Below are 51195 nucleotides of genomic sequence, written 5' to 3' on the forward strand. Positions count from 1 at the left end.
CTATGCGCATGCACGCTTCATTGCTCAGTCATGTCCAACTCTTTGCCACCCCATGGCCTGTAGCCCGCCAGGCACCTCTGTCCAGGGGGATTCTCTAGGCAAGAATACTGGAGTGGGTTGCCGTGCCCTCCTCCAGGGGATCTTCCCAACCCAGGAATTGAACCCAGATCTCCTGCATGGCAGACGAATTCTTTACCATCTGAGGCACGAGGGAAGCCCAAGAGACCAGGGACACAGGAAAATTTATTACACACCATTGTGCATCCATTCCAAGTCTATGGGAATGAATTTAAGGTGAGACAGGTTAACATGATTGTATATTTTTCTCCACCCACATTCACCTGCACAGATGCAGGCATGTGATAGATGGAACCTTAGATTTAATAAGGATTGTGGTTTTGCAAGATGAGTAGGGTGGAGTGTATAGAGAATGGGCATAACGTCGGGTGCAGTGATTATAGTGGTTGGTCAAGGAATTTAATCTGTGGGAAGGTACGAGGGAGCTGAGCAACCATGGAAACATGGTATGCTAAGTCACTTCAGTCTGTCCAACTCTGTGTGACCCCATAGACGGCAGCCCACCAGGCTCCCCCGTCCCTGGGATTCTCCAGGCAAGAACACTGGAGTGGATTGCCATTTTCTTCTCCAATGCATGAAAGTGAAAAGTGAAAGTGAAGTCGCTCAGTCATGTCCAACCCTCAGTGACTCCATGGACTGCAGCCTACCAGGGTCCTCCATCCATGGGATTTTCCAGGCAAGAGTGCTGGAGTGGGGTGCCATTGCTTTCTCCAATGGAAACGTGGTAGGGCTAATGAATTATTGGAGTTGAGCTTCTGAAAGGAATGAAATAGATGGGCAATAGGTACAGAGTAACACACATGAAATTGAGCTTCTAAAGAGGCCATGGTTAGTGAGACAAGGTCTAAGTATGGCCATAGGAGGGACACACAATATCATAAATCCACTATACTTCAATTTTAAAAATTATTGGGACTTCCCTGGTTGGTGGTCCAGTGGTTAAGAATCGGTGATTCTACTACAAGGGGCATGGGCTTGATCCCTGGTCCAGGAACTTAGATCCACAAGCTATGCAGCAGTCAAAAAGTAAATACATAAATAAAATTTTAAAATTAAAAAAAAAATTGTGTGTGTTTTTAAGGCTACAAGCCAGAGGCACCCCCACCTCCCTCTGGACTGGGTTTTGCTGTAAGTGTTCTAGGGTGGTTATGCACACCCCCAACACTGACATGGACACACTCCCAGGAGAGCTGCTCCTGGGAGGCCATGGAACAGGTCTTTGTCAAATGGAGAGGGAGAAGAGATTCTCCTTAAAGATGCAGCATCTCTTAGTGGATAGAGGACCAAAAATAGCTGGGGATGTTGGCCACCGCTATGAGCCCTGCAGGCATTATTTGTGCCTCAGTGGTAAAGAATCAACTTGCAAGGCCGGAGGTGCGGGTTTGATCCCTGGGTCAGGAAGATCCCCTGGAGAAGGAAATGGCAACCCACTCGAGAATGTTTGCCTGGAAAATCCCATGGACAGAGGAGCCTGGCCAGGTACAGTTTAGGGGGTTGCAAGGGTTGGACATGACTGAGTGACTAAACCACCACGAGCCCCGCAGTTGGGGTAGTTTTGAATCATGAGGAATTTTGACCCCTCAGACCATCCTGTGAGCTCAACGTTCAAAACACATCCATAACCTGCTCACTTCAATCCTTCCACGCCTCCCATCCTGATCTCTTCCACCTTCTCCAGCCTTTCCCTTGACTCAGCCTCCTCAGTGTCTTCCTGCTCCCATCTCACTTCCCACGGTCAGTTTGCCACACCCACAGCCCACAGCCGCAGGGCTCCCATGAACACCTGACCGGGACCAGGGCCCTCCCCTGCTCATGACCATCCTGAGACCTCATCTCAAAATCCTCCCCTCCCTGTGGCCCAGAAGGACACTCACAAACTGCCCTCTCCCTGTTCCCTGATGTCATCACTTAGCATTTACCCCTTCCTCCCTTTACTCCTGCCACAAAGCGTCAGTCGCTCAGCAGTGTCTGATTCTTTGTGACCCCATGGACTGTAGCCTGGAGCCTTCTCTGTCCATGGGATTCTCCAGGTAAGAATATTGTAAAATACTGGTAGCCATTCTCTTCTCCAGGGGATCTTTCTGACTCAGGGATCAAATCCCGATCTCCTGCATGGTGGACAGATTCTTTACTACCTGAGCCAACAGGGAAGCCCCAATTCCTGGAACACATCAGGTACACTGTCACCTCAGGGCCTTTGCACTGGATGTTCCCTTGGAATGCTCTTCCCCCAGCATCCACATGACCTCCTCTCTCTCCACTTCAGGGCTTTGCTAAAATATCATCTTGTAAATAATAATAATAATAAAATAGAGACTTCCCTGGTGTCCAGTGGTTAAGGCTTTGTGCTTCCAATGCAGGGGGCTCAGGTTCAACCCCTGGTTGGGGAACTAAGTGTGGCATAGCCAAAAAATTTTTTAATTTTTTAAAAATACAATAATAAAATAAATATCATCTTCTCAGCAAGGCTTCCCCTGAACACCCTTCTGAGCCAACTGCCCTCATGCACGTCTCATCCTCCTTCCCTATTTTACTGTCTTCATAGCAGTTATCATCATCTGATACATGTTTTACTTGAAGATTGTGCATCTTTTACACTAGATTGTAAACTCCAGGAAGAAGGGAGTTTTTCCCTATCTTGTTCATCATTTTATCCCAGATGCCCCAAATAGTGTGAGCTTAATAAACATCTGTTATATGAATGAATAGTCCTTGGAGGAATTAAAAACATACCTACTTCTGGCTCCCAAAGAGCCTAGATGCTAGTAAGGTGACAAAAATTAAATAATTAGATATTTTCACATGTCAATAAGAGCAAAGATGGGAAATCATGATTATGTATAGGGGCTAACTAGGCAGGGTGCTCAGCAAGTGACATTTGAGCCAAGGCCTGTCAAATGAGGAGCAAAGATTTGGGAGAAAAGTCTTCTCTAGACAGACTAGTAGCCAGTGCAGCGTCAGGAATGAGCTTTGGGTATGTGAAGAACAGAAGGAAAACCAGTGTTAATGCCATGTGGAGGACAAGGAGAAAGGGTTAGGTGTGGATTTAGATGGGCCCACAAAAGTTAGATTATGCCCTGGGGGTGCTAAGGAGGAGAGGATTTGTTTTTTCAGAGGCTAATCTTCAGCTGGTCTTTCCCTTCTCCCGGCCTCAGTCTCTGAACTGGAGGTAGATCTGAGGTCCCGTTTGGACATTCTCAGCACCTCTCAAGACCAGCCAACGATGCAGGTTGAGTGCACCTGCACCCAAACTCAACAGAGGCCCCAGAATGCGAAATCACTTTTCCAACGCCACAGAGCTAGTAGGTTCACCGTCCACATCTGAAAGCTGACAGTCTGACCCCCGGACCCACTCTCTTAATCGCCAGGGTATACTGTAGCCCCACCCGACCCCCACACTCCATAACCATAACAAGCACTGCAGTGGTCATGCGTCCTTGCGGCAAATTCTTCTATATCTGCCACTTACAAGCAGTGGGATCCTGGGTTAGTTGCTAGCGTCCCCTGAGCTCATTTCCCAGTCTGTATAATGAGCACCCCAACATTCACCTCAACCAACACAACACTTGGCTGACCAGGAGCAAAGAGGCATTGATTCCCAAACAACTGTGCCACTTTCTGTGAGGGATGTGGGGCGGGTGTTGAGAGGTTGGGGTTGTTTGGGGAAAAGGGACGCGGAGTCTTCCCATCCTCTCTTTGCGTTGTTTCCTCCATTCAGTTACAGGGTAACTCTCGGTCTCCCCCCGCAACAACCGCCCCACGTTTTTTTTCCCCCCGGCTGGAAAAAGGTCGTGGTCCCTTTAAGGCCCGCCCCTCCCTCCCCCAAAACTTCCCAGTGTCTGCTCTCTTTTCGATCTCGGACGGCCGGCCAGGCTCGCCGCCGAACTGGTAGGGGCTGGGGGCGAGGGGTCAGGGAGGGGTGCGGGGGCATCCCAGGGAGGCGCCGCCCCGGGCCCGCGGCCGCGGTCCGCGTGCAACGGGTGGGGGAGGGGCGGAGGCTGGGAGCTCGGGGGTGCATATAACGCGGCCGTTCGGTCGCCCGCCGTGGACGCGCTCGAGGGGGCGAGCGGCCTGGAACGTGTCGCGCGGGGGACGGTTCCGCCGCGTCCCGTCGGCGCGCGCCGGCGCGAGGGGCGTCCGGGCCAGGCGCGGGGGCGGGGAGGGGAGGGGCCCCTTCTCTCCCCCTCCCCCCACCGCATTCCTCTGACGTCGGGACCTCGGCGACCCCGCCCTTCAGTCCGACCCGCCCCGCCTTAATTCCGTCGCTCGGATCACGTGTTGGAGGCGCTGCGCCGTCCCCCGTCTCCTTTTGGCCGGCCCCTTAGGATCTTTCCGGGGTGATTGAGCTGATTTAGATCCAGATCAGCCTACCCCAACTTTCATCTCCCCAAACTCACAGAGATACCAAGCCGATCTCACTCTTAGTGCCACTGACCCCATTTCAAACTTAGTTCCCACGAGGACACCCTGTTTCAGGAAGCCCCTTTAGCCCGAGTGGAAAGGTTCCGTAGCATCTTTAGCCTCTTCCATTCTCCTTCCCTTCCCCGCCCCCCGGCCCACCCCCTCCCGCCGCCAGCAGACAGCCCCGTAAAGTTATAGAGTTCTTTGGGCCGGATCCTAGGGTCATCCCCGGACCCCGCCCCCACGCTCCAGGCGTTGGCTGTCTTTGGACCCTAGAGACTGGGTGGGTGTTCTCTGCGTGGGTAGCCCTAACCCGTCCCAGAGGAAATGAGGCCCGTCGAACACTTAGAACACCATAACTGCTCGCCTTTGCCGAGTAGCTAGCTAGCACTGTGCAGGGTGCTGTGCCTGGCGCTTGGTGGCGGGTGGGGTCGGGGGCAGCTTCTCTAAGACCAACACACAGATCACACAAGCACTTTCATGCTACGAAAAAGGGCATTCACCAAACTGACAACCCAGAATAGTAAGGACTGTTGAGTGAAAAACGTTGGCCTGAGCGATCAGGGGTTATCATGAGGGAAACCGAGGGTCTGGGATGGTGGGGCCAAGAATGCTTTTCAGAGTGAACAGAGCACGAACAAGATAAATTTTAGAATTTTAATCCCTAATTCTGGCAGGAGGGATAGTGGATGAAAGTGTTCTAGTTCGAAGAGCCTGCTCGGGCATAGATCGAGAGGTGCGAGAAAGATTCTTACCTTTCTGCAAACTAAAAGGAGTTATTTGTGGTTGAATTTAGAGGTGAAGTGGTGAAAGGACGCGGGCGAATTGGACAGGGTCATAAGATAGACGGCAGCAGCAAATGGTTTAATAGTGAGGGAAAGGGTCAAATTGAGTTTAAAAATGTTTCCTTCTAAAATTGTGAAGGCTAGCAATGGAGAGGAATGGGGGATAGGGATCGGTACAGAGCTGCACTGGCAATTGCCCTTCTAAGAGTCTACCCTGCCGGTGCTGCTCACAGGAGTCAACACACACTCTTGGTGCTCCAGACCTTCCCTCCTCTGGAGGGTCGCCCAGCCTCTGGAGGTGACCGAGCGTGATTCGCGCATGCGTCCTCGGCCCCGATCCTTTCGTAGACTGCGCCAAAGTGGATTCCCCTTTTTCACCCAATCAGGGGTCACCAGTGGGCCTAACATCTAGTGAGAGGACTCTTTCCACTCTCAATTGACTAATCGGGCGTTTAGCAGGAGATCGGCGTCTGTAGTAGCCATTGGAGAGAGGCAAAGGGAGGGGCCGTCTTGTCTCCTTGTGGAGAGGCACGGGGAGGTAGTAACCGTGACTGCAAGTCTAAGGGGGCTTTTGGCTTGATGGATTACCGAGAAAAGCCAATGAAAGTGGGAAGGAGGCGGGGCTTTTGACAGTGAGGGTGTGCTGCTCCTATCAGGTCCTCCTAAGGAAGCCATGCCGTGCCAGAAATCCAACCAATCAAGTTAGAGTTTATTTTAAGGCGGCGGGGCCAGAGAAATGACTGGCAGAGAGCTCTCGCCTATAAGGAGTGTCCCAGACAAACGAGGGCGGGCACTCCTGCAGAAGGGCGTGCGCTTTATCCAATAGGCGCGCAAGGCGTATGGCGGCTTCCCCTCCCCCCGCGGCGGGACCAGTGGCTCCCCCTATCGGGTGGGGGCGGCGGGTGACGGGCGTGTCCCTCCCCCAATGAGAGGCGGGGGGAGGCGGGTTCTGCGCCGCCATGTCGCGGAGGCTGCTGCCCCGGGCGGAGAAGCGGCGTCGGCGGCTGGAGCAGAGGCAGCAGCCGGACGAGCAGCGGAGGCGGTCCGGAGCGATGGTGAAGATGGCGGCGGCGGGCGGCGGAGGCGGCGGTGGCCGTTACTACGGCGGCGGCAGTGAGGGCGGCCGGGCCCCGAAACGGCTCAAGACTGACAACGCCGGCGACCAGCATGGAGGCGGCGGCGGCGGCGGCGGAGGAGCCGGGGCGGCGGGCGGTGGCGGCGGGGTGAGGCCAGGGTCCTGGACGCCGGAGATCGCCGGGCAGGGAGGGAAATTTTCTCACTTTGAGGGCATTTATTTGTTGGGGGGCTGTGCGCACGCGCCCAGGCTCTCGCCCTGTAGAAGGGGTGGGGGAGGGGCAGGCGTTGAGCAAACGGCGGGGTTTGCGCGAGGACAAGCGCTTGCGCGTGCGCGCTCTACAGAGCGGGGTGTAGGGGGGCGGAGGAAACTGCTCGCGCTGCAGGTGGTGCAGTGCGCAGGCGTCGCGGGCTGGCATGTGGGGGCCGGGCACGCGGCCGGGCCGTTTTTTTTTCTTTATCATTCTCTTCTCTGGCCCTATGCGCAGGCGCACTTCTCCTGTCCGGGCCTCGTGGGCGGTTGTGCGGGGGATGGGGGGGGTGGGGATGAGGGGGACTGCTTGAGCGGGAACTAGTGGGTGGTGGCCTTTTCCGCGCCTGAGTTGGGTATTATGCCTGAACGCTGTTTAGTTTTTGTAGCGTCATGTTTTGTCTCAATACAGAAATTTATTTACTTGAGGGTATTTACCCAGATCAAAGTATGCCTCATTTTGTCGACATTGAAAACCGGAAGAAAAAAGTTGTGAAAGGTCTTTTTAGATATCTGGAAGTTGAACCATGCTTTGGAGTCATCACAAGTGTGCTTACAATTTCTGGGGTTAAATAGGTGCGGTAGATTTGGTGAACGAAAATGTTCCTTGAGGGGTGGGCGCTTTGGAAGGGATTCAGCCTCTTCAGTGTCCTACGTCGAAAAGACAACCAATTGTTACTTTTGGCTTGGAGCCCAATTTTTCTTCCCTGGAAGTTCATGAAATCCTGTCCGGTTCAGCCATTTGCAGGGTTTTCCAGGGTTTAGTGGCGCTCTGTAGCTGTGATTTACAGGCATTTAAACCGTTCGAGAAGCTTCATTGCATGCATAATAAAGGTATTTTAATACTTAACACTCTTCTGTGAGATAAAGAATGTTGTTACTATTACACATTTGATCTTGTAGCTAAACTAGGGAGCAGCTGGGGTTAGAACTGATGAGGGCTGTGGAACTCCAAATCGCTGAGCTGGTAACCTCAGGCGGGTGTGGTGCCTGTGGTTTGTGTGGTTCATTCCTGAAATAGAATCCAATTCTGCCCCTGTTACATGGGCTTCTGCCTAGTGGTTCTCAGACAGGAGGCTGGGCCCAGAGCCCAGGAGAGGTGGAGAAGCTTAACTTTCCTCTTGATTCTCAGAGACTTTTGTCTGTGGGTGGAGAAATACTTCCCCTGGGAAGGGAAGTGTCCTGGTTTTTAGTGATATGTGTGTTTTTTTTTTTTTTTTTTAATACTTTCCTCACCCTCTTTTTCCTTAGTTTGGTCTAGGTAGTATTTTTTGATACAGATTTTGATGGGAGAGTAAAGACTAGAGGCAGTCAGGACTGGCCAGGATGCCACAGCATCTGAGGCATCTGCTGGACCTGGGGATGAGTGGTGGGGAACAGCAGTGTTAGGCTGTGTGGTGATGGCATGTTCCTCCAATAGAGGATGGGCAAAGAAGCTGGGGTGAATGGAAAGGGAATGTCCTGGTTCAGGCTGCGGCAGAAAATTGAGTCCCCTTTCCAAGCCACTCTTCCCACATTTCTTTGGTCAGTTGGAAGAGATTGGTTCTGGGAAGAATGAATTAATAAGATGGGGCTTGAGATTTGCTTCATCTTCCATTTTGTCTTCTTCAGAAGTTACAGTGAGAGCCATTAGTCAAGTGACCATCCACTTAGGCCTTCTGCTCTGCTGACCCAGAATCCTTTTGGGATGATTGGTTGAATTGCTGTTCCTTATTGTCTGTCATGTATGTCCTTCCTGGGTGACACGCAAATGTTTTATCCATCTGAGTCCCCAACAGTGCAGAAGCCAGTAGGCCACCATCTTGTCCAGCAGAAAGTAAAGTCTTGGTTTTGCTTCCTTTCTCAGGAGAACTACGATGACCCGCATAAAACCCCTGCCTCCCCAGTTGTTCACATCAGGGGCCTGATTGACGGTGTGGTGGAAGCTGACCTTGTGGAGGCCTTGCAGGAGTTTGGACCCATCAGGTACTTAGTCAGAGGCCAGGGGTTGGGCTTGGGTTTTCAAATGAGTTAGTTAACTCCTTGGTGTCCTATGTGTCACCGGGTTTCTGGTTGCAAGTAACCTATTTCAATTTCAGTCCTGGTTCCTTTAGCTAGGTTCTGAGGCTTCACTACTCCTGGGGTTAGCCATTGTACCTGGATAAGTTACAGCAAATTCTGTGCCAAAGACTGTAATGCCAAAGCTGCAGACACCTTTTGCTTGTCATGCCATTTACGGCAAAGGGTGTAAGGTACAGGTCAGGATGCCATGACAGGGCGCAGAGCACTCGAGAGGCCAGGGAGCAGTCAGCTCACAGAAGGTTGAGGCTGTCCTCTGACTCTCATCGTCTCCATCCCCCTATGATGATTGTAACCTGTGTTTTCTCTGCCAGCTATGTGGTGGTGATGCCTAAAAAAAGACAAGCATTGGTGGAGTTTGAAGATGTGTTGGGGGCTTGCAACGCTGTGAACTATGCAGCCGACAACCAGATCTACATTGCGGGCCACCCAGCTTTTGTCAATTACTCTACCAGCCAGAAAATCTCCCGTCCCGGGGACTCGGATGACTCCCGGAGCGTCAACAGTGTGCTTCTCTTTACCATCCTAAACCCCATCTATTCCATTACCACGGTGCGTGCCAGCGGGTATTTGTTGATCATATTCTGTAGAGTCTCTCTCCTGCCATTTCTCCCTGTTCCCTCTCCCCTGAGTCAGATTGATTGGCTGGTGCCTTTTCATCTTGCCCATCTTTGCTTTTTACAGGATGTTCTATATACTATCTGTAATCCTTGTGGTCCTGTCCAGAGAATTGTGATTTTCCGGAAGAATGGCGTCCAGGCCATGGTGGAATATCCTTTGCTGGGAAATGGGTGTTCCTTGAGATGAGAGCTCACAGGACTCCGTATTTTCAAGCAGTGTGTGTCTCCTGAAAACCTGCCTTGTGCCAGATGCCTTCATAGAGCCCGTGGTCTCCTGGGAGGGTTAGTTAATAAACAATCACATGTAAACAGATGATCCTTGAACAGCACAGGCTTGAACTCTGTGGATCCTCTTAAGGTGCATTTCACTTACTAAGTGCATACTTCAGTAGGAGGGTATCTGTAGTTGGTTAAATATGTTGGTTTTCAACTGCACAGAGATCAGTATCTGTAAAACACGCCCATGTTTAAGGGTTAATTGTATAGTGTGAAAGTGCAGTGCAGAGTTTAAAGCGTGAAGGGAAGGAGCAGCATGCTATGAGCTATAAGGGGAAGGAATTTACAGAGGTTCTGGGACGGTCTCTGAGGAAGTGACCTCCTGTTTTCATGTGGAGGCGGGAACTGATACATGCGCCACTGAGGACACCAGCTCTGCAGAGGTCTGCAAGTGGGCAGGCGCTTAGAGTTGGAGAAAGCAAACAACCTGACAACTGAGGAGTAGCCAACAGCGGGTTCCCTAAGACACTGGAAGAAGGGTGGCCCAGGCAGTGGGGTGAAGCTGGGATCAGGGTGCACAGGGAGCTCACTGATGGGTTTTTGAGGACAGGAACATAATCTCGTTGACATTTCAGATGTTCAGGCTTAGTCAAGACATGTAGCGTGAGGGGAGGGTTGGGCTGAAGAAGGTGGTTTGACCTTTGATGGTGACAGAGAAGGCTGATGCTAATATCTGGGTTGCGGGGGGAGTACAAGTCATAGAACTCCAGCTAGTGTCTGTGGTTCAGTGCAGCACTCTACCTGTCTCCATAGGAGTGGCTGTGGGCAGTGAGTTCACCCCAGAGCCCAGTTGGAGCTGTCTTTGGGTGCTGCCTTGCCCTCATTCTTCTTTGGCCCAACTTGAGCTCTTTCTGAAAAGCTCTTCGGGTGGGACTTTCCCTTAACTTGATTCACGTTTGACTCTGTACAGAGTGCCCAGCGAGCTAAGGCCTCACTCAACGGGGCTGACATCTACTCAGGCTGTTGCACTCTGAAGATAGAATATGCAAAGGTAGGTCTGGGAAATGGCTGCCCCTTGTCCGCTTCTCAGGTGAGTTTAGGGCCTGGCTGATCTCAAGCTTTGTTTTGTCCCTGCAGCCTACACGCTTAAACGTGTTCAAGAATGATCAGGATACTTGGGACTACACAAACCCCAATCTCAGTGGACAAGGTAATCCTGATGGCCGCTTTATTCTAAACACACCCGCCTTGCCTTCACTTGACTAGCTCACTTCATAGACCTGGGCTCAGGGTTATGTAATGCCATTGGGCTCCCTGTGGACATGGGAGGGCCTTAAGGATCAGCTCTTGGAGAATGCACTCCTGTGGAAGAGGGTAAATAAGGGGCCTCTAGGTCCTAGCTGCTGCTTGCGGCCCTCTGATGCAGCTGAGGATGCAGGGTCAAGGCAGAGGCCGGGGGGGGTGGGGCACAGCAGAGGCCCTGGCAATGGCTTGCAAACCAGTGGCGGCTCCCAGGCAGGTTCCACTGCTCACCTTCTCGGAGCCTGCTTAGGGTCACTGACTCCATTCTCACTGGGCTAGGAGTGGCCCTCTTGCTGTCCACTATTGACAGGGTCTGCTTGTGGGGAGTGAGACGGGGGAGGTGATGAGGGCTCCCAGGCCTTTGCAGCAGAGCCTTTGAGCAAATTGACCTTGTGGAGTTCAGACGCCCCGGATTGGAGTGGGGCAGACACGCCTTGCCTCACTTGTAGAGGGAACGCAACATCTCTGCAGGGGGCCCAAATGGACAACCCTCTTCCTAGAATCTCTCAAGAATGGTTTGCCTTGGATAGGAGGGAGAGGTGGAGCATTGCCTTTGAAAAACAGCAGCACCCCCTCAGCCAAACCACCCGTCTGTTTCTGTTTTGGTCTGATTGTTTGGACTAGGCCATGGGCTGAGGGAGGTGGCTGGTCGCTGACATCTCACTGGCCCTGGGAAGCCAGAGGCGCCTGTTCCTAGGCAGGCCTGTCCTGCTTGCCCTTGCCGCTGGGAAGCCGTGGGCCGGGTGGGCTAGACTCTTCCCCAGGACCCTCACAATGGGCGCTGTGGGGCAGGCTGCCCCCTCCAGAGATCAGAGGCAAATTGGTGACCAAGTGAATGTACCAGAGCGGGCAATGGCATTACATGACTGCTAACAGAAACACGGCAACCAAGCATTTCTTCTCCAAGGAACATAAGTAGAAGATGTGCAGACCGGCAGGGGCTAGTGGCAGGGGCTGGCTGTGCATTGGTTTTGATGCCTCTCAGCTTTGGCCGCCCCCAGGCCCGGGGTCAAAAAAAAAACGAGAGCTGATGAGGTGACCTGGAGTGAGGGCGGTGCTTCGCCACCCCCTCGGGAACCAGACTTCAGCGGCTCTGCCTCTGCACATTGCTCACCAACACACAGGGTAGAAACCACTAGCTCTTCCTGGAGAGAACAGAACACGCAGCCTCCACCACGTCCCCAGAAACAGCCGCAGACTTGAGCTCACTACATCAAGAACACCACCACACCGCGCTCCAAGGAACAGCTACAAGCACAGAGACAGAGGCAGACAGAGACAAAGAAAGAGACGCAACATGGCAGCAGACACTGCTTTTTTACTAAACATTAAAAAAAAAAGTCAAAATCCAAGCAAACTTGAACCCGAAAATGTACACAGAAGTAGGAAACACAGAGAACAGAGCTCTCCCAGCCAGCCAGCGGCGCTCTTTTCGGAGAACGATTCATAGACTGAAGTAGATTCCATGGGCCTCCAAGACAATAGGATCCTCTCCATTCCTCGCCATGTGGGTTTGGTTTTTTTTTTGTTTGTTTTTTAAATCCTTTGGTTTGGGGAGGGCCTTCTTTTTTTTTTCTTTTGTGTTTTGATATTTTTTTTTTTCTGCAGTCATCGGCTGCCAACATAATCTGCACCAGCTGGAGATCAGAAACCAAAAAAAAAAACCACAACAACAGCAAAAAAAAAAAATCAAAAAGCCAAAACAGACCTAAAACCAAACAGAGGTACACAGTTACCTGCTGGCGGGTAACCAGGCGCGCTCCCAAGGCCAAAAGTGCGGGCGTAGTGGGGCCACTGGCACACCTTACAACCAGGAGACACGCACACGGAGCTACACAGCCAGCAGCACCGCACTGCAGCACACTGTGAGGAGTGACAACACGGAGGGACACTACCCACTGCATACACCTTTATTTTCCACTTTTCTGGTATCTTCTGAGGACAGAACATCTGTGAGCCATTTTTGACTTAATCGAAACATTGACTTTTAAAACAATTCTTTAAAAAAAAAAAATTGTAGCGGATGTGTGCCGTGACTTGTATTTATGACTGTGAAACCATGTGATGCAGGGCCGCAGTGTATGTTTGGTGGGACGCCATCTTTCAGAACTGTGCTAACTCACTGTTGAAGCGTCCAATGGTAAGAGAAAATACAGATTTGTTTTTTGTGACAAATGGATATTGTACTCTGTACTTCTGCTGTAAGTAGCCCTTTTCCATCTTTGTAATGACTGTTGGAAAACAAAACCCAGGCCGGGTGGCAGGGAAGGGCAGTGGCCCCAAGCCCTGGGTTTTTGGAGTCAGCCAGGCCTGGGTTCAAATCCCGGCTCAGTCACTAACTTGCTTTGTGACCTTGGGCCAAAGTGTCTTAACTGCTCAGTTAAAAATTAACTGCTTATTATCCTTATCTGTGAAATGGGGCAAAAACATTAGTACCTACCTCATAGGGTTGTTGTGAGGAATTTAAGAAACAATGATGTCTGTCTGTAAAGCGCTTAGCACCGTGTCTGCCATTTGAAGTGCTAAGTTAAGGTAGCGATTATGAACTGTAGCTGGGGGTGGGGCAGGGTGGATCTGCGCCATTGTCTTGAGACTGTTGATGCCTTGTACATGATGCTCATTTGAATTGGTTCTGATGATGCCCTGTTTTGTCCTTTCCTACAGTCCCTCTCCTTGGGGTGAACATGATGAGGGGGGAGGGTGGCCGGGACCAGATTTGAGAAAATTATCTCTAGAGAGGGCCCCTAGCGCTCGTAGAACCTTGGGGCTTCAAGGGCCTGATTTTACCTTTCTGCTCCTCCCTGAGTTACTTTATGGCTCTTAACTCCTTTGCCGTTTTGGGGAGTTACTTTAGAAAGCTGTTCCTGGTCCCCAGTCAGCTTCCATAGTGGCTGCAAGTTCCCCAGAGTGCCCAAGAGCTGACCTCTTGTCAGAGCTCTGGGAAGTGAGAAGTCCAGAATCTGGCTTCATCCTTCACTGAGAAAGGAAAGCAACCTGCTTGCAGTGGGCAGGGGTGGGGGAGGGACGGTGGGCTCCAGCCTTGAGACCTGGGCTTCATGCCCACCCTGGATCTGGCCCTGGGAAGGACGTCCCAGTAACCCTTTTGAGGAAGGGAAGGCTGGTGCCCAGGCCCTCAGAAGTCAAGGGACACTGAGACCATGCCCTGCAGTCAGGAGGGAGGGAGATGCCCATTTCCGAGTCAGCCTCTGACTGTTCTCTCTGTCTACAGGTGACCCTGGCAGCAACCCTAACAAACGCCAGAGGCAGCCCCCTCTACTGGGAGATCACCCCGCAGAATATGGTGAGGGCAGGGGGTTCCCCTCCGTGGACTCCCGTGGCTCATGTGCCCCTGCCCGCCGCCCGACACGCAAATTCTCACCCGTCCTCCCTCTCTTTCCTTCCCACCCCCCAGGAGGGCCCCACGGTGGGTACCACAGCCATTACCATGATGAGGGCTACGGGCCCCCCCCACCTCACTACGAAGGGAGAAGGATGGGCCCACCAGTGGGGGGTCACCGCCGGGGCCCAAGTCGCTACGGCCCCCAGTATGGGCACCCCCCACCCCCTCCCCCACCACCCGAGTATGGCCCCCACGCCGACAGCCCTGTGCTCATGGTCTATGGCTTGGATCAATCTAAGATGAACTGTGACCGGGTCTTCAATGTCTTCTGCTTGTATGGCAATGTGGAGAAGGTGAGCTTCTGCTAGGACCACTGCTTTCCTAATAGACCTGACAGGCCCAAGGGAGGCCCTGATCCTCTGACCCCTCGGTGAGCAAAGAGTGGGCGGGAGTCTCTTTAGAAGCAAGCAGGTCCAGGCAGGGTAATAAGGATTTTCTCTGGAACGCTTCAGGTGATAACAGCAACACTGAGCCCTCTGCCTTACCAGGGGTAACAGGTGACTGGGGCTGCCTGGTGACTGCCGACCTCAGACTAGGTTGTTTCTGTTGTCAAACCCATCTGGGTCCTGAAAGCCTTTTGCTTTGCAGCCCCTGACCTAGTCTGTTGTTAATATTCGCAGCAGCTGCTGCTGCTGCTGCCAAGTCGCTTCAGTCATGTCTGACTCTGCGACCCCATAGACGGCAGCCCATCAGGCTCCACTGTCCCTGGGATTCTCCAGGCAAGAACACTGGAGTGGGTTGCCATTTCCTTCTCCAATGCTAGCACATGTCAAATATTCTTGCTGTATCAGGATGCTGTTAAAGGTGCTGTGAGTTGCTTAAATTCAGTATAAGAATCCTTAATGAGACAAGCAGGGGAATTGAAAGCTTCGGGGGCAGCAGATAACTTGTCCAGGTTCACATTCCTTTATGTGGAAGCAGGACTTCTAGCTGGTACTACTGTTTTCAGTGTTTGTAAAACAACCACAACTCAGTATTTGTACATATTCTGTGTTGATGGGAGTAGGTGCTTTTTTCCCCCTGTGGCCGCTTTTTTGTTGTGCTTCATTAAATGACCCATTCATGGGTTGGGTCCTGCCATTAGGGAAACAGTGCCGAGTGAGTCTCTGCTGCCCAACTTGGGCTCAGCACTTGCTGTGGACCAGGCCAGTGTCTCTGTCCACCTGTCTTAAGTGAGGTAGAAGCCTAGATCCAGAGCAGGAGTTGACTTGCTTTTAACTAACTAGGAAGGTTCAGGAGAGGGGTCTCTGGTACCTGGCCAGTAGTGCTGACTGTGACTGCTCTTCTCAAGGTGAAATTCATGAAAAGCAAGCCGGGGGCTGCCATGGTGGAGATGGCGGATGGCTATGCTGTGGACCGGGCCATCACTCACCTCAACAACAACTTCATGTTTGGGCAGAAGCTGAATGTCTGGTAGGTACCCAGTCTCTGTGGGCTTGGGAGGTGTGGAGAGGGACTGAGGAGAGGGGAAGGCCAGTGGAGCCCACTCTGGACAGGGGTCAGAGGCGCACAGAGCAGCCAGGTGCTTAGCCAGGCTGGCATTGGGTGTGATGGAAGTGTCTGTTAGCCTCTCTTCGCTGTGGAGCAGGGCCCTGCGAGGCACACAGTGCTGTCAGATGGGAAAGCCACAGTAGCAGGTGGGGGACAGCTTGAGGTCTGACTTCTGTCTGACAGTGTCTCCAAGCAACCAGCCATCATGCCCGGTCAGTCATATGGGCTAGAAGACGGGTCCTGCAGTTACAAAGACTTCAGTGAATCAAGGAACAACCGGTTCTCCACTCCAGAGCAGGCAGCCAAGAACCGCATCCAGCACCCTAGCAACGTGCTGCACTTCTTCAATGCCCCTCTGGAGGTGACTGAAGAGAACTTCTTTGAGGTGGGTGCTGCAGAGTTGGTCCCTCAGCACAGCCATCTGAGGAGGCCATCCGTTTTCTTTTTTAACAAATTTCTATTGAGCTCACACTCTTCTGGGCTCTGGGTAGGGTGCTGGGCACATGTCAGGGACCAAGAAAGGCTCAGAACGGCGTCGAGCAGCAGTCTGTTGTGCTCTCTGCATCTTCGGCAAGGTAGAGGAGCTGCTTATCTGCTTTGAGGGATTCTTCCTTATCTAGATGGTAGGTTGGTGATTGGAGCCCAGTCTTGAAACATCCGCACTGTCAGGCCCTCTGGGGCCTAGATGACATTAGAAGGGAGGGTCCCATTACAGTGCCCTCAGGGGAACCAGGCAGCTTCAGGGAAGGGTGGGAGTCTGACTGCTGATTTGGACTTTGGGCCTTACTCTGGCCTGAGGTGTTGCTATTCAGTTCAGCAAACATTTACCTAGTACCTGCAACACACCCAAATTACAGCTGAAGATGGGAAATTAAAAAGCAGTTTTCCAGTGTTTGGCAACATAATAGAGTGTAATACTTCAGTCTTCAGGGAGGGGGATCATAGGGATACCTTCGAGTGTGTGAGAAAAGCTTAGCAACTCCTTGTCCAGAAAAATGCAGGTATTTGGTTGTGGGCTTGCATTCCACCGTGTGGCACTTCTTGTGTTCCTGAGTCTGTTTTCTCTCTCTGTTGCAGATCTGCGATGAGTTGGGAGTGAAGCGGCCATCTTCTGTGAAAGTATTCTCAGGCAAAAGTGAGTGAAATGCCCTGCCTACCTCCACCGTTCCCTGGTGGTACACAGGCAGCGCCCTGGCTCCTGCTCAGATCAGCCTAAAACCTTCGTTTTCCCATCAGGTGAACGCAGTTCCTCTGGACTGCTGGAGTGGGAATCCAAGAGTGATGCCCTGGAGACTCTGGGCTTCCTGAACCATTACCAGATGAAAAACCCAAGTGAGTATCTGTGTGTCCTGCAGTCATCCCCCTTGTGGCCTAGTGGGTTGGCTGGCTTCCGGCCAGAGCCGTCCTTCCTACTGTCAAGACAGGGCCCCAGAGATTTCCTCCTTGTCGCTGACACAGGCAGGTGGGACCTGGTCGCCAGGAGAGCAGCCTGCTGTTCCACATGGGAGGGCCAGCCTAGCCGCTTGCAGCCACCCACTCTGCCAGCTTGGGAGTTGCTTAGGCTTGTTCTACAGGGAGCTGGCATTCTGTGTGCGTCAGAGGCTGGCTCACATAATACCCAGGAAAAGGGGGGGTGTACTAGCCAGCAGGTAAAATTCACCTACCCAGTTCCTGGGCAGGCCTATCCTCATGCACCAGCTAAAGAGCTGGGAATGGGATCCTCCTTGCAGTTAAGGAACAGAAGGAGGAATGCCTTGTGGACTTGGCTTGTTTTTGAATCTCAAAACTGGCAAGGATGTTAGACCCCCGAATTGCAGAAAAAGATATGTGCAAAACCAGGGAAACGTGGGGAGTGGGGAGGCTCCAGAAAGGGGCCCAATCATGTGGCGCTCTCTCTTACAGATGGGCCATACCCGTACACTCTGAAGTTGTGTTTCTCCACCGCTCAGCACGCCTCCTAATTAGGTGCCTAAGAAGAGTCCCATCTGAGCAGGAAAACATTTCTTTCTTTTATGCTGTTTTGTTTCTTTTTTCTTTTCTGCAAATGTTCCTGTATTCCTTTTTTTAAATGCTAGTTAAGTAGAGGCTTTAACCATAATGGACTGGCTGAAAGTCTAAAGGGGGAGGGGAAGGGGAACTGATATCTCCCAAGATTAACCTTCACTTTTTAAAAATTATTGTACATGTGATTTTTTTTTTTTTTTTTTCCTGTTCATACATTTGTGCTGCCCATGTACTCTTGGCACATTTCAATAAAATTGTTTGGAAAATAAAGGTCACTTTCTGGGATTCTGGGGTGTGTCTGCTTCCCTCCCACTCAGTCTTCTGAAGGCGGGCAGGATGGCTAGGAACAGCTGCAACCTCCGGAGGGACGGACCCAGCTCCGAGGAGCAGTGTGGGCCAGAGCTGTGGCTTGGGGGTGATGCTAGGAATTCTGAGTCTTTATTTTTTTTTTTTCTACAAGGGAAGTTTTCCAATTTGTGTGTCTTTTAACAAAATGCATTGTACTGTACAGTGATCTCCTATCACATGCGGGGCAGCCTTCTTATCTTTACTCCTAATGTGAGGATGTGTCATAGTTTACTTGGTCCTGAAGGTAATTTCCGATTATTTGGTTTTGCAAACAGTACTGTGATGTGTATCTTTACACAAACTTCTTAGGCAACTTCCCTGATAGTGATCTAGAAGTAAATTCCTAGCAGTGGAATTGCTGGATTAAAGGGTATGTTCACTTACTGTAGATATTTCCTGATAGCGGTGAGTGGGAACAAAGTCCAGTGACGCGTGTATGTGTACCCCCCACTTGTATGTGTATCACCACTTTGGGGATTTCCTGTAGAGTTTTTAAACATTATCTACTGAAGTCAAGTGACATCAGATAAACTGCTTCATCAGGGTTGAAACTTAAGAGAACCTCTAAACAAAGAGAAACTACAGTCACTTGGCAGCCATAACTTACAAAATCTACTAGGTTTTAAGCTACTTGGGTAAAAAGTAAATTTACCTACTCCGACTCCCAGGGGCACTCAGCTTTCATCCCATGTTATACTTCCTAGGTAGCCTGTGCATAAGTTTACTCAAACGCACGTCCATTGAGTCAGTGATGCAATCTAATCATCTCGTCCTGTCAGCCCCCTTCTGCCTTCAATTGCTCACAACCGTCTTTATACCAACCTAATTAAATGTACTACCTCTTTAAATTTCTCTCAAATCTTGGTACCTGCTTAGTAGTTCCAGATAACCAAACAGTTCTCTGTCTTCCATAAGAGCTTTACCATCTGACACGTGAAGAAGGCAAAATGGGACTTGGCTAGCAAGTCAAGGGTGCAGCCCAAAGAGGAGAAAGAAAGCAAAATATTCATTTCAATCCCATGTGTCAGGGACACCTGTTCACCTACAAGAGCATACTTAAGCACTTCAATAGCACTTTAAAAAAAAAAAAAAAGGCTTTAGAGTGCTGGCTCAGAAATAGTGGCCCAGGGGCTTGGTTGCTCCATGGCATGTGGAATCTAACCTGACCACTGATCCAACCTGTCCCTTGCATAGCAGGGCGGACTCTTTACCACTGGACCCCCAGGGAAGCCCCAGTTTTGCTTTGTTTTTTTAATACTCTAGGGTTAACTAGCTTTTTCCAAAGTCACTTTATTTTTGAAAGAAGTTTCAACATGTACTTTACATATAAATCCCCTTTAGCACTCCTGAAGCTCAGAGACCTTGAACTAGTGACTTCTCCCCAGCCAGTTTCTTCTGCATACAAATGTAAAACAGTAGACCCCCAGCAAGTGAGGAGGTAGATGTAACATAGTAAGACCCCCGCCCCCACCAGCCTACTAGGGGCCTTGGTTTAGGGAGATAGACTTGAAGATGGGCTTCCCTAGTGGCTCAGTCAGTAAAGAATCCTGCAATGCAGGAGAACCAGGTTCTTTGGGCGTGGTGGGGCAATTCAGATTACACAGAGTTTAACGTTGGCCTGTCTGTATTCACATTCCCTTATGTGGATAACTGGTGGGAACTATTTTTTCCTTTTTAGTTCAGTCGCTCAGTCGTGTCCAACTCTTTGCGACCCCATGAACTGCAGCACGCCAGGCCTCCCTGTCCATCACCAATTCCCGGAGTTCACTCAGACTCAAGTCTATCGAGTCGGTGATGCCATCTAGCCATCTCATCCTCTGTCGTCCCCTTCTCCTGCCCCCAATCCCTCCCAGGATCAGGGTCTTTTCCAATGAGTCAACTCTTCACATGAGGTGGCCAAAGTATTGGAGCTTCAGCTTTACCATCAGTCCTTCCAATGAACACCCACGACTGATCTCCTTTAGGATGGACTGGTTGGACCTCCTTCCAGTCCAAGGGACTCAAGAGTCTTCTCCAACACCACAGTTCAGAAGCATCAATTCTTCGGCACTCAGCCTTCTTCACAGTCCAACTCTCACATCCATACATGACCACTGGAAAAACCATAGCTTTGACTAGACGGACTCTGCTTTTGAATATGCTATCTAGGTTGGTTATAACTTTCCTTCCAAGGAATAAGCGTCTTTTAATTTCGTGGCTGCAATCACCATCTGCAGTGATTTTGGAGCCCCAGAAAATAAAGTCTGACACTGTTTCCACTGTTTCCCCATCTATTTGCCATGAAGTGATGGGACCAGATGCCATGATCTTAGTTTTCTGAACGTTCAGCTTAAAGCCAATTTTTTCACTCTCCTCTTTCACTTTCATCAATAAGCTTTTTAGTTCCTCTTCACTTTCTGCCATAAGGGTGGTGTCATCTGCATATCTGAGGTTATTGATATTTCTCCTGCCTATGGTACAAAGGCATGATTGCAAACTTGGAGGTCGGCAGTTATTTCGCCATTATGCCCGTGGACATTCAGTTGTCTCCAGTTTCTCCTTTATGAAACAGCTGTGATGAACTTTGTACAGAATGTTCAAAAGCAGTGTGAACTATTTTCCTAGGCCAGGTTCCTACTGGGTTAAAGGTTTCATGTCAAATCACTCTAATGGCCGGCGAACTTAGAAGACTGTTTCCGGTTGCCCTTGATAAAGATGGCGGAAAGGGGGACCGTCTCCGCCGTCAGCCTGCGGCTTCGATGCCCTCACCAAACATGGCGGCCTCTTGTCCCCGCCCCCATAAGCTTACTCTCGTCGCCTTACACCACCAGTCAGTAGCAATGGCGGCAGCGTTTGCGGCTTTTCGGCGATTCGGCGACTTGCTTACCCGGCGTAAGTCACCTCTTGATCTTTGAGGGGTCCGTTGAGCTGTCGTCCTGTCATCGCGACAGTTGGACGGAGAGGCCTGTCCAGGGTCACCCAGGGTTCGAACCCCTTGTTAAACTCACGGGTCTATGTGCCCTCATCCAAAGGGCTTCTGGCTTACAGTTGGGCCGCTGACAAGCTCAGTGTACTGGGGTGAATACCATGATCACAGGGCTTTCTAGGTGGCGCTAGTTGTAAAGAACCTGCCTGCCAATGCAGGAGACTAAGAGACACGGGTTCGATTCCCGGGTCGGGAAGATCCGCTGAAGAAGGGCACAGCAACCCACTCCAGTATTCTTGCCTGGAGAATCCCATGGACAGAGGAGCTTTAACGGGCTATGGCCCAGAGGGGTTGCAAAGAGTCAGACACGACTGAAGCAACTTAGCGTGCACCACAATCGTGGGTCTGAAGTGATCCTCAGACTGAGGCCACCGATAAGGGCACCTGAATCTTAAACTGGTGGTGGTGCTTTAGTCACTCCGTGGCGTCTGACTCTTGTGACACCATGGACTGTAGCCTTCCAGGCTCCTCTGTCCATGGGATTTCCCAGGCAAGAAAACAGGAGTGGGTTGCCATTTTCTTTTCCAGGGGATCTTCCTAATCAAGGCGGTGGAACCCGGTCCTCCTGCATTGCAGGCAGATTCTTTACCGAGTGAGCCACCAGGGAAGCCCATCTTAAAGTCTATATCCCCTAAACCGAGGCCTCTCATAGGCTTGTGTCCCCCAACCTAGTGTCAACTGAGATGTGTACCCTCTGCTCTTGAAGGTGCTGTGCCCCGTATTCGGGGTCATCAAAGGCACTTCCTACCTCTGTCTCCCCAGGACTGACAGCCTCAACCAACCTGGGTCTCACCCTTCGCCCAATGAGTGCCTCTGCACAAGAGGAAGCCTCCAAAGCATCCCCAGAGGAAGCCCCAGGCCACAGCTATGAGTCCCTTCGGGTGACAGCTGCCCAGAAACATGTTCTGCATGTGGAACTAAACCGGCCTGAGAAGAGAAATGCCATGAACAAGGCCTTCTGGAGGTCTGGCCTGCAGATCCTGGAGGCCTGCCTGCACGAGGAAGCAGGGGCTGAGGGACTGGGCAGGGGAGGGCCTGAGGGCAGGGGATTCCCACCCCTGACACAGCCCTTCCTCCTTTCCCCCTCCACAGAGAGATGGTGGTATGCTTCAACAAGATTGCAGAAGATTCTGACTGTCGTGTGGTGGTGGTCTCTGGTGCAGGAAAAATGTTCACTTCAGGTACCAGCTGCTCTCCACACCCACCCCTGCCAGTCTCCCCTGCTCCTGGGAATAGAATAATGCTTCATAATTAGGGTTTTAAGCAGCTTCTAAATTCTGCTTTGTATGCATGCTAAGTCGCTTCAGTTGTCTGACTCTTTGCGACCCAGGGACTGTAGCCCACCAGGCTCCTCTGTCCTTGGGGATTCTCCAGGAAAGAATACTGGAGTGAGTGGCTGTGCCCTTCTCCAGGGGATCTTCCTGACCCAGGGATCGAACCCATGTCTCATATATCTCCTGCATTGGCAGGCAGGTTCTTTACCACTAGCGCCACCTTTTACTTGGGGAAAGTGAAAGAAAGTGAAGTCACTCAGTCGTGTCCAACTCTTTGCAACCCCATGGAGACCAGGCTCCTCCGTCCCTGGGATTTTCTAGGCAAGAATACTGGAGTGGGTTGCCATTTCCTTCTCCAGGGAATCTTCCCGACCCAGGGATCAAAGCCAGGTCTCCCACATTGTAGACAGACACTTTACCGTCTGAGCCACCAGGGAAGCTCTTACTTGTGGAAGGTCTACTTAAATCATTTTCAAATGTAGAAATTAGTCCAACAAAAGACAGCATCACGGGCTCTGGAATCTGGGTTTTCACGCTGAATCTATGGCCTTGATCAAGGCCCTTGACCTCTCAGTCTTTTTTGTGTGTGTCAATAAAATGTGTTGTGATAATTACATGCTTTCTGGGAATTTCCCTATCAGTCCAGTGTTAGGATTTGGTGCTTTCACTGCAGGGGCCCAGGTTCAGTCCCTGGTTGGCGAACTAAGATCCTGTCAGCTTCACATGAAGTGGCCAAAACCTTTTTCTCTTAAATACATGCTTTTGTGCAATTAATTTTGAACCTACATGAACTGATTTTCTGTTAATGTCTGTTGGGTCTTTTGATTGTCCCGCAAGTCTGTTCTTCAGGTTGGATAATTTCCATCGATCAGGTTCATCGTCTCCTTTGTCATCTCTCTTCTGCTGTTAAACCCATCTAGTGATTTTTTTTTAACTTCAAGGTGTGAAAAACCCAATATTGCAGAGCGCAGTAACATGAGATATGCCTGTATCATAGTTTCCACTTTTTTTTATAGTTTCCATTCTTCTGCTGAAGTTTCATATCTTTTCATTCGTCGCAATCATATTTTTCTTTGTGTCATTCAGCATGGTTACAATGGCTGTTTTTAAAATCCTGTCTCCTGATCCCAACATCGGGGCCGCCTTGGGGTCAATCTGTTTATTACCTTTTCTCTTGAAAAAAAAATGGGTCTCGTTTTCCTGTTTCTTTGTTTTTGGAGTAAGGTTGGATTGCATGTATCTTGGATGTTGGACTATGGGAAAAAATGATGTGGAAATTCTAGATCCTATTACATAATTCCAGAGTGCTGAATTTCCTGTTTTAGCAGCTAAGTTGATGTCAGTTTTTAAATCTCTTTGCTGGGCTGTAGGTCTGGTTCATGGGATCTCTTGTTATAGAGATTTGGGCAGAGCTCATACACAGAATCTGGGGCTCCCCTCTCTGGCTGTCTGCTTTCTGGAATTCCCCCCCCCCTCATTTTCCATCAGTTGAGGTCCCCCTGGGCTCTGTCCAGTGGTTCTTCAGGCACAACTTCACCCTGTACTCAGGTTAAATTAAAAAAAAAAAAAACAGGTAACTCACTTGGCTGGTTCCTTCTAGAAGAATCTGCTTGGTGCCCTCAGGTAATTGGACCTTGTTCACCTAGGGCACATAGTTGGCATCTGTGGGAGGCTCCATGCCAGAAGTGAAGGGTCACATACACTGATTTCTGCACAGGGCCCAGCCCAGTGCTGGGGACCCGGCGGTGACTGAGATAGCCCCAGGCCCTGCCCCTCATTCAGTGGGGAAGACTGGACATTAAACAATGTACTTCTTTGTGTTTCCTCTCTTTCCTTCTGTTCCCTCTGTTCTTTCCATTCCTCTGTAACATTTTCGTGTGTCCCTTGTTTCCTTTTTCTGTTCTCCTTCATTTCTTTGTTCATCCAGTCAACATTCAGTGACATCACTCCAGGGTCAGCTCCCTTCCTGGGTGACACCAACCTTGAAATAGGACCGGATGAGGGTTCATCTCTAGCTGTGCCAGGCCAGAGGTCCTCATCTTTCAGCTCTTAGTTGATTGTGCCCATTTCGTCCCATTTTCAACCTAAAGGCCAGAAAGAAGACATTCAGTTTAATTAGCAGTTTTAAAGGCTGAATGAAACTGCTAATTAAAAAAAAAAATAGTCCAGACTTATTTACATTTGTGGAGTGTCTCTAAGCACTTTACACATTAATTAATTCTTACCACAGCCCTATGAGACAAGCTCAGTCATCATCCCCATTTGATAGATGAGGAAACTGAGACCCACAGAGAGGAAGAAGTGTACCCAGTCCTCACTGTTGGGATTTTTGAATGTGGGCTGCCTGGCTGCAGAATCCTTGCCCTTCACCACTGAGTGACTATGGCCCAGGTGTGTGGCAAGCGGATTCAGAGTATTCCTGGCCCAGTAAGCAGCCACATGCCACCTCCACACACCTTCACCTCTCTGTGAGCTTCTGATCTGAAGACAATGGAGATGCTATGAGCACCCATGGGTGCAGTGGTAAAGAATCCACCTGCCAGGCAGGAGACACAGGTTCGATCCCTTTGTCGGGAAGATCCCCTGGAGAAGGACATAGCAACCCACTCCAGTATTCTTGCCTGAGAAATCCCATAGACAGAGGAGCCTGGCAGGCTACAGTCCATGGGGTCGCAGAGTTGGACACAACTTAGCAACTCATCACCCCCCTCATCAGGCTGCATCAAGGATTAAACGAGTTAACAGGCACCAAATGTTAACTCATGTGAAACTTTTATTGATGTAGCTGTTATTCTTGATGATGATGAATAACTGAATTGTGACAGTGAATGAGATCTGAAACATTTAGAGGTTCCCAGGGAGCGAGATGGGAGACTCCTCAAGAACGAGTTCTGGCTCTGGAGGGGAAAGACCTCGTGCCATAATCTGGGGCCCTTTATTCCAAGGGGTTGCAGACAACCACCCATGTCTGAATATCCAAGTAGGGCAGATAAACCAGCAAAGCCAGTGGGAGGTGGTGTCGCAAGTTGCCGAGCTGAGCTTGTTCTGGGAGTAAGCGTGGTTCCCACTGAGTCATACAAGCTTCTCAGACCTGGTATAGAAGCCAGCAGATGCCTGCAGACTGATGCAGGCGGTTCTGGCCTTGGCAGAGATGGAGTGTATAATAATAGGAACTATTGTGATGCCATTACATGCCAGGCACTGCTCAAAGCACCATGAGCTCTGTCTCTTGAATCCTTGCAGCCCCATGAGCTCTCGGGAGGGTTTTAGCCTCAATTTTCAGAGCAGAAACCCAGAGGATGGAGTGAACTGACTGAGGTCACACAGAGTTCTTTTTTCTTTTTTAAAAATAATGTTATTGTATTTATTTCTTTTTGGCTGTTCTGGGTCTTCATTGCTCCAAGGGCTTTTCTCTAGTTGTGGTGAGCAGGGGCCACTCCCTAGCTGTCGTATGAGGGCCTCCCATTGCGATGGCTTCTCTTGTTGCAGAGCAGGGGCTCTAGGGTGCAAGGGCTGCGGTAGTTGCAGCTCCTGAGTTCTGGAGTGCAGGTTCAGTAGTTGGGGTGCCCTGGCTTAGTCACTCCACAGCATGTGGGGTCTCCCTGGCCCAGGGATCGAACCCGTGTCACCTGCATAGGCAGACGGAGTCTTTACCACTGAGCCACCAGGGAAGCCCTACTTTATTGTTATTTGAAGGATAATGGGGTTATATCCTACTCATATTTAACTTGCACAAATTCAGCTCTACCCTGAGTCAGCACTGCTCTGTTCTCACTCATTTAAACAAGCTGCAGAGGCCACAAAGCTATAGAGGGTCAGGGGTGTGGCCGAATGTGGGACTGATTTTTCCAGCTTTGTCAAATTGGGCTGTTCAAACAAGCGAAAGGATGAGAATGATTAACCTCAGGGAGAGGTTAATTCTGCTCAGAACCATCCTGTAGCTCCATCTCACTCAGAGTCAAAGCCAAGTCCTCCTTTTGGCCCACAAGGCCCCACAGAATCTGCCTGTTACCTCTCTGACCTTGGCTCTTCCTACTCTCCTGAGCAACTCAGGAGCTGCTCCACTGCGCTGGCCTCCTCCATGGTCCTCGCGCAGACACCAGGGGCACTCCTACCACAGGACCTCTGCACTGGCTGTCCCTAACATTGAGAACTCTCTTATCCCAGATATCTGTACAGTTCTCTCCCTCTGGTCCTTCAGATCTTTACTCATATGTCACCATTTCAGTGAGAGGGTCCCTGACCACCCAAGTTAATACTGCAACAGCCCTCACTGCACACAGCGTGTGCATGTGCACGCGCGCACACACACACACACACACACTCACACTCCATTCCATTTCCCTCCTTTAATTTTTTTAGTACTTTTCTCCCCTGGACAAAATGAATTTTCTCATTTCTTTTGTTTCCTCCATAGAAGAGCAGCCCCCTGGGGGCAGAGGTTGTTGTCTGTGTTGTTCACTTATTGAGTACCTGCTGTGTACTAAGCTGTGTTAGGCACAGGGATAGAGTGGGAGGCAAAAAGCCAAACTCCTTGTGCGCACACACGTGCCCATGCATGTGTATGTGCGTGTGTGTAGCTGACCTCTGCTCGTGGATCTCACATCCTAGAGAGGGAGACAGGCACACAATTATGTGGTAACAAGAGGGCAGTGGGGGAGGCATGGCAGAGAAAGGAGATGAAGGGTGACAGGCTGCTACTGAGCCACGGTGGGGAGGGGGGCCCTCCCTGAGGAGGTGGACTTTACCCTGTGGCTTGAACAGTGTGATGGAGTCAGTCTTGAGACCATTGCTGGGGAAAGGCTGCTCTAGGCAGAGGGAGAAATAGGCATGAAGGCCCCAGGAAGGGAATGTGTCCACTGTTGTAAGAGCTGGTGGAGGCCTGCGTGCCCAGTGGAATAGGTTAGAAATGGTGCTTGTGCAGAGTTGGTAAGGTCCTGGTATAAGACCTCGCATTTTAGTCTATATGCGAGGGATGGATGGATGGGAAGAAGAGAGGGCCCTGAGGTGATCACAAGGGCCCTGAGGCTGCGTGTGGGGAACAGAATGTGGGAGCAGGTCAGTGGAGGAGAAGGTCAGACTTGGGATTGTCTTAAGGTTGGAGTGACAAAGATTGCTCCATTTCTGACCTCCCCATCTCAGGAACCATTACCACCTTTGACGAAATTAGTGTTAGTTGCTCAAGTCATGTCCGACTCTTTGAGATCCCATGGACTGTAGCCCAGTCCACAGAGGAGCCAGCCCCTCTGTCCATGGGATTTTCCAGCAAGAATACTGGAGTGGGTTGCCATTTCCTCCTCCACGGGATCTTCCCAACCCAGGGATCGAACCCAGTCTCCTGCATTGCAGGCAGATTCTTTACCACCCAGAGGCAGATTCTTTACCACCCAGAGCCGGCTGCATGGCTCTGGGTTTGAAATCTCAGTTCCACTGCTCACAAGCCAGGGTGACCTTGGGCAAGCGACTTAAGCTCCCTGTGCCTCAGTTTCTCTCCCGATAAAATGGGGATAGTAATAGAACCTACCTCAGAGGATCACTGTGAGGCTAAAGTGAGCAGAGACTCAATATGTGTTAACTTGTATTGCCTTCACACCCCAAATGCAACCCCTCCAGAAGACCTGTGTGAGTTGCTTTCTCCACTGTGGTGGTTTGCCTGGCCTATGACCTCTAGTCGGGGCAATGGGTAGGGCCTGGGAGGCTAGGTGAGCTTCCCCACATCTCCCCACCAGGTATCGACCTCATGGACATGGCTTCAGACCTCCTTCAGCCCGCAGGTGATGACACGGCCCGCATCAGCTGGCATCTTCATAGCCTCCTCACCAGATACCAAGAGACCTTCAGCGTCATCGAGAAGGTGACTCTGGGAGTCTAGCAGGGTGTCCCCCCCCAACCTGCTGCTCCTGGACCAGCCTTGACCCTGCCCCTTCTGTCCCCTTCCAGTGTCCTAAGCCGGTGATCGCCGCCATCCATGGAGGCTGCATTGGCGGAGGTTGAGTCTGAACCCACCCACCCCAGATCTGTTGCTAGACTTTGCCCCAAGGCGCAAGCCCATGGTCTGGGAGTGGGGGTGGGTCAGTCCTGTGGTTGTTCAGTGTCTCTGGCCTCTACTTCCCAGGAGTGGATCTCATCACTGCCTGTGACATCCGATACAGTACCCGGGATTCTTTCTTCCAAGTGAAGGTGAGCCATTCTCCCAAGCTTCTGCTCCCTTGGGTCCTACTGAGGGCTGAGAAATGAGTGGCAGAGCCGGGTCAGAGTAGGGACAGAGCAAGCTAACGGGGGTGGGAGTGAGCCTCGATGGCTTCATGGAAGAGTTAGAATTGAATCTTAAAAAGTAAAACTTGGCCACGGGGGACATCAAGGGGAGGTCACAGAGTCAGTGTGAGGTCAAGAGTGAGTCAAGGTGTGGGGGAGGGGAAGAGGGTGGGGGCTTTGCTCGAGTCAGCGTGGAGGGGGTGGGAGGCAGGATGGAGCTCATGGATGTAGGGGTTCAGGGCAAGGCTTTTCCTGGAGATAGATGCAGCTGACTTCAAAGAGTTGGGAGGACAGGGGAGTTGGAAGGTGGGCTATATTCTAGAGCGAAGGAACCTATATGGGCAAAAGTCTGGATAGGAATGAAAAGGGGTGTTTGCGAGGGGCGTCTCCGAGGTGAGAGTGTGGTGGGACTCAGGTAAATGCGGAGTTTCTCTGGCACTGAGGCTGCAGTGGGGACAATACTGGGCAGAAACCAAGCACTAACACTGTCGCTTCCCCCAGGAGGTGGACATAGGTTTGGCAGCAGATGTGGGAACCCTGCAGCGACTGCCCAAAGTCATCGGGAACCAGAGGTGGGTGAGGGGATCCTGGGCAAGGGGACAGCAGAGCATCTCCTAAACAGGATGCCATCCTCTCGCATGTCCTGCCCTCTTGCAGCCTGGTCAACGAGCTGGCCTACACTGCCCGCAAGATGATGGCTGACGAGGCCCTGGAGAGTGGACTGGTCAGGTAGGGGCTGAGGCCTGTGCTGGATAAGAATTCAGGGGCAGCCAGAGTTGGGTGGGGGCTCCTTGGATTCCCATGCACCTTAACTCACAGATTCCAAGTGGCCTCCTCTCTCTGGGTGGAGTCTACTGCCCTGCTCCGATTGGTCCATTTCACCAGCACTGTCTTCCACTTTCTACTGCGATTGGTCACTTCTTCATCCATGGGAGGGAGAGGAGAGCTCTTCTCAGATTGCCTGATTTCCAATTTCTTTCATCCTCAGCCGGCTCTTCCCAGACAAGGAGAGCATGCTTGATGCGGCTTTCACCTTGGCAGCTGAGATTTCCAGCAAGAGCCCCGTGGCGGTGCAGAGCACAAAAATCAACCTGATCTACTCCCGTGATCATTCGGTGACGGAGAGCCTCAACTATATGGTGAGACTCTCCATCTAACCAATCACACCCATCTCTGATTCGAGTGACCAATCAGGGCCCAGTGGCCCTTTACAGGCCTTGTCCTCTGATTGGCTCGCTGCTATCTCCCTCCCATTTTTCGTTGGTCTAAAGAAAATCTTCCTGTATCCGTTCTATTATCGGCTGCCATCTTTATCCAGAAATCCTGGAACATGAGCATGCTACAAACAAAAGACGTCATGAAGTCTGTCCAGGCCGCAATAGAGAAGAAGGCTCTGAAGACCGTCACCTTCTCCAAGCTCTGAGAGGCCTGTCGTCCCAGGTCTTGGCGCAGGAGTCTGGCTTTGCCCCGCCTCCTGCCTGCATGTTCTTGTTCACGGAAAGGGAGGATTCATAAAGATGGTCCAGCTTGCTGTCTTCTCAAGTCTCCCAGTTTATACCTTTATGACACATTTCTTCCTGCCTTATCTTTGCCCCGCGAACAATAAAGCAGTGTAAAGAACCCGGTGTCCTTGTTGGAAAGAGAGGCGAGGCAGAAAGAGTAGGTAGTACAATGACCCTGGGGGCTCTAAGGACCATGGTTGTGTTGAATATTGGGAATAGAGATTTGACCAATTGGGAATGGGAGCTGTGCAGGTGATGACCATTCAGAGTGTTGGTGGGCAGGCCAGGCCAGGCCAGCCCTGGTAGAAAGTCATGTGACTCCCTTTAGGTTGACAAGACTACAGATGGTCTCCCTGCCTGCTTCATGCTTAAGGGCAGAGTCTACCCTGCCTGATACCCCACTCACCACAGAACATAGTGGGATCCGGTGCTGGAGTGTGGTTAGGAGTCAACTGCTACACACTCTTGGGCCAACTGCCTCACTTCTTTAAGCTTCGAGTTTTCCATAGGTAATCTCAACCTCCTGGGGAATTAGGACTAGGTGCTTTCACTGTGGTGGCCCAGGGTTCAATCCCTAGTCGGGGAGCTAAGATTACACAAGCCTGGTGGCACCGCCAAAAAAATTGATTAAAAAAAAAAACCTGATCTGGAGAAGGCAATGGCAACCCACTCCAGTACTCTTGCCTGGAAAATACCATGGGCAAAGGAGCCTGGTGGGCTGCAGTCCATGGGGTCGCTAGGAGTTGGACACGACTGAGCAACTTCACTTTCACTTTTCACTTTCATGCATTGGAGAAGGAAACAGCAATCCACTCCAGTGTTCTTGGCTGGAGAATACCAGGGATGGCGAAGCCTGGTGGGCTGCTGTCTATGGGGTTGCTCAGAGTCAGACACGACTGAAGCGACTTAGCAGCAACAGCAGCATACCTTTACACCAGAGCTCTCCGGATCACTTATCTAGACACATCTCTAATTCCTCAAACAAAAAATAAATAAATAAATAAATAAAGGGAGAGGAGACAAAGCCTTTTAAAATCTTGATCCAACCATTGTTTACTACTAGTGAGTTTTGTATTGTGACATCTGGTTCATAACTAAGTTTGGAAAACAAAGCTATAGGATTTCTTTTGTATCTACGTATGTCTCAGTGTGTAACTTTGTTTTCTGGATAATATTGCTGATTGCTGAGATCAGTTTGTAAATGAGCTCTAATCTAATTGGCCTTAAAAAAAAAAAGTAAACGCAAAAAAAAAAAAAAAAACACCTGGATTTGTGTTTGGAATGAGAGCAAAGTATTATTTTCCCTTTGTCTTTTTAGTGTTTTAGCATTGTTTCTTGTATATGCCACATCCTATTCTGAATATTTAGTGATTCCTTTCAAGGACCCTATGAGGTTGATACTATTAATATTCTCCCATTTAACAGACGGGCAAATGGGCAAATTGAAGTGAAGGCACTGACCTAAGATCAAATAGCCAAGAAATGGCAGAGGAAGGAATTCAACCCAGAGCTTCTGGCTCCAGAAGTCAGTGATCTAAAGCACTACATATATGATAGAACGTACATGGTAGAGCCATGCAGTGGGCGAGCAATCAATTTAGGTCTTTTCACAGTTCCTGGGAGCACCAAGAGTGCCCGGGTCCTCCCTGCTTTCACTTTTTTCATTGCCCATCTGTTCTGGGCCATTCCTTTTAGCCTTGCCCTGCCCAACCCTCCTGGCCCCACCTTCCTTCTGCCAACAAAGGTCCAGTCAGGTTTTATGGACTCTGATAAGGGCCAAAGTTCACCAGCACTTCCTCTTTACAAAAGAGCCTAGAGGGGCTCTGAGCTGAGTCGCACCAGGTGTGGCCCCAGTGATCTGGATGGTGGTTGGTCACTCGTGAGGCTGGTAAGAGAAGGGAGCCTGGGATGTGGAGAAGAGGGCCCCACCATGGACCCTGCCCTGCCGGCCACACCCTTATCCTCAGGTATAAGAGCCACCCGCCACCTGCTTGCTGCCACCATTCACAACTCCTGCAGCTTTCCTCACAGGAGAAGTCACCAGCCCAGCCTCTCAAGATGGCCTTTGTCCCTGCACCAGGCTACCAGCCTACCTACAACCCGGTGAGATACCCTAACCCCAGGCTTAGCTCCACCCGGACCGCCATGCACCAATTTATCCTCATCCTGAGCCTCAGAGGCACCCATCTGTGACCCTTGGGGCTGATTTACCCAATAGTGACCCTGGAGCCTGACTTATTCCCACTCTTACTCTCAGGCTATTTGCTTCCATCTCTAACTCAGCTCTCTTCATCTCACTGATCCCTCCCACTTTGGTTTCCTCTCTCTTGCTTGATGGAGTGGGGCTGGAGGGGCTTCTGAATAAGTGGTAAGGGCTGCAATAGGCAGATGGCCTTTGAGGCCCCTCACCTGACCCCATCTGCAGACGCTGCCCTACCACAACCCCATACCAGGAGGTCTCAGAGTTGGAATGTCCATTTACATCCAAGGAGTGGCTAGCGAGCACATGAAGAGGTAAGACCCTCCCCTGTGCCGGGTGAGCAAAGGCGGAAGGGGGGAGGGGAGAGGGTGACTACAAATGGAGCTTCCAGCCCAAATGCAAGAGGCCTACTCCCCTTCCTGAACCCTGGCTGAGAAGAGGACTCTATGTCACTGCATCAGATGGAGAGTCCAGGGCTTGGTGATCAGATCAGGAGGGGTATCCTGGGGACTGGGAGGTATTAGGGAGACTCACTATGACAGGTGGCCCCAAACTTGGGACACTGGATTGGAATTGATGGGCATAATAGCATGAATTAAGATCACAGGCTCAGAACTGGTCCACCTGAATTCACATCCCAGATCTGTCACTTACCAACAGTGTGACTAGGAAAGCTCTGTGTGCTTTACTTTCTCATCTGTAAAATGAGTTTTGAGGATTCAGTGTGTAAAGTAGTATAATCAGTGCTACAGTAACTTAGCTTTTTAAAAAATGTTATTTTATTAATTTATTTACTTTTGGCTGCCCTGGGTCTTCATTGCTGCATACAGGCTTTCCTCTAGTTGCAGCAAGTGGGGATTACTCTCTAGTGGCAGTGTGCAGGCTTCTTACTGTGGTGGCTTAGCTTGATGTGAAGCACAGGCTCTAGAGCTCAGGCTTCAATAGTTGTGACTCATGGGCTCAGTAGTTGCTGCTCACGAGCTTAGTTGCCCTGGCGCATGTGGAATCTTCCCAGATGGGGGATTGAACCCGTGTCCCCTTCACTGGCAGGCAGAGTCCCAACCACTAGGCCATCAGAGAAGTCCTTAGATTTTTTTATGGCTTTAAAATAGGATCATCGTTTCTTTGTTCATTTTTTATACATCCACTGAGCACCCACTCTGTGCCTAGACACTGGGAACAGAGCAGTCAACAGGACAAAGATCCCTCCTGGAGCTGACATCCTAGTAGAGGAGATGGATAAAAAATAAATTTAACTCAAATATACAATTTGGCAAATGGTGATAAATGCTATGGAGACAAATAAGGAGAGAAGAGAGATGGGGAACAGATGTAGGGGAGAGGATGTGGCATTGTCCCATTAAATAAGGTGGCCAGGGAAGGGAGCTTTTCAGCAAAGACCTGAAGGAGGTGAGGGAGCGAGTCTGGGGTGTATCTGAGGTGTATCTGAGTGCAAAGCCCTCGGGCAGGTGTGTTCCTGCCCCCTTGCAGTAATCTGTGGGATGCTGATGTGAAGTGAGCTGTGCAAAGTGCTCGGATTTGGGTCTTCCGGATGACAGAGAATGAGATGGTTGGATGGCGTCACTGACTCCATGGACATGAGTTTGAGCAAGCTCCAGGAGTTGGTGATGGACAGGGAAGCCTGGCATGCAGCAGTCCATGGGGTCGCAAAGAGGACGGAGCAACTGAACTGAACTGAGAGTCCCTCTGGCTGCACGTGGGGAGTGGGCTTCAGGAACTGGGGAAGGGGATAAATAGACTTGAACTGATAGATTCAAGTTTGCCGGGGCAAACGCAGGAGTCCCAGGGGCGGTCCTATTTGAAACTGGGTGGGGGAAGGGTTTCTCTTAAGGACAGGGAGTGAGCGAAGGGGTAGCGGTGGGAAACTGACCCTTGGAGTGCGGCCAGGGGTACAGCCCTCCGTGTCCCGCCAGGTTCTTCGTGAACTTCGAGGTGGGGCAGGGCCAAGGCGCAGACGTCGCCTTCCACTTCAATCCCCGCTTTGATGGCTGGGATAAGGTGGTCTTGAACTCGAAGCAGAAAGGCTCGTGGGGCAACGAGGAGAGGAAAATGAGCATGCCCTTCCGCAAGGGCGCGGCCTTCGAGCTGGTGTTCATGGTCACGACGGAGCACTTCAAGGTCAGCGCCGTGGGGGCGGGGCCTCCCCTCCCCTCCCTGGGGGCGGGGCCTCCCCGCCCCGCCCCTCCCTCCCTCCTTTTCTTCCTTCCTTCCTGTCTGCCTGCCTGCCTTTCTTTCCCTACTCTCTCCCACTCGCCGTCTCTTTCTTCTTTTTCTCTCTCCTTTTCCCCTCCCTCCTCCCTTTTATCTTTTCTTTTCCTTCTTTCCTGCCTATTAAACAATTCTCTTTTTCTTTTAATTTTTTTCTCATTAAAATTTTTTTTAAATAAAAATTCTCTCATCTCTTTTTCTTATACCCATTCCTCCACCGTGGAGAGCCTTCTGACATGTTTCACGTTTATCATCTTGCCCCTCTGTGTTCTTGCGAGATTCAGAGTTGTGTTAGTCGGTTCAGTCGTATCCAACTCTTTGCCACCCCATGGACTGTAGCCCGCCAGGCTCCTCTGTCCCTGAAATTCTCCAGGCAAGAATACTGGAATGGGTTGCCCTTCTCCTCAAGGGATCTTCCTGACCCAGGCGTCGAACCCAGGTGTCCCACACTGCAGGCAGACTCTTTAACTTCTGAGCCGCTAGGGAAACCCAGACACACAAAAGGAAGCACGGAATTCTGGGAAACCCTCCTCTCCTGGGCCATGGCTGATAGCTGTCAAGTCTGCTCCCATCTCTACCTGCCCCTTCCCCTCCCCTATTATTTAACAGCACATCCTAGATATCATATAATTTCATTCATAAATATTTTTGTTTTTAAAAAACACAGGCAGGCTGCCACTGTCAGACCTAAAAGAATGTTCAGTTCTTCCTTAGGGTCATCACACACCCAGTGATCCCATCATCTCATGAATGCCGTAATGTTTGACGTTATCTACATTTTGTTTGAATCAGCATCCAAAAAAGGCCCACATATTGTGATTGATTACTATTATGGGAAATTTTTTTAAGTATTTATTAAAGTGTGACCCAGGTACAGAAAACTGCATACACAGCTGACTTGTTCACAAAGAGAGCACACTGTGTAACTGGCTCCTAGATGGAGAAACAGAGCCCTCCTAGTCCCCTCAGCCCAGGGGTGGCCTTGATCCTGATTGTGTGATCTGATCTGTTTCTGCGACTTTGTTTTTTTTAAGTGTGTATGCACCCATGCTATGTATTCCCCTCTATTTTCCTCACTGGTTGTGTGTGTGTGCGTGTGAGTGAGAGAGAGGCTCCCCGTGTTGCTCTGTCTCACTTGGTCTGGCCCTTTTGATGGCCGCCTAGTACTCCCTGTGTCTACCCTCTGAGTTCTCTCCATCCCCTGCCTCTGGCTCCCCATTAATGACATGTGGTGGAGCCGGTGAACATCCGTCCCCCCCTGGCCTGTGAGGGAAGTCTCCTCCTACCTGGACCTTATCTGCCCTCTTATGGGCACCAGATTTCCAACCTCATCACCAGAGGTTAACATCACTGCTTGAGTTCAGACACCGGCAGTGGTTCAAGTCTGAGCTTTGCCATTCCCCAGCATGTGACTTTGAACTGGTCTCCCTACCACCTGGAGCTTCTGCTTTCCTGAACAACAGAGACAGTGCCTGGTCCTGCTGCCAGGAGCTGTCGGGCCAGTCACCATATTGATGTCAGTGGGTCAAGCGTTTGGCATGTAGGAAGCTCTCGGTCCTGGGGAGCTTAGCTCTGTAAATAGAACCTTGATGGCTCAAAGTATTCTGAGATGTGCTAACCGTGCAAGTCTGTGCACAAGATTTTCCACAGTGCCTTTGACATGCCATCCCAACAATCCCAGAGCAAGATCTCATTTTACAAATGGGAAAAACAAAGGCTCAGAGAAGCTAGTGACTTACCTGAGGTCACACAGCCAAGACCACGTTAGGGCTAGACCTCAAACCCAATCATTTGGTGCCAAAACTAGGACTCTGATTCAATTCTCTCCCAGCCTCCATCCTCAGTCTGAATTCTCCATGCTTATCCACCCACCAATCTGTGAGCTGACTTTTGGCCTCAGTTTGACCTTTGACCAGTGGACTTAAGATTCCTGACTCTGAGACTGTGTCAGCTCACCCTTAAGACTTTTGACCCCATGTCAAAAAGCTCCCTATTGCCTGCTTCCTGTTTCTACCTTCCCAAGGTCTTGGGTGCCGACTCTGACCTTACCCCTGCCCTCCAGGTGGTGGTGAATGGGACTCCCTTCTATGAGTTTAAGCACCGGATCCCGCTGCAGATGGTCACCCACCTGCATGTGGATGGTGACCTGATGCTTCAATCAATTAACTTCATCGGAGGCCAGCCCCCCTCAAACCAGGTGAGTGGTGTCTCTCTCTCCTGTCTGCTTGTTCCCTTCCTTAATGCCCATGTTTACTTATTTCCTGGGCACTTTCTCTGTGCCAGACCCACTGCTGGGCGATTCCATGGACCCAGCGGCAACCAAGACAGTCTACTGGGAAGATGGCTCTGTCACCAGATGGTGGTGGCCACAGGCGGTCAGTGTGGGGGTGGGAGGTATACAGGGGATTTGGAGAGTCTTTGTTTCTTTTTCTAAGGTATTTGAACCATTTTATACACCATCATTTTGTTTTATTTATTTTTACTTATTTTTTGGCTGTGCCACTTGGCTTACAAGATCCTTGTTCCCTGACCAGGGATTGAACCCTGGCCCTTGGTAGTGAAAGTGCAGAGTCCCAACCTCTGGACCATCAGGGAATTCCCTGCAGGGTCTTAAGGAAGGACTTTCTGAAGAAGAAATAGGTGAGTGAGCTGAGTCAGAAAGCACAGACCCGTGACCAAGAAACCCACTCCCAGGTCCATAGTGAACGACTGGCCACCAAAACACAGGCACTAGAACCCCCCCAGCAGCACAGTTTGGAGCAGCTCCAACTCCTTACCCCTGGCATGACCTTTAGCTGAGGGCTCCCCCCTTCCCAACCTGTGAGTCCCCCAGTCCCTCCCAGGGGAAAGTACTCTCTGACGATCATCAGCCCCATTCTACAGATGTGGGAACTGAGGCACGGAGAGCTTAAGTAACTTGCCCAGGGTCTTGGACCTTGTAATTGGCAGAGGCACAGATCAAACCGCTCGCTCCTCTGCCTCCCCAGTGAGGAATGTCTTCATCCATAAGGTAACCTCGGGCCTATGGTAACCTCATTTTACTCTTGTGCTCCATCAGTGTATTTTATTATTTTTTGAATTTTTATTTATTTTTGGCCTCACTGCCAAAAATGAGGGAATTCCCTCATCAATGTATCTTTAAAAGAAAAAAGGGAATTCCCTGGTGGTCCAGGGATTACGACTCTGTTCTTTCACTCCTGAGCACTTGGGTTCAATCCCTGGTCAGGGAACTAAGATCCCACCAAATGCACAATACAGGCAGGAGGAAAAAAAAAAGAAGAAGCTATTTTTTAAAACTGGCTTAACACGGAAGTCAAGGCAGAAAGGAGTTCACTAGAAACAGAGAGAAAGGGTGAAGAAAAATTGTCTAGATGAGGGAAAAGGTTTTCCAGGCACAAGAAGCCACAGTTGAGAAGATGAGGGTGAGTGAGAGAGAAACAGAGGCAGGGAGAGCCAGAGACTGCGAAAGAGAGAGTCTCACACAGCCTGAAACAGCCTGAGGAAGACAGCGGGGAGGCAGGAACTTGGCTGGTAAAAGCACCCTGGTGGCCTCAGGGTGGTCACGTAGAGTGAGGGGCAAATCATGGTTGGTGATGCGGTGAGCAGAGTATTGTGTGGGCTTGGGAGGTGTTCTGAGGGTGCTCACTTTATCGTGGGGCTCCTGGATTGAGGAGGGAAGAGAGGAGTGGATGAGGATCCTGGGATAGCAGGAAGCCAGGACGGGGCAGGCACAAGAGTAGAATTTATCAGCCTTGTCCTAAAGGGGTGGGGTGAGGTGCACTGAAGATCCCTAAACTTGATGAGTTCCTCGCCATGAATGAGCCACCTGGGCACACCCAGAGTTCCCATGGATGGTGGTGGTGGGCCGCCCTGGGGCAGGCATCCTTGACAGCTTCCAGGCCTAGTTTGGGGCCCCCTTCATTGCCTCCTTCTCCTCTGTGCCCACAGATGCCCATGCCTGCTCAGGCGTACCCAGTAAGTACCTGCTGGTGGGTGATGGACTTCCCCTCGAGGTGGGGGTTCAGGGGCTGAGGAGGCCCTGGGGCCCCCAGCCTCTCACCACTCATGTCTTCCTTCTGTCCATGTAGAGTCCTGGACAGTACTATCAGCAACAAAGCAGACTGCCTGTAAGTGGGACGGTGTATGGCCATTCGGGTGCCAGGTGGTAAGAGCTGGGGGGTGGTCAGATTGGTCCCCCAGTTTTATTCATCCAGCACCTAGAGATATGCCTGCACGTAGTAGTAGTTGTTGTTGTTTAGTCTCTCATTTGTGTCTGAATGTTTGTGACCCCAGAGACTGTAGCCCGCCAGGCTCCTCTGTCCATGGGATTCTCCAGGCAAGAATACTGGAGTGGGTTGCCATTTCCTTCTCCGGGTGAACTTCCCAACTCAGGGACTGAACCCATATCTCCTGCATTGGCAGGTGGATTCTTTACCTCTGAGCCATCAGGGACGGCCCCTGTATGCCATAGATGTGCCCTAATTTTTGTCGAATATTACAAAATAGTATCTCCTCTTCCTCACTTCACAGACCATGGAGGGACCCCCAGCCTTCAACCCGGTAAGGTCTCTGGCGGGAGTTTAGGGTTCTGTGGTGGGCAGTTTGTGGGAAAACAGGAGTGGGAGGTCCTGAACCACTGGGAGCCCTGAGAAGGTCGGAAACAGAATGGCCAGAGCACATTTGGGACAGGAGGTGGGTGGGGAGAGGGTAGAATTGGTGGTTGGAGTCGGTGGGGCTTGGAGGTTTGGAGCGTTTCCCAGGATAAGTGAACGCTCCTCTCTGAAAATTCATCCCTGCCTCTGGCTTCTGGGGACCTGAGAGATGTTGGGGTGTTGTGTTTTCTTTCTACAGCCCGTGCCATTTAATGGGAGACTGCAAGGGGGGCTTATAGCTCGAAGAACCATCATTATCAAGGGCTACATACCCCCCACAGCCAAGAGGTACAGAATCTAGATTGAGGTGCAAAATCTCTCGCCATCATCGCTCAACCTAGGAGTCTGAGCCCTCAACCCCCTCCTCCATTGGAGACCCGGGTGTCCAGGCCCCAGTTCCCTCCTTCTTTGGGGAGCAAGGTGCTCCCCCAGCCCCCCTCCCATACCCCCATCTTACTCCTGCCTTCCTCTCTGCCCCTAGCTTTGTCATCAACTTCAAGGTGGGATCCTCTGGGGACGTGGCTCTGCACATTAACCCCCGCATGACCGAGGGCACAGTGGTCCGCAACAGCTTTCTGAATGGCTCTTGGGGATCTGAGGAGAGGAAGGTCCCCTACAACCCGTTTGGTCCTGGACAGTTCTTTGATGTGAGTCTGGAGTCTCTTTCCCTGCTTCCCTCCGAAGCATCTGTCCTGGCCCTGGCCTCATGCCTGCCCTTCTCCCTGCAGCTGTCCATTCGTTGTGGCGCAGATCGCTTCAAGGTCTTTGCCAACGGCCAGCACCTCTTCGACTTCTCCCATCGCCTCTCAGCCTTCCAGAGGGTGGACTTGGTGGAGATCCACGGTGATGTCACCTTGTCCTATGTCCAGATCTGATCTATTCCTGGGGCCATAACCCTTGGGAACACAGAGAAAGATCCTGTAGGACCCTTTCTAAGCCCCTAATAAAATGTCTGAGTGTGTCTCATGAGTGTATGTAATCCATTCTCTTCCCTCATTGTCTCTTTCCTTTTGATTCAGTCATGGCCTGTCCATTCAGCCATCCAGCCATCTGGTCATCCATTTTCTCATCATAATAAATCTAGGCCTTTGAGTATATCAGCCCATTCACTCCTCACAATGCCAATAGGTAGGAACTATTACTATCTTCCATGTGTAAATGATGAGGAAACAGGCAAAGAAAAATGAAGTTCACTGCCTAAGGTCACAGAGTCCATAAATGGCAGAACCAGGATTCAAATCAAGGTGATCTGGCTCCCAAGGCTACATGCTCAACCACTGTGTAGTCTTGTAGTGGGAATTCCTAATAATGTACTTTTTACAGCCTTGAGAAATTTCACAGAAATAGCACCTGAAAAAACAGCATATATTAAGAAATTATGTTAATGATTATCTTTCATGTTTTTCTTAAGAATAATCACCTTGTTACAAACCCCAAGGCCAGACCCAGAAGGGAGTATGACTGGGATCATGAAAGCATGGACCTTGAAACACTGGGTTGGCACCAGGCATGAACGCTGCCTGCCTATGTACTTGTTAACTGTTCCCGAGACTAGCCCAGAAGGGAACGGCCTGGGATAAACACAAGGAGATCTGGACTAAGTCAGTGTAGTTCATTACCTTTAGAAATACGTAATTAACATAACGTGTCTTGAGAAAGATAAGATCTGAGAAAGTCTTGTAGTCTGCAATTAGGAATAAAAGCTGGACTCAGAGTGGACTCTGCCCCTCAGTCCAACAGAGGCTGCAGTTCCCCTGACCCACTGCACCAGATTTTGTGTTCTGTCTTCATTCTCGTCACATGCTCCTGGACCATTAGGGCAACATAACCTGTTGTCCCATCCACCACTATATCCATCTAACCAAAAGTCCATAAATCTGTTCAACATCCAAATATCTGCTGCTGCTGCTAAGTCACTTCAGTCATTGCCGGGGTCCAGCCCTGGTGGATCCAGGGTAATTCGAAGGGGAGACAGAATCAGCGTCCTAGGAAAAAGCTATTTAATTAAAAGTATAAAGAGAGATTAGAAAAGAATAGTGTACTAGGAAAATTAGTGGAGAAAAAGATGCTGAATAACTTGGTTTACGTGGGATACCAATAAAGCTTCGAGACAAGAAGCTTGCACCACCTATGTAGGCCATAGCCTACATAGGCGTCTCTCCGTTCTCCTGAAGGAGAGGAGGCACTGAGGCCTCCCCAGTCCGATCTTAGAAGCCCAGGCAAAATTAGCAGGCTTGGTGAGTACCCACGCTCCAGATGGGAATTCAGCCAGAAAAACGGAGAACAAAAAAGAAACGACACGGGGGAATCAGTCTTTCCAGAAACTGATCCTTTTTCTTTATTTTCAGGTTTGCTTATATACTTTTTGTTATACATAGGGATGAATACAGAGTCACACGGGGTCAGCAGACCTGACCCTTGTCAAAATCAGGTGCTTCATATAAAATTATACAAAGGTCTTAGGGGTTTTACATCATCTTCTGGCCATGAGGCCTGCTGACATTTTATGGCCCTTTCTGATAACGGTCAGTCAACCAGAAAACTTATTTTTTCCAGGGGTGATTTTTTCTTGAACCAAGCGCCACCCTCCAAAGGCACCAGATAAATTTGCATTCCTATAGGGTGAGGGTGTAGCAGGTTACAATCAAGAAGAAGAATTTACTTAGCCTGAGGTTTAACATGATTAATCTTAAAGGTTAATACTTATTTCTCCTATATGCTAGTTATGTTCATTATAAGGGCAGGGAATATGGAGATTTAGCAGCAAATATTGGCTCAACAAATGAAAAACCCTTCACCAATATAATTTCTAATCAACCCACCAATACTGTACTAATAATTTTGTAACTTCTCAAAAGAATCTGTATATAGAAAGTTTAAAGCATCTTGTGCCTCTCACGGTTGGGAGGCTGTAAACAATCACGTGGCCGGACGAACCTGCTCAGGCAGGCTAGAGAAACTTCAGAGGAGTTTTTAAGTTGAAACACTCTTGTCACGCCCAGGAATTTTTATTAACTGGAGCTGCAAGTTAACTCATTCTCCGAGAGAGGTGGTGGGGGGTCAGCCCCCCGTAAAGTCAGAGGTATAGGTGAGAGCATAAAACAGTAAAGTAGGCACTCTGGTTTTGGGGGTAGATGCTCCGGAACAGGGGGTCTCCTAAGGCTTGATCTCGCCTTTACATAATGTCGAGCCTCCTTCCTCATGACCTTTGCCAAGGGCGGAGTTCCTTATGCTGGCTCCCGGCAAGTCATGTCTGACTCTGTGCAACCCCATAGACAGCAGCCCACCAGGCTCCCCCATCCCTGGGATTCTCCAGGCAAGAACACTGGAGTGGGTTGCCATTTCCTTCTCCAATGCATGACAGTAAAAAGTGAAAGTGAAGTCGCTCAGTCATGTCCGTCTCTTAGCAACCCCATGGACTGCACCCTACCAGGCTCCTCCATCCATAGGATTTTCCAGGCAAGAGTACTGGAGGGGGTTGCCATTGCCTTCTCGGTCCAAATATCTACCCACTCGCTAATCCATTTATGCATCTGTTCAGCCATCTTTTCACCCAACCCTTCATCCATCCACCCATCCATTCATCTCTCCACCTCTCTCTCTCATCATCCAGCAATATTTCTAAACAGTCATGCAAGCATATGTTCATCCATCCTCCTAAATATCCAACCATTCATTCACTCATCAGTCAATCTTCCTCTCCATTTATCCATTCAGCTATCTGTCCATCCACTCATCATCCAATCCTTCACCCATCCGTCTATTCAAGCATCTATTTGCTCATTTATTAGTCCATATGTCTATCCATTCAGCCATCCTTACATCCAAATTTCACCCATCCATCCATCTCTTCACTCCTTCATTTGTCCATGCAATTCTCTGCCTTACAGCACATCCATCCATCCTCCATCCATTTGTCCATTCATCTCTCCATCCAGCCATCCATTCATTTCTCCATTTATATCTACCCAGTCACCCATTCATCTCTTCATGATTCATTCCCAACTGTGTATGCACCCATTTATCTCTTCATATGTCCACTAAACATCTGCCATTTATTCAGACATCCCTTTATCATCACCTTTGTGTTGATTGAGTAATTCATTATTTCTACTTTCATGCACCCATTTATTCCCGCTTATTCTTTTACTCACTCACTTGCTTGTTCTCGTATCCAGTTGTTTGTCAGTACCCACTCAGTTGCTCATTCAGTTTATTGTCTCATTCATTCACCTAGTCTAGTTCTCAAACAGTTCTACATTGCAATCTCCTGGGGAGCTTTTAAAAAATATTGATATCTGATCCCAACCCAGACCATGATTAGATTAAACTATATAAAAATACCATCTTTGTAGGTTTAAAAGTGCTTAAATATCAATCATTCCATATGTTCTAGCCTGGTATATCAGTAGCAGGTTCCGGGCATCAATATGTTCATTTAGTTCTCTAGATGATTCTATGGATTTGTCAGACTCTGATAAAAGATGTTCCTCAGACCCTGGATGGATGCTAGGAGGGGTCAGGAAGGGAGGAGGGATGACCTGGGCAACCTCCAGGCCGAAGCTCCTCCTTCTGGACTCTCTCTTGTCACACTGAACAGTCACTGCCCAGGAATGGCCATGGAGATACACATACAGACATGAGCCTAGAGGGGCTTAGGGAGAGGGGCCCCCAAAGAGCTGGGGAGGTCATCTCTGGTTTTGCATCACTGCTGCAAAATGTCTGAAGAAATAATGGCTGCAAACTTACCCAATTTTATTGAAGACATTAGATTCTAGATCCAAGAAGCTCAATGTACTGCAAGTAGGATAAATACAAAGAGATCTGTGCCTAGACCCAACATAGTCAAACTGCTGGAAGAAGGAAAAAGGACAAGGACAATTTTGAAAATTGCAAGTGAAATACAGCTCCACACAAACAGGGGAACAGCATGTGTTTACAGAAACAACTAACTGTTCACAGAAACAATGGAGGCCAGAATGCAGTTGAATGACTTATTCAGAGTGCTAAAGAAAAGAAAACTGTCAATAATTCTACATTCAACAAAACTAGATTTTAAAACTGAAGGCAAGGGACTTCCTGGTGGTCCAGTGGTTAAGAATCCTCCTGCCAATGCAGAGGATGAAGGTTCAATCCCTGGTTGGGGAACTAAATTCTCACATGCCCCAGGGCAGCTAAGCACACGGGCCACACTACAGAGCACTCTGTAACCCATTTGCCACAACTACAGGGAAGTCAGCATGCTGCAACAAAGGGTCCTGCAGGCCACAGGAAGATTCCGCATCCTACAACTAAGACCCAGCACAGCCAAAAATAATACAATAGCTAAATAAATATAAAAAAACAAAACTGAAGGCAAAAGAAAGACATTCTCAGGTAGACAAAAATCAGTTCACTGTGAGCTGATCTACCCTGTTGGAAATGCTAAAGAAAGTCCTTCACTTTGAAAGAAAATGACATCAAATCCGCAGGAAGAAAGAAATGAAGAATCCTAGAAATTATAAATATGTGGATAAACATTTTTTTAAATGAATGTTTTTCTTTGTTTTTTTTTTTCTTTAAAAATGTGATTATAAAAGTGGAAGTTATAACACTATATTGTAGAGTGTATAACATATATGGATGTGATGTAAGAACAGCACAAAATAAGGTGGGAAATGGAGATAGGTTGGAACAAGTCTGCTATATTTTACTGGAATTCGATATGTATTAACCTAAAGTTGACTGTGATAATTTACAGTGTAAATATTGTCATCCCTAGAGTGACCATTTAAGAACCAGCTTTGAAAATATATAGTTTTTTAAAAAATCAACGGAGGAATTTAAATAGTATACTAAAACTTATTTAACACAGGACAAGGTAGTGAAGGAGTCACAGAGAGTGAAAACAGAAAGCAGAACAGCAGCTATAAAGCCAACCATATCAATCATGACATCAAGCATGAATGAAATAAACATTCCAACCAAAAGTCAGAGACCATCTGTGGTAGTTAGCTTCCAAAGTGGCCTCCAACGACACTCATACCCTTGTGTGAACACCTCCCAAATTCCCAGTGTTGCTGTGTATGACTAGAGGAATATGGCAGAAGCAGCGGCACAAACTGGGTTATGAGACCCTGCAGCTTCTGTCTTAGTTTGTTCTATTGCCGACACTTTTCCATCCCTCCTCCCCGAGGAGTCAGTAACTTCTTGAACAGTCCTAGGTAAGTGTCCATGTGGCAAGAGACTGAACTGCCAGCACTCACATGTGTGACCCCTCTTTGGAGAAGCTCTTCTAATCCCAGTCAAGCCTTTAGAATAGGGGTTGCAAACTTTTTCTACAATGTTGTTGTGTTGTTTAGTTACTAAGTCGTGTCCAACTCTTTGCCACCCCATGGACTGCAGCTGGCCAAGCTCCTCTGTCCATGGGATTTTCCAGGCAAGAACACTGGAGTGGGTTGCCATTTCCCTCTCTAGGAGATCTTCCCAACCCAGATTCAAACCGGAGTCTCCTGCACCGGCAGGCAGATTCTTTACTGCTAAGCTGCCAAGCCACATAGTAAACCGTTAGGCTTTGTGGGTGACCTGAAAAATTCCTGAAATCCACTGGTGAAGCACAAAAGAAGCCAATAGGCAATACATAAATGAAAGAGCATGACTATGTCCCAATAAAACTATTTATGGACACTGAAATGTGTATTTCACATCATTTTCAGTGTTGTGAAATATTCTTTTTTTTTTTTTAAGTTTTTCCCAGCTATTTTAAAGTGTGGAAATCATTCTTAAATTGTGAGTCTTATAAATACAGGCATTGGGTGGGTTTAGCCCACTGCCATAGTTTGCCAAAACTTCTTTCGGATGATAGCAGCTTCACTGATAGTTTGACTGTAGCTTCATGAAAACTCAGCACCACAACCACCTAGTTAAGCCACTCCTGGACTCCAAACTTCAGAAACGGTGAGACAATAAGTATGCGTTATTTTACGATGTTAATGGGCTAATCTGTTATGAAGCAATAGATAATAATACACTGTCAGCCTGAATAAGAAAGTCAGACCCAAGCATATGCTTATTTGTACTTTAGATCTAACTTTTTAGACATAAAAAAGTTGAAAGTAAAAGGATAAGAAAAATACCATGCTAACAGTAAGCATAAGAGAGTGAGGACAAAATTGATATCAGTGCAATAAGATGTTAACAAAATTTTACTAGAGACAAAGAAGAACATTTCATAATGATACAAGGGTCAGTACATCAGATATACACATCAAAGATACACATGTAGGGAACTGCCCAGAGCTCCAGTGGCTAGGACTTGGCGAGTTGAGTTCACCGCAGCGGGCAGGGATTCTATCTTTGGTCAGGGAACTAAGATCCTGCATGCCCAGAGTCATGGCAGAGACAAACAAAAAACAATTAAAAAAAACCCCAAACTGCATATGCATGAATTTAGGAGTATAGAGAGGATTTCCTTGGTGGTCCAGTGGTTAAGAATCTGTCTTGCAATGCAGGGGACACTGGTTCCACCCCTGGTCTGGGAAGATTCCACATGCCAAGGGACAACCAGGCTGGTGTGCCACGAATACTGAAGCCCACGTGCCCCAGAACCCATCATCCACAAGAGAAGCCATCACAACTAGAGCAGCCTGGGCCCCGCAGCTAGACAGTAGCCCCACTCACCATAGCTAGAGAGCAGCAGTGAAGACCCAGCACAGCCAGAAAGGAAACAAATAATAGAATATTTGTATATATTAAAGAGGTAAATAATAACATATTTTTAAAAAAAGAAGTACAGAGTTTTAGAAAGAAACACAAGAAATGAACACATTGGTAACAGAAGTTTATTCTTATAAAGGAGGACTTTCATATGCATGTTTTATATATTTATATTTTTCTGTCTTGAAATGACAAACACAGAAAGTTGTAAGCACAGTACAAACTTTTTTTTTTTTCCTATATGCATTGGAGCGTTAGTTGCCAATATGTTGCCTGATCGCCTTCAAATACTTGACTGGGTATTTCCACACAAACAAGAACATTCTCTTGCATGTCCACTGTAAGGCCACAGTGAAAATCAGGAAATCTAAGTGGATGGATGCTGCTGCTGCTGCTGCTAAGTCACTTCAGTCGTGTCCGACTCTGTGCGACCCCATAGATGGCAGTCCGCCAGGCTCCCCCATCCCTGGGATTCTCCAGGCAAGAACCCTGGAGTGGGTTGATGGTTAACGATCATCTATTCTGAAGACCCCAACCGCATTTACCATGGTGCCAATGACTACTTTTCACTGCAAACTTGGAAATTTGTACTGTAAGTGTATGTGTGTACATGTGTGTTTAGTTGCTTAGTGGTGTCAGTCTCTTTGCGACCCCACGGACTGTAGCCCACCAGGCTCCTCTGTCCATGGGATTCTCCAGGCAAGAATACTGGAGTGGGTTACCATTTCCTCCTACAGGGAATCTTCCTGACCCAGGGATCAAGTCTGGGTATCTTGTGTTGCACGCAGATTGTTTACCATCTGAGCCACCAGATTGCCTCTGTGTGTGTGTGCGTGTGCGTACATGTAGCTCAGATGGTAAAGAATTCACCTGCAATGCGGGAGACCTGGATTCGATCCCTGGGTTGGGAAGATCCCCTAGAGGAGGGCATGGCAACCCACTCCAGTATTCTTGCCTGGAGAATCTCCATGGACAGAGAAGTCTGGCAGGCTACAGTCCGTGGGGTCACAGAGTCTGACACGACAGAGCAACTAAGCACAGCAGGTGTATATCCTTGAACAGTCAAAAACAAAAACCAAAACAGAAAAATGAGCCCAGGGGACCAGGGGAATTCACTTTCCCAGGTCTTCCACTGGGAGAGGGGAGCCTTCATTCCACGATTCATCCAGGGACACACTCTCGAGAGCTGGACCTGGGGTGGGGTGACTTCAGCCTAAGGGTCTCAAGGGGCAGAAAAAAAATGGGTCCAGAAAAGGCTTAAGCCCCGCGCGGCAGGGCTTGGTCTTCCCACCACCCTAGGTTCAGTAGGGAACCAGTCCCAGCTTGCTGAGCCTCTGTTCTTACACCGAGGCTCAGCAAGTTTTAAACTTCTGTAGCGGACATGGAATTTTCCAGGCAAGAACCCTGAAGTGGGTTGCTATTTCCTACGCCAGGGGATTTTCCCAACCCAAGGATCAGAACCCACGTCTCTTACATCTTCCATGGACACGGAAGCTGGGTGCATCCCGCCAGAGGCGCGGCCCCAGACTTTTCCAGAACCCTGCCCAGCCCTCCGTGCGCGGCTGGCACGCTGCACCCTCCCGGCTCCATCCGCAGGTGACAGCCCCGGCAGCTGCGAGCGCCTCACTGAGGGGGTTGGGGATGATCGTGTGGCCCTGGCTACCCCCGCCCCCCACCAGAGCCCTTCAGTGGCGGCCCAGAGAACCCCTGAATCCAGATAATCCCAACCTGGAGGTCGCGGGGTGGGAACGGTGGGGGGAGACTGGGCATCTGCAGGGACCCAGCTCCCCCTTTTCCGTAGAATCTCGGGTAAGACCGGGTTGGGGGTGGGACGCTCGCGTCCTTCGGGTGAGCCCAGGAGGACGAAGTGTGTGGACCTCCTCGACATGGGAGACCCGCCCTTGGCGTCCCGAGTCTCCTCCGCGGGGAGGCTGGCGCTCCAGTGCGCTTCTGCCCCGGGGCACAAAGGGCGGGAGCCTGTCCCGACCCGACTGCCAGAAGTCTGGGAGGCAGGCGAAGTCCGATTTGCTTCCAAACCGCTCGTGAAGCCACCTGCAGCCGCCTGGAGGTGGGGGAAGCTGGGAAGAGACAAGAAGCTGGGAATCCGCGCAGGGAGCCTGAGATTCACTCACCTGAGGTCCCCAAGGAACGTGATTGCAGACGAACCGATTAGGGGGTCTGTTACACCCCCGTAAGGGGGCGCCAAGGGAAGGCGTGTGTGTGTGTGTGTGTGTGTGTGTGTGTGTGTGTGTTGCGACCCCATAGTCCATGGAAGGCGTGTGTGTGTGTGTGTGTGTGTTGCGACCCCATAGTCCATGGAATTCTCCAGGCCAGAATACTGGAGTGGGTAGCATTTCCCTCCTCCAGGGGATCTTCCCAACCCAGAGATCGAACCTATGTCTCCCCCATTGCGGGTGGATTCTTTACCAGCTGAGCCGCAAGGGAAGCCCAAGAATACTGCAATGGGTAGCCTATCCCTTCTCCAGTGGATCTTCCCGACCCAGAAATCGAACCCGGGTTTCCTGCATTGGAGGTGGATTCTTTGTACTCAGTTATCAGGGAAGCCCATAAGGGAGGGTCCCGCTAAACTCTTATTGGCTCACCCTCATCGCACTACCACCTGGCTGCTCCGCAAAGTGCAGCAGAAAGGCGAGTCAAAGCCCCACCCCCACCAGATCGCGACCCTCCCTAGGCTTCTAGGGACAGCACCTGTCTTGTTCTGGGAGATCTAGGCCCAGACCCGCCCCCGCTAGGGCATTGCTGTGTGACCTTTAATCAGTGTCTTCACCTCTCTGAACCTGCTACTCGCGTCCATATGAAAGAGACACTGACACGAGAGAGGCGCACGGATGAGTGACTAAAGACTTTATTTGCCATCCAAGACCCCTGCGCCCGGTCTCCTCTCGCCCTTCTGGGAAGGCTCAGAAGATCTTCACCAACTCCAGCTGCAGGTCCCCGCCCACCTCCAATGCACGCACGCGCCCTGGCGGGATCCGGTACCGGAAGTGGTGGTATTCAGAGTCTGCAATCACCGCCTGCACGAGCGAGGAGACATTGCTTAAGGTTCCCCAGGCAACTGCGGGGTCATTCCCGCCTCGTATCCACGCGGCGTGACCTGGACACTCAGGGAACCCTGTCAGGCCCCAGGGTCTCTTTGGGGAAATGCCTACTGTTCACTGTAACCCATTGTCCTGAGGATTAAATGAATTTATTGTTGACACCTGAGTGCTTTTAAGGTTTAGCTGTGTATTTGGTCGCCACATTGCCGGGGTTCATTGCCTCCCTCGACGTGCAGATTGGAAGTGAAGACTGCCTGGGTGGTCACTGCCCCGGGTACCCACACGCTGCACTTTCCCAATCCATCCATTCTCCTGCCCCAGAGCCGCTACCTCGGTCTCCAGTGGACAGGGAATAGAATTCAGGATGTCTACACCTCCTGGCTGGAAACCCACCTTTTGGGGACTTAGCTTTCCCTCTCTGGTCCTTGGCACTGCTACACGCCTGCTCTCTGACACTAGTGCGCTTGCGCCAGGGGAGGTGAGGAACTGGGGAGGCCCTGCCCAGCCTTGGCCACACCTTTGCTCCCAACCTCTGCCAAGGGCCTTCCTGGCCTTGCCAAGGGAAGAGACGTGGGTGTCGGAGACCGCCCTGTGGAAGAGACGCACCTTGAAGCCTTCGTCGGTGGCAATGAGGAGCACGTCGAAGGGCTGCCCTCGCTGGAAGGGAATGCCTGAGCCCCGCTCCTCTGCGCCCCAGGTGCCGCGCTCCAAGGTGTTGAAGACCACCGTGGACTCGTCCAGGCGGGGGTTGAAATGCAGGGCGGCATCACTGCCTGGTTCTTCACCGCACAGCAGGTTCACGTAGAACCTGGCAGGTGGTGGAAGAGAGGGGCGTCCAATAGAGAATTAACCCTGTGCCAGAGCATATTTAGAGGGACCTGAGTGCCACACCAAGGGAAAAGGGGTGATGGACTGGAGGCCATGGAGCCCAGATTGTAGGGCACCAGAAAGCCAACTGGGGACCTGGACACACATCCACCTAGACCAGGGCCTGGGTCCCCCTCATTTCCAGAGTCTGAGAGGACCAAGGAGTCACGGTCCCGAAGACGAGGGTGCTCCCGGTTCCTGGAGGGCTGAGAACAAGACGAGGGACCCCAGCGTTTCCAGGCACTGTAGATTCTCAGAGATCCTGAAGATTCAACCCAGGTAGTGGTAGGATTGATTGCTTATGCCTTCCATATGCCCAGGGCACCTCTGATTCACAGATGGTATTTCCAAAGTGGCTGTGGACTCAGACTGGAAGTCATATGATTGCCCTGGAATGCTCAGATTCTTAGAATGATATAGGGACCCCACCGGCACAGTCATGGGACAGATAAGTGAAGACATCAGATTCC

General features: G+C 50.1%; 4 protein-coding genes across 8 annotated transcripts; 3 read left to right on the forward strand and 1 right to left on the reverse strand.

Moving 5' to 3' along the window:
- The first annotated feature begins 3886 nt into the window (after window positions 1-3886).
- HNRNPL (heterogeneous nuclear ribonucleoprotein L) lies at window positions 3887-17964 on the forward strand. Of its 4 annotated transcripts, none has more exons than XM_040252702.1 (13): window positions 3887-3966; window positions 8435-8553; window positions 8961-9198; window positions 9331-9416; window positions 10437-10533; window positions 10620-10692; window positions 14014-14085; window positions 14197-14477; window positions 15476-15597; window positions 15859-16060; window positions 16753-16810; window positions 16912-17007; window positions 17578-17954. In XM_040252702.1, the coding sequence occupies exons 3-13, from the start codon at window positions 8974-8976 to the stop codon at window positions 17634-17636; spliced, it is 1371 nt and encodes a 456-aa protein (XP_040108636.1). In that variant the 5' UTR covers window positions 3887-3966; window positions 8435-8553; window positions 8961-8973; the 3' UTR covers window positions 17637-17954. The 4 variants fall into 4 exon arrangements, with proteins under 4 accessions (XP_040108636.1, XP_040108635.1, XP_040108634.1 ...); XM_040252701.1 differs by lacking the exon at window positions 3887-3966 and adding an exon at window positions 6210-6487; XM_040252703.1 differs by lacking the exon at window positions 3887-3966 and adding an exon at window positions 7404-7422.
- Window positions 17965-20775: 2811 nt separating this feature from the next.
- ECH1 (enoyl-CoA hydratase 1) lies at window positions 20776-30663 on the forward strand. Its single transcript, XM_040252770.1, has 10 exons — window positions 20776-20898; window positions 21755-21956; window positions 22085-22173; window positions 27996-28120; window positions 28207-28255; window positions 28382-28446; window positions 29023-29093; window positions 29179-29250; window positions 29510-29660; window positions 29840-30663. The coding sequence occupies exons 1-10, from the start codon at window positions 20781-20783 to the stop codon at window positions 29942-29944; spliced, it is 1047 nt and encodes a 348-aa protein (XP_040108704.1). The 5' UTR covers window positions 20776-20780; the 3' UTR covers window positions 29945-30663.
- Window positions 30664-31267: 604 nt separating this feature from the next.
- On the forward strand, window positions 31268-40074 carry LGALS4 (galectin 4). 2 transcript variants are annotated; one of them, XM_040252773.1, is made up of 10 exons: window positions 31268-32126; window positions 32449-32537; window positions 34158-34362; window positions 36515-36649; window positions 38401-38427; window positions 38553-38579; window positions 38983-39012; window positions 39304-39392; window positions 39586-39751; window positions 39833-40074. In XM_040252773.1, the coding sequence occupies exons 1-10, from the start codon at window positions 31932-31934 to the stop codon at window positions 39977-39979; spliced, it is 1110 nt and encodes a 369-aa protein (XP_040108707.1). In that variant the 5' UTR covers window positions 31268-31931; the 3' UTR covers window positions 39980-40074. The 2 variants fall into 2 exon arrangements, with proteins under 2 accessions (XP_040108707.1, XP_040108705.1); XM_040252771.1 differs by having other exon boundaries at window positions 31274-32126; window positions 38541-38579.
- Window positions 40075-49647: 9573 nt separating this feature from the next.
- Window positions 49648-50701, reverse strand: LOC120873292 (galectin-7-like; the record flags this gene model as incomplete). Its single annotated transcript, XM_040254105.1, has 2 exons — window positions 49648-49834; window positions 50465-50701. Coding segments are annotated over 2 exons (351 nt in total), but the record flags the coding sequence as incomplete, so codon positions are not given.
- Window positions 50702-51195: the final 494 nt, after the last annotated feature.

The sequence above is a fragment of the Oryx dammah genome, unplaced genomic scaffold (assembly GCF_014754425.2).
Source record: "Oryx dammah isolate SB20612 unplaced genomic scaffold, SCBI_Odam_1.1 HiC_scaffold_13, whole genome shotgun sequence".
Classification (NCBI taxonomy): Eukaryota; Metazoa; Chordata; class Mammalia; order Artiodactyla; family Bovidae; genus Oryx; species Oryx dammah.

Coding starts and splice junctions, on each gene's coding strand:
- HNRNPL (XM_040252700.1), top strand. CDS start 6,224: ATGTCGCGGAGGCTGCTGCCCCGGGCGGAGAAGCGGCGTCGGCGGCTG. Junction 6,488..8,434: donor CGGCGGGCGGTGGCGGCGGG/GTGAGGCCAGGG, acceptor TTCCTTTCTCAG/GAGAACTACGATGACCCGCA. Junction 9,199..9,330: donor CCATCTATTCCATTACCACG/GTGCGTGCCAGC, acceptor TGCTTTTTACAG/GATGTTCTATATACTATCTG.
- ECH1 (XM_040252770.1), top strand. CDS start 20,781: ATGGCGGCCTCTTGTCCCCGCCCCCATAAGCTTACTCTCGTCGCCTTA. Junction 22,174..27,995: donor AGGAAAAATGTTCACTTCAG/GTACCAGCTGCT, acceptor TCTCCCCACCAG/GTATCGACCTCATGGACATG. Junction 29,251..29,509: donor CTGGAGAGTGGACTGGTCAG/GTAGGGGCTGAG, acceptor TTTCATCCTCAG/CCGGCTCTTCCCAGACAAGG.
- LGALS4 (XM_040252771.1), top strand. CDS start 31,932: ATGTGGAGAAGAGGGCCCCACCATGGACCCTGCCCTGCCGGCCACACC. Junction 38,428..38,540: donor TGCCTGCTCAGGCGTACCCA/GTAAGTACCTGC, acceptor CTGTCCATGTAG/AGTCCTGGACAGTACTATCA. Junction 38,580..38,982: donor AGCAACAAAGCAGACTGCCT/GTAAGTGGGACG, acceptor CTCACTTCACAG/ACCATGGAGGGACCCCCAGC.